Genomic DNA, 60,948 nt, shown 5'->3' with positions numbered 1-60,948 from the left:
CAGGTCTTAGTGTCAGGCGATCTGCTGGCCTGGGAGTGAGGCAGGTTAGAGGTCCTGGGGAAGAGACGTGACTGTTTCCCCACCACACACGTCCTTTCTCCTGCCTGGATGAGGGCTCTAATGGAAACCCGTAGTAAAGTAAGTCTCTGTCTCCTCACGGACCGAACAGGGACAAGGTGATTCCACTGTCAGGTCTCCTCCCTGCTGAGCAAGCCCAGAGGCAGCACTTGTTTGAGGTTGGCTGAAATGCTTGAAGAGGATATTGCTAAATGCAGGAAACATTTGGGGAGAATTTTTGTTTTTATTTTATTTTCTCTTGCATCCCATGCCCTTTCACTGTCCTCCTACAGAGGCAAAGTAAACCCAACTTTGGGCTGACTACAGAGGAGCCTAATTTGGCCTCAAAGGCATTACTCTTCCTTCCTTCTGTAGAGATAGGGGATGGGAACGGCTTGTGCCCTGGATAGGACAGGAGCAGGACAGGACAGGACAGCAAGTCCCACAGCACCCCTGGTCTAGGAAAGAGCAGCAAGGAGCGGAACAGCCTTGAATGGGAGCCAGGGGTGGGGGGAGCCAGTGCAGGCCCTGGCCCCAGGAGAGGGGGGTTGCTGGGAACCAAGTTCTTGGGGCTCATTTAGAGGCGGGGAGGAAAGAGAAGATTGGAAAGCAAGTCCTCCTCCCTCTGGGGCAGGGAGAGGTTCCCCAGGTATCTCAGGTCTGTCTGTGGCCCACAGTAAGGTCCTGGGGTGAGAGGTGTTGAAAGGCCAAGCATCCGGCAAAGCTTCTGGCTGAGTCAAAGGCAGGCTCAGGTATTAGCCTTTTGAAAGGGGCTTACCGGGGGATCAGCTCCTGAATCTCCTGAATCTCTACTTCTGGGCCTCACGTTCTAGGAGGGGTAGTAAGGTAGAGCAATAAGGATGCAAATTCCACAACAAAAACTCAGAATATCACATATATCATGTCAACTGTGATAGTCTTTAATAACATGAATATGAGATATATGTACAGAAATAATATTATATGGGGATATGGCAAAATATTCACATTGTTATTCTCAGATTCAGGGGCACAAAGAGAATTTTAATTACTTCCTAATAAGTTTGGTATAATTCCAAATTTTCTGTGACTTTTATTCTGAGAATAATGTTGTTCAAAGTTGCCTGAACAAACACAGGGGAAAGACTTGGGTGGCATGAAGTTTGGGGTTGAGGCCCAGATTTTAATTATGTTGCAGGAGCATCTTCTCAGGGAGAATAAAAGGCTCTTTGCTTGGAGCGGTAAATGCTCTTAGCTCAGACCCCCTGGGACTTCCATCCATATATTGCTGCCTGTGTCTCACAAGTTCCAAATGCAAGACTTACAAAGGTGGTCCCTATGTGAATTACTTCCCTGACAATGGCCTGTAAGTTTTAAATCCCAGTCAGGCTTGTGGGACCTCTAGTTTCAGTGGGAGTTTGACCATGAATAATAATTTCTCTGCTAGCAAGAGAGAGATTCTTTTTTTTATACAGAGACAGTATTTTTTTTACCCCTTCTCCCTGTCTCCCACTGTCATCTGATGATTCAGGGTACATGTCACTCTAGAGCTCCAGCCCTGGGAACCCTTCTCCAGATTGTAGAGAGAAGGAGACAGCACAGTGGAGTGGAAAGATAACTGAGTCAGACAGATGTGCGCCTTGTTACCTGGGGAAAGATATTCCAACTCTAAGCGCTCCTGGTCATCAACTGTAAGATGAGGTCAATTATTTCCAACCTACGAAGCTGTTCAGAAAATTCAAAAGGTGAAGTGTATCACATGCCCAAAGAATGTTGGACACCCCGTAGGTCTTAATATTTGTTCCTTCCCCTTTACCATTACCCACGTGTGAGTTTATTAAGCCCTAACAACTATATCAGCTATACCTCTGAGAGTTCCTGTTTTCACCTATGCAGTCACAGAGGCACAGAGAAGTTCAGTAACTGATTTGAGGTCACACAGCAGGGAGGTAGCACACTTGGGCTTCCATCCCAGGTGTTCAGGGAGTATTGTCAGAATGAAGATTACGTGAGGGATCCTACTTGGGTAGAGCGCGTGTCTGGCTCTGGGAATGAGTCCACTCAGGTAAAGAGGCCCCACACTCCCTCCCTCCCCAAGACAGGGGAGTCTGCCATCACCACTGCCTGTCTTCTCTGTCGTGACTACTAACTGCAAGGTGAAGGCCGGGAACTTCATCCTGCAAACTTGGAATTAGAGGCTGTCAGAACAGAGGCACCCTTCCCTTGTGCCTCTCAGGTGAACCATACCGATCGTGCCATCCAGTTTGTCATCAGATATTTTTGATTCTCTGATATGTTCAAGGCACCATTCTAGGTGCTGAGAAGAAAGCAGCGCAACACAGGAAACTCTTGCGTTTGTGGAGCTTTCGTTCTTGTGAGGGGAGAGAGATAAAATAACCATAAATAAGGAAAAGCTATAGAATGACAAACTGGTTTAAGTACTCTGGAGAAAAAATCAAATAGGAAAGGGGCATGGGAAGTGTGGTAAGGGAGTTTTGTGTGCGCATATATATATCTGTATCCATATCTATATTTTATAGTACTGCCACATTCCCTTTCTAGTGAGTAATCCAAATATTTCTTCCTCTTTCTCCCCATCACCCCCAGTGTACATCTCTCCACTGTAATCACTTATGATCTTTCTCCACCTTGAAAAGTTTAACGAATAAAGCTGGAGGGAAGCTGAGGTCAATTTCCTTCCTGGGCTGTCCCATCCATCTCTCAGAGAGAGATGCTATACCAGGCAGTCAGACCGTATCTGGGGAATCAGTTCTGATCCCAGTGACTCACTTTGTGAGGATGTAGTGCCTCTGGAGGTCATGCTGAGGTGAATGTCTGGGAGGATTGTGGTACCTTAAAGGGCCTGAGAAACTCACTCACAGATGCTCAGTGACCCCAGCTTTGTTACGGCTGAGTGGACATCATGTGGATGTGGACTTACACATGTTTTGTGTAGACCAACAAACAGAAATACAACCCTGTGAAGAGGTACTAGGGAGAGAGATTTGACACCAACATTAATTAGTATCTCATGATAGAGCTAACAAAAATGACATGGGACATCTGCCTGGCCTGAGTTCTAAGTAGGTGGAAACGAAGACAGGATGTACTGTCTCTTGGGAACGCTGTAGAGAGGATTCAGGTGATTTGACCTAAAATTTATGATTTTGTGATTCTGGTGGGATGCCTGAGGACAAGTGATGGAGATAAAAAAAGCTGGAGCCTCCCACTGGGACCTTCTCAGGAATGGGCCCCAGGATGTTCCAGTTGCTTCTGCTGGGCATATTCATAGTGCTCTTCATGAATGAGAGTAAGGCCTGGTGAGGGTGGCACTTGGGTGGGCAAATGGGTGGGCAGAGAATGTATGGGGAGGAAGAGAGGGATTTGGTGACTTGATTCTTGGGACTGGTGTGAAGTGGTTCAAGGAGAATTTTTCTTCTTCTCTGTACAGGAGACAGAGTCCTGACATCGAAATATACGGTATAGTTCATTTTCAGTTCCTGGGTAAATAATGCCACAATGAGAGGGGACAAGTTTTAGTTCTTTACACATCATCTCTCTACACTCCCTGACTACCCACCACTCTCCTCACTCACTGTTCTAGTGTCTTCTTTCAGCCCCCAGCCTTGGGTGGGGGGCGCTCCTTAACTTCTTGAAGGGAGTAATGACCCCCTGACAGAAGCTGGGAGGGGTGTCAGCATCCTTCTTGTGAGTGTGACACCACCCGTGTATAAATGTTTACAGGTGGGGGCAGCCTTCTGGAGCAGAATCCCTCTCCCTAGAACTCTGCATCAAAGTTTTCCTCTCTTTCTTTAGTTTTTCGATTTTGCAATTATTGTAAAGATTTTAATGGAATGCAGTGTCGCACACGTATGAAGCAGTGTTGGAAGTTTAATTTATTGCTGTATAACAGGAGTTGTACCACAGACCACTTTTACTTTAGTGATCGTGTTACAGGTAAGCAGGGGTAGAAAGAGACAAAAAATATTACCAGTGGTGCCCACAGTCCCTGGACTCAAGATGTGGAGGGAGACTGGGACCAGGGGAGGGTGAGGAAAGTGGGATTCTCCATACACAGACCTGGGATGGAGGCTGCATGGGGGGCAGATGTCTTTTGCCTGGTCCTATTTAGAGAGACACAGATGAGATGCAGACACAGCCTTGGGGCTCATTCCTGTGTATGGAAAACTTTGAGGTTCTGGGGAGAAGTCATCGCTTAGAAGATGGTGAGAGTAAGCAAGGTGGTCACATATGCTTTTCTCTTTCGGGAGACATCTCTACTGTTACTCAGCACTATCTTGCAGGCCTTGTGAAGAGGGAGTGTTCCAAGTATTTCATGACTTAGTGAGAGAAACATATTGCTGTAATCATGACAACAGGTGTAATGATGGAAGCTGTCTCCCAGAAAAGTCAAAGATATTTGGACTAGAAGGAAAGGAACGTATATATGATACTGAACAGGTTAGCTACAAATAAAATGATTAACATTTTGAAACCATCTCTCCCAGTAATTTTTGCCCTTCCCTTACCCAATGGGAACATCATCTTACGTTTTCTTTTTGTTAATAATGTTTTGTTTCTTTATTTAAAAATGTATCAAGAGTAGTTTGAAAAGTGCTTGCTTTCTTCTCATTATATAACATAATATGGATTGAGCATCTTATCTATGTTTAGCAAATTGTCATACTCCTTTCTAAGTTTAAATCAGCTTCCAAAATTTTATTCTTTGTGCTGTCAAATGTCATGAAACATCTCTGAGAATTCCTTCAATGTGAAGTTTTTCAACAGCATCACTTCCTTAGAGCCACATTCATCCTTTACAACTATTTTCCTCACTTAAAACTTTATATTCACCTTCACTAAGTTCTGCCTCCTGCATATCTAGAACCGTTTCTTGAACGGCAGCAGTGTCAGCACTCCCATGGTCATCTTTATCTTTTAACTCCATTTACATTCTATCCAAATCCTGCAGTTTTTGCACAGGACAGTCTCTTACTACTGTGCAAAACAAGGACTGCCTGTAATTCTTTGAATATGGGTGCAAATTTCACAGTTGCATCCTTATCTGCACTTGTAGCTGTACCAGGTATCTTAACATTAATCAATTCATGTTGACTTCTGAAACGATGAAACCAGCCTTTACTGGCAGTAAACAGATGTTCTTGTAACTACCATTTTCCTTCAGTGTAGCAACTAACTTCAATGCCAAACTGATTGGGATTTGTTTTTGATTGCAGTCCTCAATCCAAAGTAGAAGTAAATGCTCCAGTTCAACCATGAGCAGCTTTCTGTTCCTACTGCAATTTAAACTAAGAGATGTTGAAGCAACTTTATCTTGTTTTTGTATTCATTCAGTCTTTTAAAATATGTTTTGTCTTGTAGCTTCATGTAGGCCTAGGTCTCTTCCTATCTTTGCTTTGCTGTGGCTATTTTCAAATCTTCTAACCACACCTAATTTCATTTCCAGTGTTATCACTTTTCATTTTTTTGTTCTGTCATATTTGTTGACTAATTCCCTCTTTTGATTATCCATTTTTGTAAAATGTCACATGGGTTTATCACTGGGAGACAAGGAGGCGACACAACTACATGCTTTACTATCTGTGTGTAACTAATAGATGTTCAGTGACCAATCACCAAGACTTTGAAAGAAGTGATGTAACTGTTACTGTTCATGATGCACATCTTTTATTTGCATAATGATTTTGGAATAAAGAGCTAGTAGCAAAGTCTATGCAATAGTTCACAGTTAATATTGTTACAACTAAAAGTTCAGCCTCATTGTTGGGGGACAGGTGTTGTTTAACTACACTGTGAAAACTAATATTCGTGCATGTTGAAATGTTGCAAAGGACTACCTGTATCTTATATGAATCTTAGCTATATATTTATATACACATATATATTATTCTAGGGTTTGTAGTATTCCTCCTGATATGCAGGCTTATGATGGTTATTAGTTTCTACCATATTCTATTTCTATAAAGAAGAAAATATTTTAATACACAAATTAATTTTAAAATATTTTCCATTTATGTATGCTGGAATTTCCCCCAAATTGTATCGGATTAGAATGAATATTATACTTTAACATCTTTCAAAGTAGAAAATATGGTAGATTCTTCCATTCAGGGTTGTTTAATTAGTTTATATGAATAGAGTGGAGATACTAGCAGCAGGTTGCACATGTGAAATGATTCATGGGGGACTTACTGTGATGTGTGGTTAGTGTCTAGAATGGTCTCAAATGTCAAAACTAGAAACTAAGAGGAAGCGTCACATTAATAAAGAGATACAGCGTGAGGAAGGTAACTGGTAGCAGGAAGAGTAGCAGGTACACACTGAGTGATACAGATGGAGACTGACTGTCACACATTTATAGCTAAGCTTGAAGTGAAGATTCCTAAAGCACTGTGGCAAAGCCCCTAGAGTTTCGTCATATCCAGAAGACTCCAGGTCTGGTCTTCCTGAGCCTGTCCTGTATGTTTCCCATCTTGGATTTTCATGAGATTCTGACTCCCCTTTGCCCCATGTTACAACACCCCATCACCCCCTAATTTTCAACTCCATTCTTTATATTTTACAGAACAAACAACAAACAACTGGGAAGTAGAGGGAACAGTGAGGGAGGCCAGACCCTGAGCAAGTGCAGTAGTTCTAGACTCAGGTCCAGAATTCTCTTCCAGCCAAAGATCTCTTGGTTGGTGGTGGACCTAAGCTGGCAAAACTGATCAAAGGAGACAAACCAACTGTATGGAACTTTCAATCTGGAGGGTTATTAATATCAGGAAAAACAGAGTTTCTTTTGTATAAATGTGTGTAAAAATCATAGATTTCCAATAGAAATGTGTTCATTATTGAAAAATTGTCAGGAAATCACATCTCAAAACTTTGGATTGCAAATTTTATACAAGTTGCACTTGTATTGGAATCCAGGAGCCTGGCTCTGAAACCTCAGTAGGCTCTTCCAATTTGACTTTATGTTTTAATGGACTAGGCTCTAAAACAATTGGTGAATGTTTCAAAACATGCCTTGTGAGTATTCAACACATGTATATGGATTTCTTGATTTATGCTGGTAAGGTGCTGCTAATGGTGACAAAGAGAAACTGGAAAAATGAAAAATTATTTTTACTCTTTCAGCCATTTGGATAGTATATTTATTTGTAGTTCTATTGCGGATTTGCTGGGGCAGGGAAACCTGCCCATGGGCCCTCAGGCAGAGGTACCAGCCACCAGGAAGGATGTTATGAGCTGCAACTGGGAAGAGGCTGTGAGTCAGGAGGCTGAAGGTGTTTGCTGTGGAGTTCTTGGGTTGATTTTAAAGCTTTGCTTAGGACTGTCTAGGTAGGACTATGGTCTCTCAGTTGGGACAAGTTGGAGGCTAGCAGTATAGTTTATGAATCTCCACAATTTCCATTATAAAAAAGGCAGAACAAGTAGGATAGTAAAAAGAAAATGCCATATAAAAAATCAGGGTCTACTAGAATAGCCTAAGCCCTCAAAGATCTCAGAAATATAGAAGTACGCCATTAACATTCCTTCTGCAAAAATCGAGCTACATTCTGTGCAAGAAAGGAGCTGTAGGTAGAAATGAAATTGAGCAGGGTAAAAAGACTAAGGAATAGGCAAAAGTTCAGTTATTGGTAGGAGAGGAAACAAGAGGTAGCAAGTCCTGGAAATTATTATGGAGGTTTCTTTACAAAGATAAAAACCAATTAACTACTTTGCTTTCAGTGCATTCAAGAGCTCAAGCTAGGAAATCTCCCCTGGTCCAGTTCCATCGCCAACATAAGAATGCTTCTGTACTGGAAAAATACCTTTAATTTAAATATGTATGACATAAAAAGACTGCAAATGAACCTCATATAATAATATGTAAGAAAAGTAAGTTGAATACCATATTAGGGAAAACAAAACAATACCGGAAGAACGTGTCTCTAAAATAGAAACTCAATGTGACATTTCAAAGTTAACCAAAAGAAAAGAAATGAGGGAAATAATAGAAATTATGAAAAAGCAGCATAAATCAAAATAAAAATAGGTTCAGAGCCTTCTTTAAATGTCAATGGACTAAACGCTCCAATCTAAAGATATAGAATGGCTGATTGGATGAAAACAAGCCTCAACAAATTTAAGAGGATAAAAATCATACCAAGCATTTTTTCCAACCACAATGGTATGAAACTAGAAATCAGTTACAGAAAGAAAAAGGGGAAAACCACAAACACATGTATACTAAACAACATCCAACTAAAAAAACCAATGGGTCAATGATGAAATCAAAGAGGAAATCAGAAAATACCCTGAGACAAATGAAAATGGAAACACAATTTTCCAAAATCCATGGGATACAAAAAAAAAAAAAAAAAAACAACTCTTTTAGAGGGAAATTTATAGTGATACAGGCCATCCCAAATAAACAAGAAAAAACGAAAATAAGCAACCTAAACTACCACCTAAAAGAAAAAGAAGAATAAACAAAGCCCAAATTGAGCAGAAGGAAATAATAAGATCAGAGAGGAAATGAATAAAATAGAGACCAAAAAGAAAAACCAATAGGAACCCCCCCCCAAAAAGAAACAATAGAAAAAAAAATCAATGAAACCAAGTGCTGGTTTTTTGAAAAGATAAAAAGAATTGGCAAACCTTTATCCAGGCTCACCAAGAATAAAAGAGAGAGGGCTCAAATGAACAAAATAAGAAATTAAAGAGGTGAAATAATAATCAATACCATAGAGATACAAAAAATCATAAGAGAATACTATGAACAGTTATATGCCAACAAATTGGCCAACCTAGAAAAAAATGGACAAATTTCTAGAAACATACAAGCTGCCATTACTGAATCAAGAAGAAGCAGGCAATTTGAAGAGGCAGATCACAAGAAGTGAAATTGAATTTATAATAATAATGATTAAAAACCTCCCAGGAAATAAAAGTCCAGGACCAGGGGAAGTCTACCAAACATATAAAGACATACTTATCCTTCTCAAACTATTCCCAAAAAAAAAAAAAAAAATGAAGAGGAGGGAACACTGCCAAATTCACTTTATGATACCACCAACATCCTGATAGCAAAACCAGGCAAAGACACTACGAAAAGGAAAATGTCAGGCCAATATATTTGGGGAATATAGATGCAAAAATTCTCAACAAAATATTAGCAAACCTAATCCAACAATATATAAAAAGGATCATACACTGTGACCAAGTTGGATTTATTCCAGGGTCACAAGGATGATTCAGCTTTCACAAATCAATCAATGTGATACACCACATTAACGAAAGGATGGATAAAAATCACACAATATCTCAATAGATGCAGAAAAAGATTTGACAAAATTCAGCATCCATTCATGATAAAAACTCTCATCAAAGTTGGTATAGAGAGACCATATCTCAACATAATAAAGGCCATTTATGACAAACCCACAGCCAACATCACATTCAAGTGAAATCTGGGACTTCCCACTAAATTCAGGAACAAGACAAGGTTGCCCACTCTCGCCACTTCCATTTAACAGAGTATTAGAAGTCCTAGCCTGAGCAATCAGACAAAAAAAAGAAAAATACCCAAATTGGAAGGGAAGTGTTAAAAATGTCATTATTTGCAGATGACATGATAACTTCATATAGAGAGCCCTAAAGTCTCCACCCAAAAATAGTACTAATAAATGAATAGAACTAATAAATGAATTCAGCAAAGCTGCAGGATACAAGATTAATAAACAGAAATCTGTTTCATTTCTATACACTAACAATGAAGCATCAGAAAGAGAAAGTAAAAAGACAATTCCATTTAAAATCGCACCAAAAATAATAAAATACCCAGGAATAAACTTAACCAAGGAGGTAAAAGACATATACCCTGAAAACTACAAATCATTCATGAAGGAAATTGAAGATCATACAAATAAATGCAAAGATATCCCATGCTCTTGGATTAGAAGAATCAATATTATTAAAATGACCATACTGCCCAAAGCAATCTACAGATTTAATGCAATCCCTATCAAAATACCCAGGACATTTTTTACAGAACTAGAACAAATAATCAAAAATTTATATAGAACAACAAGAGACCTTGAATTGCCAATGTGATTGTGAATAAAAAGAATAAAGTTGGAGGTATAATCCTCCCAGACTTCAGACTATACTACAAAGCTATAATATTCAAAACAATTGATATTGGCATAGAAACAGACACATAGATAAATGGAACAGAATAGAGAGCCCAGAAATAAACTTAGGCCCCTATAGTCAATTATCTACAACAAAGGAGGCAAGAATATACAATGGAGAAAGACAGTCTCTTCAACAATGGTGCTGGGAAAACCGGACAGCCACATGTAAAACAATGAGATTAGAACATTCTCTCATGCCATATACAAAAATAAAATGGTTTAAAGACCTAAATGTAGGACATGAAACCATAAAGCTCCTAGAAGAGAACATAGGCAGAACACTTCTTAGTAGAAATTGTAGCAATAATTTTGGAACAGTCTCCTAAAGCAAGAAATAAAAGCAAAAATAAACAAATGGGACCAATTTAACCTAAAAGCTTTTTCATGGCAAAGTAAACCACTGACAAAGCAAAAAGACAATCTATGGATTGGGGGAAAATATTTGCAAAAGATGTGACTGACAATGGGTTAGTGTTCAACATATACAAACAGCTCGTACAACTCAATATCAAAAAACAATCTGATTAAAAAATGGGCAGAAGACCTAAATAGTCATTTTTCCAAAGAAGACATACAAATGGCCAACAGACACATGAAAAGATTCTCAACATTATTAATCTTCAGAGAATGCAAATTAAAACCACAATGAGTTATCACCCCACACATGTCAGAATGGCTATTGTCAAAAAGAACACAAATAACAAATGCTGGTGAGGTTGTAGAGAAAAGGGGACCTGCTGCTTCTGGGAGTGTAAATCGGTGCAGCCACTGTGGAAAATATTATGGAGGTGTCTCAAAAAACTAAAAATAGAACTACCATATGACCCAGCAATTCCGCTCCTGTGTATATATCTGGAAAAAACAAAAACACTAATTTGTAAAGATACACGCACCCCAGTATTCATAGCAATATTATTTACAGTAGTCAAGATATGGAAGCAACCTAAGGGTCCATCAGCAGATGAATGGGTAAAGAAGGTTACTTAGCCATAAAAAAGAATGAAATTTTGCCATTTGCAGTAACATGGATGGACTTGGAGGGTATTATGCTAAGTGAATTAAGTCAGACAGAGAAAGGCAAATACTGTATGATATCACTTTTATGAAGAATCTAAAAACTACAGCAAACTGGTAAATATAACAAAAATGATGCAGACTCACAGATATAGAGGACAATCTAGTGGTTACCAGTGGGAGGGGGGAAGGTTGGAAGGGCAATATAAGGGTAGGGGATTAAGATGTACAAACTATTATGTATAAAATACGCTACAAGGATATATTGTACAACACAGGGACTATAGCCAATACTTTATAATACGTATAAATGGAGTATAACCTTTAAAAATTGTGAACCACTATATTGTACACCTGTAACATATAATACTGTACATCAACTATATCTCAATTTTTATAAAGATATGAGGCAAAAGAAAAAGATAAATTGGAATATGTCAAAATTAAAAATTCTGTGCATCAAAGGACAGAATCAACAAAGTGAAAAGGCAACTCATGGAATGGCAAATTGTATACCTGATAAGAGATCATATTCAGAATGTATTAAAAAAAAAACTCCTATAACACAGCAACAAAAAAGACAGCCAGCTGATTAAATTGTGGACAAAAGGACATGAATTCCTCCAAAGAAGATACACAAATGGCCAATAAGCACATGGAAAGGTGCTCAACATCACTAATCATTAGGGAAACACAAATAAAAGCCACAATGAGGGCTTCCCTAGTGGCACAGTTGTTAAGAATCCACCTGCCAATGCAGGGGACATGGGTTTGAGCCCTGCTCTGGGAAGATCCCACATTCCGCAGAGCAACTAAGCCCGCGATTAAGCTAAGCCCACAACTACTGAGCCTGAGTGCCACAACTATTGAAGCCCGCACGCCTAGAGCCTGTGCTCTGCAACAAGAGAAGCCACCGCAATGAGAAGTCTGCGCACCGCAACAAGGAGTAGCCCCCGCTCGCTACAACTAGAGAAAAGCCCGCATGCAGCAACGAAGACCCAACGCAGCCAAAAATAAAAATAAATAAATAAATTTATATTAAAAAAACCCCACAATGAAATAACCCTTCACACCCATTAGGATGGCTACTAACAGAAAAACAGAAAATGACAAGTGTAGGTAAGAATGTGGAGAAATTGGAGCTCTAGTACACTCTGAGTGGGAGTGTGAAATTACGTAGCCACTGTGGAAAACAGTATGGCAGTTCCTCAAAAATTTAAACATAGAATTACTATATGATCTAACAATTTCACTTCTGGATATATACCCTAAAGAATTGAAAGCAGGGACTTGAACAGATACTTGTACACCTGTGTTCATTGTAGTATTATTTGCAATAGCTAAAAGGTGGAAGTAACCTAAATGTCCATCAATGGACGATGAATGGATAAACAAAATGTGGTATATACCTACAATAGAATATTATCTGGCATTAAAAAAGGAGGGATGGGCTTCCCTGGTGGCGCAGTGGTTGAGAGTCCTCCTGCTGATGCAGGGAACCCGGGTTCGTGCCCCGGATCCTGTGCTCCGCAACGGGAGAGGCCACAACAGTGAGAGGCCCATGTACCTCAAAAAAAAAAAAAAAAAAAAAAGGAGGGAAATTCTGGCACATTCTACAGCATAGGTGAACTTTGAGGACATTATGCTAGTGAGATAAGTCAGTCACAAAAGGACAAACACTGGATGATTGCACCTCTGTGAGGTGTCCAATATAGTCAAACTCAGAAACAGAAAGTAGAATGTGCTGCCAGGGGATGGGGAGTATTGTTTGATGGATACAGAGTTTCGGTTTTGTAGGATGAAAAAGATGGATGTAGGATCCATGTGGAGATGGATGGTGGTGATGGTTGTATAGCAACATGAAAGTACTTAATGCCACTGAACTGTATATTTAAAAATGATTAAAATGGTAAATTTTGTTTTATGTATGTTTTACCACAATAAACAACACCACAGTGACAATAGTAGCACAAGAAGCAGAAGTGAGTAAATGGAATCAAATTCTTACAGTGTTCTTGGGTTGCTAATAAGGTGGTAAATGTACTAATTTAAGGTAGACTGTAAAGAGTTAAGTATGCATAACTATTAAAAGAATTATTAAAGAATGTATAATTAAAAAGGTAATAGAGAAGATAAAATGACCAATACTAGGTTAATCTTAAAGGGTCCAAGAAAGATAAGAATGAGAAAATATTCTATAGTTGCATAAAATTCAAAATATTTTTTGTCATAAAGCAGGTTCTGATAAATAAATACATTGAGAACATCCACAAAGTATCATTCTTATTCTTTTATCCATGGGGAGAAAGTTATAAAAAATTTTTTTTATTATGTTTTTTCCCTTACCAAAAGATTCTTTTAAGAACCTTGACTTCAAAGATTTTTGCACTCGTCCATGAAACCGGCTATCTTAATTAACAATCTGCTATGCCAGAAATAAAACTTAGACATGACTTTTTCTGAATTTATACATTGTTCTAAGTTTCTTTGTTAAGACTTTGGCATTTATTCTTTCTCCCTTTATGCTTTTCATGCTCTTTCTTACTGGAAGTGCTTAAAGATCTGTCATCTTTCATAGTCTTTAACTTATGTTTTACTATATATAACTTATGTTTTACTATATTTAGCTTATGTTTTTCCTTATTTCTTAGGTCTGTACTCTGTAAGCCTTTCTATTCTATGGTCATCTTTTCTACATCTTCTTTCTTACTGTATTCTGGGAGAGTTCCTCATTCTGGTCTTCCAAGTGCCTAATTCTTTGCGCATCTTTTTCAAGAAATACGTATAATATTTCATCTATTGTGGGCTTTTTTTATTTGTTATATTTTATACCAAATATTCCCACCTGTTTATTTTTTATTATTTTGTTTCAACTTGCATGTTTAATTATCTCTTTATATTTTCATTCTTGCTTTAGACACCATGAGGACAACGGTCATGGCTACGTTATCCTAAGGTCCAGCAGTGCCTTAAATACAGGACTTTTAAAATAAATATTTGTTGGCGAAATTAAAGAAGGGTTTGGAGATGAGAGATAGAAGAAAACACAATATAGGTATGGAAGAAATGTAACTTTCTTTATGATATTTTTATAATATTAATTAATCACCCTTTTCAGGCCTCATCCTACCAGTTTGTTAGGAATCAGTAATCAATCCTTATGAGCATACATTTTCCAACCCCTATTTTTTCCCAGGAAGGGAAAAAGAGGAAAGGAAGGGAAGGAGCAGGGAAAAGAATTGACCTATCCTCTTTCTTTTCTGAAGCAACTTGGGTATTCAGTGAAAGCACTAGGTTCTGTAACAACCTGCAGGATGTATGTGCTAGAACTGTACAAGCGGAAGACCCGAGCGTGTGTGAGGCGGAGGTGGAGGGTGAGGAAAGGCATCTGGTCATGGGGACAGCTCTCCACAGAGGTTGCTGCTGAGATGTCTAGTGGACAGACCCACATGGCTTCTTCAGACCCCACAGATCTCAGCTTCCTCCATGCCATGCTGCAGGCATGGGAATATTTATGTGACTACTTCTGGTCTCATCTCCTTGGAAGCATACTACAGCTCTTCCCTGTCTAGGGGTTGATGCCTTCCTATGAGTTTGCCAGGGAAGCAGAGTGCAAATACTATCTCTAGAATTCCAGGCATGCCTTCTCCTTTTCTTCTCCAACCCCTAACTCCATAGAGAGTCTCATTCTACAAGGCAGAAAATCTTTTTCTCTTCATGGCTCTGGTACAAATTTCTTTCTATATTCTGCCCTGCTCCTGTCTCGGGGAATAGCATTCATGAACAAAATTTATGAAGACTTAAGTCATCTCTTTTCACGTTGCCCCCTCCCTCCCCATGAGGTCAGAGTTATACACTTTAATTGGAGTGAGATAAGAAGAACAATACCAAGAGAAAAAAATGAAAATATTCTGTCACAGAAGGAAGGGAAGGAGCAGGGAAAAGAACTGACCTATCTTCTTCCTTTTCTGAAGCAACTTGGGTATTCAGTGAAAACACTAGGTTCTGTAACAACCTGCAGGTTGTGTTGATCTTGTATTCAAGGTGTTCCCTACCCCTCACCCTGCCAGGGGCCAAGGCAGAGAATCTATTGATAGAAAAAGAGAGGGCTTTTTCTTACACATGCAGAAGGCAGAGCCATATGTTTGCAATCTGAAATGTGCTCTTTTAGAAAATCATTGTGAAGAGGTGGCACCAACAATGTCACCCACCCAGAGACTGGAGCCAGAAAAGGACCAGTCATTTCTAGAGGTCTTCATTGCACAAGTCACAGCTCCTGCAGCACCTGAAGTTCACCAGATAGACACTCCATTTTATATTGTTCACATTAGCACAGTTCTTTAGGCAGCCCCTAAAGGTTAACCAGGGTGTACCATCATCTGCAGAAGGAGGAGAAACAGATCAGCAAAGAGGTTTCTGGAAAAACAAACAAACAAAAAAACACCTTCTTTCCAGCCTGCACCAGCATACAAAAACAACCTTGTGTAGTTCAAGGCTCGGTTATTCAAATGTGAAGAATCGGAAGATGTTGGAATTTGGGGGTTTCCCAAAAGAAAAGCAATAGCAGAGTAGTTAAAAAAAAAAAATTCCTGGATATGGGGATGTAATGACAGCAGCAATTCAAGGATTGCGCAAGCTGGATGTTTCCACTGGGAATGTTAACACTGGCTTAAGTAAGGGTTAGAAATACTAAGGAATCACTCAGCACAAAGGCTAGGAAAACTGAGAAATCATGATGTTTAGTCTTACCCATGAAGAGCCATTTAGTCAATATTTATTGCTAACGCTGGCCCCTCTATTTTCACCGTTTAAAACCACCCACAAGGAGGTCCAGGCAGGGACAAAGACAGAAAACTGCCCTCCTCACTCCAACATCCAGCTGTTCTCCACTGGCCGTATTGTGCCTCTCCTTTCCCCTCAGTTAAGACTCCTCTGTTTTCTTCAGGCTTCTCAAAATATTGATTCCATAGCTACAGACCCCCACCCCTTAGAGCCTACCTCTATCTATTTTTCATTATGGCATGCGATGGGGTAGAGATAGTCAGTCATCCCAGAGTTGAGACTGCCTGAGCTAAAGTAAGGTCCCACCTTTTCACTATGACTAATGTATCCCTGTCTGCTTCCTCTGCCCCTTCCTCCTTCCCCAAACCCACAACTTACTTCTGAAAATCCTCCCAGTTGTGCAAGCCTCTTCCATTGTTGCAGTACATATTCCTTTGCCTCTGGAACACTTCTCTCCTGGAAACTGGAGGTGGCCCATCCTACACTGAATAATTTCTATAATTTGGGCCAGAGAGTAGGGAAGTCGAAGTGAGAGAGGGTCTCACACTGCTATGAAAGGACCCACCTCCCCTTTCAAATTTGAAGTCTGCTGGGAGCCCCGAGGGCTTTGTCAGAGACTCATTAAACATGGGCATCTACCTCTATTAAAATAGGCTGAGTCAAAAGAGGGGCTAAAGTTTATGGTCTCAGAAGTGTTAGCCTGTAAAACAGGTGGAGGGTTAAGGAAAAGGGGAACAAAATCAAAACTGAGATAATCAGGTCAGGTCCTCTTCATACTCACCAGGAATACGGTATTCACCAACAAATAGTTCATGGACTGTGCTGGCAAAGAGAAATAAAACATATCTGCAATTTTCTCTAAGATTTACCCTTGCCTAGGGTCACTGTAAGCCTTGTAACACATGAGGCCCATCTTGCTCTCTTAACCTGGAGCCACTCTAGGCTCTTATGGCCCTCCAAAGCCTAGTCCCCTGTCTCGTGGCATATCTGCACCTCTCCCTCTTTTCAATTCTCTTCACCTCTAGAGGGCCTCTCAGCCTCCCCTGCCCATCTCTTAGGATACAGCACAGACTCAAAGGAAAAAGATAAATGCACATTTTTTGTGTGTGTGCCTCATTCCCTTCTTTTTAATTGACCTATGTGACTTTCTTACCTACATGCGCCTGGAAGCTGACAAGGGGGAAAGCATCTGAAATCCATGAAATTGCTACACTTTGGATTTAGCCAGCTAGTGCCTTAAAAATCAACATTCCACTTCCCCCTTTCCCTTTTTCTTGCTTTTTAATACACTCATCCTTAGCCCTGTCAACTGCTGCTCATGTTTTTTCATCAAACTTAAAATCAGCTCCCATCCCAGCCCGATCCTGCTGGAAGAAGTTGTTGAGTGTTGAAATTCAAGGTCTATCTCTGGATTCCTTTCAACCCTCAGTGCTCAGCCTGCCCCTTTCATCTCCTCCCTCCCCCCAAATTCCCCATCCCACACCACTGATCCATTTCTACTCACTTCCATGTTCTTTGTCTGTGAATGACCCGTACAGTACTGTTGGAAAAAAAAAAAAAAGATACACTCTCTGAAGACCTCATTTTAAAAACCTCACCTCACAGCTTCTGTGAAAATCTTTTCAATTCCTTTATAATCTACCTGTTTCCTTCTGCAAGAGCAGACTAAGACTTTGGTGAAGGTCCCAGGGACATGATGCGTTGTGGACAAAAGTCATGGCATCAGAATGACAGCTTCTGTTACCATATGGCTCTCATAAGAGAACTTCTGTCATGTGAACCCCGACCCATTCCAGGATCCTGGACACGTCTCTCCAACTGTCAACCATAGGGACTCACCTCTAAAGCAGCAGAGGAGGATGGGGAGTCCTAGCAGGAGGGAGTTGTCCATTTTGGAGGGAGAAAACAGCAGGTTAGAGCAGGAAGCTGCAAGGTGCCTGTTTATATATCTACCAGGTTGGGCTTCCCCAGGAAGGGCTAGGGGTGGGGACATTGCGGAAGTCCTTCAAAGGCATTTCCTGCTCCTAGGGAAACCAGGGACTCTAAATTTTTTTCTTTTTGGCAAATTGTGGGGAAGAGGGACTGCCTGGGTAAGTCCTGGACCCAATTTATTTCAGTCCTAGCATTCAGGATTTTTGATGCCATGTTCTGTGGTCTTTTCATTATACCACACTGTGGGAGAATACAAGGATAAATCCAGGCTAGGTAGGTTGGATTCAGAGCCATTTACACTGAGATGCTCATTCAAGCTGAGAGAATATATGAGTGTAAATAATTGGAATGCAGGAAGTCCAAAAGAGGGCTAAGCACAGAGCCTTTAAAACTCAGTACTATAGGGAATGGAGAAGAGAGGTGGAGAGGTTAGATTCAGATGCATTGACAGAGGATACTCATGAAGGAAATAGTTTCCCACTGTCAATCATCCTGGAACAAATTAAACCCTGGGGTAGAAAATGAGAGCTGAGGAGGAAACTGCTTCCCGTACTTGGAGTTCCCGGTGGTTGAGACTTAGACTTTTACTAAAAGAGAGGTTTGAGATTACTTCACCTGGAGGGAGGTAAGCTGGTCCTTTCCACTTGATGTTGAGCCAGGAATTGTGTGTGTGTGGGGGGTGTTACCTCAACTCTGAGAGTGACTAGGTAATCAATTAGGGTGGTGATTGAATGTAAAATTCCTGTAGAGGGGATTGAGCCTGTGGATTCTAAGAACAGCCATATTTAGTATCTCATTCTAAGTTTTCTGTTAGTTTCCTTCAGTTATTCCTATACCTTCCAAAAATTGTGATGGGAGTTGCAGCTTAGTCTGTGCTGTCATTGCAAGGAGTTGAAGGAAGGGTCTGTGCCCATGCTTAGGGCAAAGAAATACAGGGGAAAGAAACAGCAACCTGAAGGAAGCAGACTGCAATAGAGCACTCTATAGGTCTACAGCAAAGTGGGGTAGTAGTCTAAGACAGATGTTGGCTGAAGAGGCAGGGACAGCAAGAGTGACGTAGGGAAGAGATGTTCTCCAGAATATACTGGCGGTTGTTACTACACGCCCAAAGAGCAAATGGACATTTCCATACAGGGAGGAAGGAGGAAGGGGATATAACTAGTTAACTGCTTACCTGTGGCACCTAGGACTCTGGTGAAGCTTTGAAATAACACCATGAAGCAATCATGTATTACTTTCTAACACACACACACACACACACACACACACTCGACATCACTGGTTTTTGTGTTCTGCATATTCACTAGAAGATCTGTCCCTTTCCCTCCTCTCAATGCCCTGAAATTGAGCATCTTCTCTTACACCTTTACATTTCTTTCTTCGACTTTTTGAGATCTCCCCTCCTTGCCTTCTAGGAATTCCATAGTTAATTCTTTGACTAATGGCGGCACACACGAAAGAAGGAAAGGTTTTCTTCCTCTGCCCCACAAGAAACTGTCTCCTCACTTAATTACACTCCGATGATATTATTTTACCACTTCTGCTAAAGCAGAAATTTCCCCCTCTCAGCTTTACTGATCCACCTGAATTAGTTGCTTATATTTGAACCCTATTTTATTGACTTACTTTTCTCCTAAAATCTCCTCAAATTCACACTCCCAGTCTTAGTATCCCATAATACCTGATTTTCTAACTGGGCCACATTCAATACCTTTTCTCAGTGCTCCTAATCCTTTTTTCCTATCCTCTTAGGGTACCCCAAAATAATTATTCTTATGTCATAAATTACAGACCCATGACTTAAAAGTGTTCAGGAATGAATTCCTTTTGCCTATTGCCCCAAACCTCATGTGGAGTCTGCATGACCCCTTTATTCATGCTACCCTTCTCTCCATCACAGAGTTCTGGAGGTCCAGTTAGTCCAGAAGAGTAGCCCTGGATTTTCCTCAGCTCTGCGAGTGACTAGGTGAGTACTCAATTACATCTTTATGCATATGATTAGAAGATGTTTAGATTATGCACTAGGATTTTTGGTTTGCATCTCCAATGTTACCATGCAAAACAATAAATTGATGTTTCTTGAATGGAAATCCACTTTCCAATCGGTTACCATTATTTTCAAAAGACATAGATCTACTCTCCATGGTGAATACAGTAAAAATATCCTGAAATTCGTTGGTCATAGAGGTATTTTCACACAGTGACATTTTTGGATAGGTTAATGGAGCTGGTGGTGAGTGCCAAGATTTGATTTGAGGAAAGAGATCTCACCTTAGGCAGATGTCACATGTGATGAGGAAGGTCAACAAGATGAAGAACCACAGTTACTGTTCCAAGGCAGCCCAATGACCTTAAGCTCCTGGGGTTTTCCCAGTACCCATAGGATTTATACCAGTGATCTGGCAGGAAAAGAACAATTTCTTCTAGATCAGGGTTTGAAGGAACAGTCAGATCAGAAAATTTTGTCTCTTTTCCTCAAGCAAGGGAGCAGCTCAGTTCTGGGGGACTGAGACTACATGAAACCAGAGAAGTTCTACCCTCTTGAGGGATGTGAAAATGGAAATTTCAGACAATATGTGCAGATCCAAGAAAGAACATGAAAGAAGTGTCTCTGAGGAGACCTGTGCATATTCTTTTCTACCACGAGACCCAGCATCCCCGAGGATTGGCTGGGAGTCTCAGAATTATTCAATACGTCCACAGTTCCCTAGATAGTTCATTCTAGAGTGCTGGGGGCTGGAGAAGGTAACGTGGATGTTAAAGTAACTAGGGAGGCAGTCAACAATGAAGAATAATCTACCCATTGTTCCTGTATAGCTTACAGCTCAAATAAAATGTTCTGTATTTTCAGTGTGCTGTTTCAACGACTCTACTATCACCAAGAGAACTCTATTTATTTATTTATTGAATTTTATTTTATTTTTTTATACAGCAGGTTCTTATTAGTTATCCTTTTTTTTTTTTTTGCGGTACGCAAGCATGTGGGATCTTCCTGGACCGGGGCACGAACCCGTGTCCCTGCTTCGGCAGGCGGACTCTCAATCACTGCGCCACCAGGGAAGCCCTAGTTATCCATTTTATACATATTAGTGTATATATGTCAGTCCCAATCTCCCAATTCATCACACCACCACCACCCCTGCTGCTTTCCCCACTTGGTGTCCATACGTTTGTTCTCTACATCTGTGTCTCAATTTCTGCCCTGCACACTGGTTTATCTGGACCATTTTTCTAGTTTCCACATATATGCGTTAATATACGATATTTGTTTTTCTCTTTCTGACTTACTTCACTCTGTATGACAGTCTCTAGATCCATCCACGTCCCTACAAATGACCCAATTTTGTTCCTTTTTATGGCTGAGTAATATTCCATTGTATATATGTACCACATCTTCTTTATCCATTCGTCTGTCGATGGGCATTTAGGTTGCTTCCATGACCTGGCTATTGTAAATAGTGCTGCAATGAACATTGGAGTGCATGTGTCTGTTTGAATTATGGCTTTCTCTGGGTATATGCCCAGTAGTGGGATTGCTGGGTCATATGGTAATTCTATTTTTAGTTTTTGAAGGAACTTCCATACTGTTCTCCAGAGTGGCTGTATCCATTTACATTCCCACCACCAGTGCAAGAGGGTTCCCTTTTCTCCACACCCTCTCCAACATTTATTGTTTGTAGATTTTCTGATGATGCCCATTCTAACTGGTGTGAGGTGATACCTCATTGTAATTTTGATTTGCATTTCTCTAATAATTAGTGATGTCGAGCAGCTTTTCATGGGCTTCTTGGCCATCTGTATGTCTTCTTTGAAGAAATGTCTATTTAGGTCTTCTGCCCATTTTTTGATTGGGTTGTTTGTTTTTCTAATATTGAGCTGCATGATCTGTTTATATATTTTGGAGATTAATCCTTTGTCCGTTGATTCGTGTGCAAATATTTTCTCCCATTCTGAGGGTTGGCTTTTCAGCTTGTTTCCTTTGCTTTGCAAAAGCTTTGAAGTTTCATTAGGTCCCATTTATTTATTTTTGTTTTTATTTCCATTACTCTAGGAGGTGGATCAAAAAAGATCTTGCTGTGACTTACGTCAAAGAGTGTTCTTCCTATGTTTTCCTCTAAGAGTTTTATAGTGTCCGGTCTTAATTTAGGTCTCTAATCCATTTTGAGTTTATTTTTGTGTATGGTGTTAGGGAGTGTTCTAATTTCATTCTTTTACATGTAGCTGTCCAGTTTTCCCAGCACCACTTATTGAAGAGACTGTCTTTTCTCCATTGTATGTCCTTGCCTCCATTATCATAGATTAGTTGACCATAGGTGCATGGGTTTATCCCTGGGCTTTCTATCCTGTTCCATTGATCTATATTTCTGTTTTTGTACCAGTACCATAATGTCTTGATTACTGTAACTTTGTAGTATAGTCTGAAGTCAGGGAGTCTGATTCCTCCCGCTCCATTTTTTCCCTCAAGACTTCTTTGGCTATTCGGGCTCTTTTGTGTCTCCATACAAATTTTAAGATTTTTTGTTCTAGTTCTGTAAAAAATGCATTGGTACTTTGATAGGGATTGCATTGAATCTGTAGATTGCTTTGGTTAGTATAGTCATTTTCACAATGTTGATTCTTCCAATCCAAGAACATGGTATATCTCTCCATCTGTTGGTATCATATTTAATTTCTTTCAACAGTGTCATAGTTTTCTGCATACAGGTCTTTTGTCTCCCTAGGTAGATTTAATCCTAGGTATTTTATTCTTTTTGTTGCAATGGTAAATGAGAGTGTTTCCTTAATTTCTCTTTCAGATTTTTCACCATTAGTGTATAAGAATGCAAGAGATTACTGTGTATTAATTTTGTATCCTGCAACTTTACCAGATTCATTGATTAGCTCTAGTAGTTTTCTGGTGGCATCTTTAGGATTCTCTATGTATAGTATCATGTCATCTGCAAACAGTGACTGTGTTACTTCTTCTTTTCTAATTTGTATTCTTTTTATTTTTTTCTTCTCTGATTGCCGTGGCTAGGACTTCCACAACTATGCTGAATAATAGTGGTGAGAGTGGACATCCTTGTCTTGTTCCTGATCTTAGAGGAAAGGCTTTCAGTTTTTCACCATTGAGAATGATGTTTGCTGTGGGTTTGTCATATATGGCCTTTATTGTGTTGAAGTAGGTTCCCTCCATGCCCACTCTCTGGAGAGTTTTTATCATAAATGGTGTTGAATTTTGTCAAAAGCTTTTTCTGCATCTATTGAGATGATCATATGGGTTTTCTTCTTCAATTTGTTAATATGGTGTATCACATTGATTGATTTGCGTATATTGAAGAATCCTTGCATCCCTGGGATAAATCCCACTTGATCATGGTGTATGATCCTTTTAATGTGTTGTTGGATTCTGTTTGCTAGTATTTTGTTGAGGATTTTTGCATCTACATTCATCAGTGATATTGGTCTGTAATTTTCTTTTTTTGTAGTATCTTTGTCTGGTATTGGTATCAGGGTGATGGTGGCCTCATAGAATGAGTTTGGGAGTGTTCCTTCCTCTGCAATTTTTTGGAAGAGTTTGAAAAGGATGGGTGCTATCTTTTCTCTAAACGTTTGATAGAATCCACCTGTGAAGCTGTCTTGTCCTGGACTTTTGTTTGTTGGAAGATTTTTAATCACAGTTTCAATTTCATTACTTGAGATTGGCCTGTTCATATTTTCCATTTCTTCCTGGTTCAGTTTTGGAAGGTTATACCTTTCTGAGAATGTGTCCATTTCTTCCAGATTGTCCATTTGACTGGCATAGAGTTGCTTGTAGTAGTCTCTTAAGATGCTTTGTATTTCTGTGGTGTCCGTTGTAAATTCTCCTTTTTCACTTCTAATTTTATTGATTTAAGTCCTCTCCCTCTTTTTCTTGATGAGTCTCCCTAATGGTTTATCAATTTTGTTTATCTTCTCAAAGAACCAGCTTTTAGTTTTTTTGATCTTTGTTCTTGTTTCTTTGTTTCTATTTCATTTATTTCTGCTCTGACCTTTATGATTTCTTGCCTTCTGCTAACTTTGGGTTCTGTTTGTTCTTCTTTCTCTAGTTCCTTTAGGTGTAAGGTTAGATTGTTTATTTGAGATTTTCTTGTTTCTTGAGATAGGCTTGTATAGCTATAAACTTCCCTCTTAGAACTGCTTTTGCTGCAACCCATAGGTTTTGGATTGTCGTGTTCTCATTGTCATTTGTCTCTAGGTATTTTTTGATGTCCTCTTTGATTTCTTCAGTGATCTCTTGGTTATTTAGTAACGTATTGTTTAGCCTCCATGTGTTTGTGTTTTTTACGTAATTTGTGTTTTTTCCCTGTAATTGATTTCTAATCTCATAGCATTGTGGTCAGAAAAGATGCTTGATATGATTTCAATTTTCTTAAATTTACTGAGGCTTGATTTGTGACCCAAGATGTGATCTGTCCTGGAGAATGTTCTGTGCGCACTTGAGAAGAAAGTGTAATCTGCTGTTTTTGGATGGAATGTCTTACCCATATCAGTCAAACCTATCTGGTCTATTGTGTCATTTAAAGCTTGAGTTTCTTTATTAATTTTCTGTTTGGATGATGAGTCCATTGGTGTAAGTGAGGTGTTAAAGTGCCCCAATTTTATTGCGTTACTATCAGTTTCCTCTTTTATAGCTGTTAGCAGTTGCCTTTTGTATTGAGGTGCTCCTATGTTGGGTGCATATATATTTATAATTATTATATCTTCTTCTTGGATTGATCCCTTGATTGTTATGTAGTGTCACTCCTTGTTTCTTGTAACATTCTTTATTTTAACGTCTATTTTATCTGCTATGAGTATTGCTACTCCAGCTTTCTTTTGATTTCCATTTGCATGGAATATCTTTTTCCATCCCCTCGCTTTCAGTCTGTATGTGTCCCTAGGTCTGTCCCTAGGTGGGTCTCTTGTAGACAGCATATATATATGGGTCTTGTTTTTGTTTCCATTCAGCAAGCATGTGTCTTTTGGTTGGAGCATTTAATCCATTCACATTTAAGGTGATTGTTGATATGTATGTTCCCGTGACCATTTTCTTAATTGTTTTGGGTTTGTTTTTGTAGGTCCTTTTCTTCTCTTGTGTTTTGCACTTAGAGAAGTTCCTTTAGCATTTGTTGTAGAGCTGGTTTGGTGGTGCTCAATTCTCTTAGCTTTTGCTTGTCTGTAAAGCTTTTGATTTCTCTGTCGAATGTGAATGAGATCCTTGCTGGGCAGAGTGATCTTGGTTGTATGTTTTTCCCTTTCATCACTTTAAATATATCATGCCAGTCCCTTCTGACTTGTAGAGTTTCTGCCGAGAAATCAGCTGTTAACCTTATGGAAGTTCCCTTGAATGTTATTTGTCGGTTTTCCCTTGCTGCTTTCAATAATTTTTCTTTGTCTTTAATTTTTGCCAGTTTGATTACTATGTGTCTTGGCGTGTTTCTCCTTGGGTTTATACTGTATGGGACTCTCTGCACTTCTTGGCCTTGGGTGGCTATTTCCTTTCCTGTGATAGGGAAGTTTGCGACTATAGTCTCTTCAAATATTTTCTTGGGTCCTTTCTCTCTCTCTTCTCCTTCTGGGACCCCTATAATGCGAATGTTGTTGCATTTAATGTTGTCCCAGAGGTCTCTTAGGCTGTCTTCATTTCTTTTCATTCTTTTTTCTTTATTCTGTTCCGCAGCAGTGAATTCCACCATTCTGTCTTCCAGGTCACTTATCCGTTCTTCTGCCTCAGTTATTCTGCTATTGATTCCTTATAGTGTATTTTTCCATTCGGTTATTGTATTGTTCATCTCTGTTCTTTAATTCTTCTAGGTCTCTGTAACATTTCTTGCATCTTCTCAATCTTTGCCTCCATTCTTTTTCTGAGGTCCTGGATCATCTTCACTAACATTTTTCTGAATTCTTTTTCTGAAAGGTTGCCTATCTTCACTTCATTTAGTTGTTTTTCTGGGGTTTTATCTTGTTCTTTCATCTGGTACCTAGACCTCTGCCTTTTCATCTTGCCTATCTTTCTGTGAATGTGATAATTTTTCCTAAGGGTGACCTCAGCTAAGGAGAAATAAGGGATTCCTCTTCTACTTTCCAAGGTAAATTCACCAGTCATGAAAGTCATGCTCAGAGACCAGCAGTCCCATGGTAGCATATAACCTTCTGTTTTGCTGAGTTTACATTGAGGCTATCCCTGACCAGTTTACTGAAGCACATTCCCCCTTCGTATTTCCTCTATCTCTCTCTCTTTCTCTGTCTCTGTCTCTGTCCTCTGTCTCTCTCGCTCTGTGTGTGTGTGTGTGTGTGTGTGTGTGTGTGTGTGTGTGTGTATGAAGCAAGCTGGGAGAAATCTGTTATTTTAAAAATGCCATAGAACTTTCCTACCATGTTTAAGCTGCCTTATTCTGATTCATCATTACTTGGTTGCTGTAAACCTTAGACAAAGTGGATTTCAATGAATTTTGCTCTTTTGGTCAGTGTTTCTGTGGAGGGACAGTCCTTTCGAGCTCCCTCGTCTGTGATTTCCACTGATGACGCCTCCAGGGCTCCTCAAAATGTATATTTTAAAATAATTAAGGGTTTCCCTGGTGGCGCAGTGGTTGAGAGTCCGCCTGCTGATGCAGGGGACACGGGTTCGTGCCCCTGTCCGGGAAGATCCCACATGCCACGGGGCGGCTGGGCCCGTGAGCCATGGCCGCTGAGCCTGCGCGTCTGAAGCCTGTGCTCTGCAACAGGAGAGGCCACAACAGTGAGGCCCGCGTACCGCAAAAAAAAAAAAAAATTAAATAGCTCATAAGTTCTAATTTAGTCCTCACAATTATTCTTGATAGATACCATTGTTTATTTTTTTTCTAGGTAAAAAACCCCTGAGGATAGAGAGGTTAAAGGACACACACAGGGTCACACAACCAGCAAGTGGAGAATCCAGATTTAAACAGAGTTTCATCCAACACTGAGCATGATGCTATAAAAATCACCCATGGAAAGAAGGTAGCTGGTTTTCATAGACCAGAGATTATAATAACTTGGTAAGATTTTTTTATATATATATATTTTTATTTATGTATTTATTTATTTTTGGCTGCATCAGGTCTTAGTTGCGGCACATGGGATCTTCATTGAGGCATGGGGGATCTTTCAGGGTGTGGGCTTCTCTCTAGTTGTGGCATGCGGGTTTTCTCTTCTCTAGTTGTGGCGCATGGGTTCCAGAGCATGTGGGCTCTGTAGTTTGCGGTGTGCAGGCTCTCTACTTGAGGCTTGCGAGCTCAGTAGTTGCGGCATGTGGACTTAGTTGCCCTGCAGCATGTGGGATCTTAGTTCCCTGACCAGGGATCAAACCTGCATCCCCTGCATTGGAAGGCGGATTCTTTACCACTGGACCACCAGGGAAGTCTCTAACTTGGTAAAATTTTTTAAACTCTTGTAATGTTCTTGTGTTTGAAGTGATCAGCAGTAAAATCCCAAAACTGAAAAGTGTATGTAGGGTCATGGAGCCTAGTGGCCTATTGCGTGGCCACGCATAGATGGAGAAAATCTGAAACATGAAGTGGATAGTGGTAGTGTGGGAAGGAAAGAAAGAGAGTTGAGTCTCTGGGTCATTGTGAGGAAGGCTGGAGGGTCCTGGAAATCTCCCAGGGTGGGGTGATGCTCTCTCCCAGTTGCTTGCTATGCAGACAACCCCACTCAGCATGCACCCTAAGCTTCCACAATGGAGAGCTTCCTCATCTCCCTGCAGAAGCCCCATTCTCTCTTGCACATGCTAGGAAAATGCCTCATCCATGGGTCTTCCTTCCAGGACTCCTCCTCTGCCTCCCTGTTCCTCCTGTGTGTTCCCACAGCACAGCTGAGACCCATGATATGAAAATAGTCAGCCTTATCTTTGACTCCTCTTCCTCTCTCATTTCACATTAAACCACTGACAGAGTCCAGTCTGTGCTGTCTTCATAAGATCAGGACTGTCATTTCCTTCTCCATTCCCACTATTGCTGCTCTTGTTATGACTTTCATGTTGCCCACCTGGAACTTATTCTTTTCTCAGTATGTAAGCATTTGTTGAATTAAATCCATTGAAATAGAGTCTTAACAAGCATTGGTTAGAGAAGCAAGCTTTGCTTCTGATCCTTGGAGCACAGGAAGTCTGTCATTACAGAGTTGGGATGCTGAAGCTGCTTGGAGGAATGAAGAAAGGAGAGAGAGATTATTTTAAGCACTTCAACCTGGGAGAAGCCTCAGAGGAAGCAAGAAAATGATGAAACTGAAGAAGGAGGTGTTGCATAACCAAAGTCAAGGAGATGAGGCCCTGAGAGAAGTGCATCCCCTGATCATGACTCACAGCGCCAGGCAAAGACTGGATCCTGCTCTCAAAGAGGGGCAATAATGCAAGGGGTCTTCTTGAGAGCTTCATGTAGCTCCAGACAGGGTAGGAGGAGGGTTGTGGACCTAGTAGTTCATCAGAATATAATCCTGATAAGCCTGGGAACATAAGCCTTGGGTGCAGCCTGTGGGGTTAGGAGAACAGAACATCTTCTTCTTGAGGCCGTGAGCTGAGATAGTTTTTGATCATTAAAGTCCAAATGGGCATCAGATGAGAGGTGAAAAGCTTAGTCATGTGAGAAGAGGAACAAGGCAACACTGGAACTCTTGGCACCATCCAGAGGTGGGTGGAGAAGGAGTAAGAGGGCATTAGTACATGTATAAGACATCAATATACTCAAGCGAAAAAAAACAGCGCTTATCATTTCAAAGACTTAAACATGTGCCAAAATGTTGACAAAGCAAGGTTAGAAAGAGGACACAGCCTCCTTTCCATGTCTTAGATGTTTCCTGAGAGTGTGTGCTCACATGCAGTATAAGAAAGTGAGATTCCTGTAACAGCTCCATACTCCCCTCCTTGTCCCAGAAAAGTCCCTCCCCCCAGTAGAAGTCTGGAATGCAGCTCCAAAGACATTGTGATGAGGACTTTCTGCTCAGGTCAACAGAGGTACCCAGTAATTCAAAACTGATGAACTAGCCACAAGTTTAGTATCACAGGTATAGTGGGGCATAATTTGAATCATAATATATATATATTTAATTATAAGGTTATCTTTTGTTTCTCAACATGTATCAGTAGTTTACCATTCTGTCTTCTGTCCCATCTCCTACCATTCAGTACCACCAATTGGCTTTATGGGGTATTGGGTTGGGGGACCTATTTTTGCTACTTCCATTATTCCGATGCCGCCATTTGGCTGATCCTTAGAAGACAATCAGTAGACACAAATCTGACTGTATTCATTCAGGAGGATTCTTAGCAAGCAGCAGAGGCCACAGTGTGAAAGCCATACTGAAAACACTGTGCTTATTGGGCATGCCACTATGCAAGCAGGTGCACAAGAGCTGTATGAAACAACAATAACAACAGCACCACCAGCAATAAATAATAATAACACCTAGTGGCTTGAGTTTCAGATTTTTATTTTTTCTTTTCAGTTCAGTACCAAAAATTTGAGGCTATGGAGTGATATGACTTTCTCAGTCCTTGGTCTTCTTACCCTATTACTTAACTCCTCTACTGATCACATGTCATAGTTCTAAATACCCTCTATATGCTGATGACTGGCAAATCTCTACCTTCCTCCCTAAACTCTCCACTGCCTTTTAAAAATCTGCATTTGATGGGTTTTTCAAACTTAACATGCCCCAAAACAAACAACTGATTTCCTATCCCAACTCACTCCAACACAATACCCTCCACACACCTGTCTCCCCACTCTAGCCTCACCTCACTTTTCTCACATTCTGTCCCATGTCACCCAATCACTGCACCATTCACCCAATTGCTCGAGCTAAAAACTAAGGGCCATCATAGATTTCTCTTTTTTCTTTCCTTACCCCCCCACCGCACCACACATTCAATCCATTAGCAAGTCCTGTTGGCTGTCTCTTCAAAGTGTTTCCCAAGACCCATCATTTCTTACCACTTGTTCTCTAAGTTAACAGTCTCTTTTCTCTCACAGTTTAATTTTTTCTGAGTTTCATTTTCTTTCTTTTTTATTATTATATAAGTTTCAGGTTATAATTCAACATCTCTATATACTACATAGTGATTCTCCCAAAGGTCTAGTTACCATTCATCACCATACAGTTGACCCCTTTAGCATTTTTCACATACCCCTAGCCCCCTTCCCTCTGGTAACCACTGATCTGTTCTCTGTATCTTATGAGTTTTGTTTTGTTTGTTTTGTTTTTGGATTTGACATATGAGTGAAATCATATGATATTTGTCTTTTTCCTTCTGGTTTATTTCACTTAGCAGAATACCCTCAAGGTCCAACCATGTTGTCACAAATGGCAAGATTCCATTATTTTTTATGGCTGAATAGCATTCCATTGTATACATATAAACCACATCTTCTTTATTCATTCATCCATCGATGGACACTTTGTTTCCATATCTTGGCTATTGAAAAATAATGCTACAATGAACATAGGAGTGAAATATCTTTTTAATTTTTTTTTTATTCTCTGGATAAAAACAGAAGTGGAATAGCTGAATTATATGGTAGTTCACTTATTAATTTCTTGAGGAATTTCCATGCTGTTTTCCATAGTGGCTACAATTTACATTCCCATCCACAGTGTATGAGAGTTCCCTTTTCTCCACATCCTCTCCAAAACTTATTTCTTGTCTTTTTGATAATAGCCATTCTAACAGGTGTGAGGTGGTATCTCATTGTGGTTTTGATTTGCATTTCCTTGATGATTGAGCATCTTTTCATGTGCTGGTGACCATCTGTATGTCTTCTTTGGAAAAATGATATTCAAATCCTCTACCTGGGACTTCCCTCATGGCACAGTGGTTAAGACTCTGCGCTCCCAATGCAGGGGGCCCAGGTTCAATCCCTGGTGAGGGAACTAGATCCCACATGCATGCCACAACTAAGAGTTCTTATACCACAACTAAGGAGCTGGTGAGCCACAACTAAGGTGCCTGTGAGCCACAACCAACCAAATAAATAAATAGAGTATTTTTAAAAATCCTCTGCCCATTTTTAAGTTGGGTGGTTTGTTTTAAGTTGTATGAGTTCTTTATATATTGTGGATGTTAACTCCTTATCAGATATATAATTTGCGAATATCTTTTTTCATTTACTAAGTTGCCTTTCATTTTGATGATGGTTTCCTTTGCTGTTCAGAAACTTTGTAGTTGATGAAGGCCCATTTGTTGATTTTTGCTTTTTGTTTCCCCTGCTTTTAAAGTCATGTTCACAAAAAACATCACTAAGGCTGATGTCAGTGAGGCTACCAATGTTTTTTCCTAGAAATTTTATGTTTTCAGGCATTACATTTAAGGCTTTAATCCATTTTGAGTTTGTTCTTGTGTATGGTATAAAATAGTGATCTAGTTTCAATTTTTTCCATATGTCTCTCTAGTTTTCCCATCATTATTTATTGAAGAGACTGTCTTCTCTTCATCATTGTGTTCTTGGCCCCTTTGCTGTAAATTAATTGTTTATATGTGCATGGATTTACTTCTAGGATCTCAATTCTGTTCCATTGATCTGTGTGTCTGTTTTCGTGCCTTTACCATAATGTTTTGATTACTACAGCTTTGTAGTATAATTTGAAATCCAGGAGCGTGATACCTTCAGCTTTGTTCTTCTTCCTTAACATAGTTTTGACTATTTGGGATCTTTTGTGTTTCATACAAATTTTAGAAATATTTGTTCTAGTTCTATGAAATATACCATTGGAATATTGATACAGATTGTATTGAATGTGTAGACTGCTTTGAGTAGTATTTACATTTTAACAATATTAATTCTTCCAATCCATAAGCACAAAATGTCTTTTCATTCATTTATGTCTTCTTCAGTTTCTTTCATCAATGTCTCATAGTTTTCAGTATACAGGTCTTTAGCCTCCTTAGTTAATTTTGTTCCTAGGTATTCTTTTTAATACAGTTGGAAATAGGATTGTTTTCTTAATTTCTCTTTCTGATAGATTGTTATTAGTGTACAGAAATGCAACAGATTTCTGTATATTAATTTTGTACCTGCAACTTTGCTGAATTCATTTGTTAGTTCTAATAGTTTTTTTGTGGTGTCTTTGGGGTTTTCTATGTATAATATCATAATTTCTGTGAAGAGAGACACTTTCACTTCTCCTTTTCCAATTTGAATGCCTTTTATTTCTTTTCTTGCCTAATTGCTATGGCTAGGACTTCCAATACTATGTTGACTAAAAGTGGTGAGAGTGGACATCATTTTCTTATTCCTGTTCTTAGAGAAAAAGCTTTCAGCTTTTCAACATTGAACATGATGCTGAAGGTTTGTCATATATGGTCTGTATTATGTTAAACTGTGTTCCCTCTATACCCACTTTGTTGAGAATTTTTATCAGAAGTCAATGTTGAATTTTGTCAAATGCTTTTTCTGAATCTATTGAGATGATCACACAATTTTTTTCATAGATCTTTATTGGAGTATAATTGCTTCACAATACTGTGTTAATCTCTGTTGCACAAAAAAGCGAACCAGCCATATGCATATACATGTCCCCATATCCCCTCCCTCTTGAGCCTCCCTCCCCTCCTCCCTATCCCACCCCTCTAGGTCATCGCAAATCACCGAGTCGATCTCCCTGTGCTATGCTGCTGCTTCCCACCAGCCAACTATTTTACATTCAGTAGTGTATATATGTCAATGCTACTCTCACTTTGCCCCAGGTTCACCCTCCCACCCCATGTCCTCAAGTCTGTTTTCTATGTCTACTTCTTTATTCCTGCCCTGCCAGTGAGAATGATCATACAATTTTTATCCTTCATTTTGTTAAAGTGGTGTATCATGTTGATTGATTTGCAAATATTGAACCATCCTTGCAACCCTGGAATAAACCCCACTGAATCATGGCGTATGATCCTTTTAATGTATTGTTGAATGAGGTTTGCTAATATTTTGTTGAGGATCTTTGTATCTGTGTTCATCAGAGATATTTGACTGGAATTTTCTTTTTTTGTAGTGTCTTTCTCTGATTTGGTACCAGAGTAATACTGGTCTCATAGAATGAGTTTGGAAACATTATTTCCTCTTCAATTTTTGAAATAGTTTGAGATGGATAAGTATTATTTTTTTTAAATGTTTGGTAGAGTTTACCTGTGAAGCCATCTGTTCTTGGACATTTGTATATTAAATGTTTGTTTTATTACTGATTCAATTTCATGATTAGTAATCAGTCTTTTCAGATTTTCTATTTCTGCTTGATTCAGTCTTGAAAGACTGTCTATTTTTAGGAATTTATCCATATTTTTCCAGGTTGTTCAATTTGTTGGTGTATAATTGTTCATAGCAGTCTCTTATGATTCTTTGTTTTTCTGTGGTATCTGTTGCAATTTCTCCCCTTTCATCAGGTTTTATTTATTTGAGCCCTCTATTTGTCACTTATACCTTTATAAAGCTGATATTAAAAAAAAAAAAAGCTGTATGGGCTTTGGTGACAGATCCAAGTTGAAGTCTCACTCCTGCTCCCTAACATTTTGACCGTGACAAATTACTTAACCTTTTCTAGCCCCCATTTCCAAACCTGTAGAATGAGTATAATGAAGCCTCAAGGAGAAAACAGTCTAGCATCAATATCTTGGAGTTTTTCTTATCTCCTTTTTGAACTCGGGGTCCAGTAGACTGGTAAGAAATCGGGGATTTTGCTTGTTCTTTAGTTGGGAGTAGTTCCTCTGCTATTTCATTTTACTTAACTATCTCTGTCTCTATGAATTTAGGAGAAACAGTTATCTAATGTGGTCTTGACGGAGTGTTTTAGGTGGGAGCATCCCGTGTAGACTGTGTGAGCCCAATATTTTTGTTGTGCGGCTAGTTTTGGTATGGCTGCCAGCCACATCTCTCCTCAGAGTGTGCTGGCTGTTATCCCTTTGATAGGGGGTGTGATTGGTGTCCAGAGCCTGCACTGGATGTTGGGTGGGGACTCCTCCTTGCTTCACGGCTGTCACAGCCCAGACAGGGATGGGGTCTGCTCCCCAGTTGTTGGAGTAGAAGCCAGGAGGATCGGGTTCAGTCAGGTTCTGCTGCCCTGGAGTATGTGCCCTGACCCAGAGGAGGTGACCACTGAAGCAAGTGAGGCCTGTGTGGTCACAGCAAACCTATGTGTCACCTGTGCATGCATCTGTGGTTCTGCCCAGAAGCAGCCCAGTCTCATCCCTTTCTCCATTGTGTTAGTCCCAGACCTAGTGCCAGACTATGGTGTGGAGTGGGCTGGGCTGGGAGCCAGGGCGTGGTGGCTGCAGCAATCAAGGTGGTTGTGCTGCCGCCTGGGACCTCGGCTGCCTCTGTACCAGGGCTCTCCCAGGACCTGTGCGCCCCAGATCCAGCTCCAAGCTGTGGCGTGGTGTGGTCGGAGCCAGAGTTCTCCTGTCAGGTGAGAAATGGAATATTTCTCCATATCAGTAAACAAAGGATGTCACAGTCATCAGCGATTGCAGGTGGGAACTCAGGAAGGAAAGAATACCTGCCATCAGACTGCAGCCACTCCCTACTATGAGGCCTGAGGAAACTCAGGATATGAAAGCACAGGATACTGGCCCCAGATAGCTGAGGTACACATCAAAGGAATGATTTCAGTGAGCCCAGGCTCTTGCATCTTCCCATCCATAGAAAAGTACTAAATTCCTTAACCTGAGATATCTAGTTTTCTTTTACTAACAATAATCTTTTGTTCCTACTACCTGCCCTTTGTTGCCAAACTCCTATATATCCTGCTCCCCCTTTGCCTCCTCGGAGCAGTTTTCTCAGACTTACTTGAAATGCTGCCTCCTGGGCTTGACGTCCTCAGTGTGTCCTCCGAATAAAACATAACTCTCAACTTTTAGGTTGTGCATTATTTTTTAATCAACACAGGAAACGAACCCTTGTGTCCTCCTGTCCAGAGCCTGTCCGCCCGAGACTCAGCAACCAGCTGCTGTACATTTCTGGGGTGCCACCTGATGCACTTGCCAACAAAGTCCTGCTTGGTGGGATCCGCCCCCATTGTGCGCACTGACAGTGGGCTCCAAGATTTGGCTGGGACCACATCCCAGGCCCTCCAGGCTGTCTCCATGCAGCTAGATCCCGTCCTCTCCTGGGGCCGGTCTGCGGAGACTCAGCACTTAGCTGTTGCATGAATTTGTGGCACCGCCCAGAATGCCCAGTGTGAGCTCTAGATTGGGAATGCAAGGAGCTGGTGGCTGCCACTGCCGTTCTCTCTGTTGGTGCAAGTTCCTGTTCCTGGTGCAGAGTGAGGCCAAACAAACTGAGTATGGAGCAAAGAAAGGTTTATTGCAAAGCCATGCAAGGAGACAGGTGGCTCATGCCCTAAAAAAAGCCCAAGCTCCCTGAAGGGTTTTGGCAAAGCATTTTTAAAGGCCAGGTGAGGGAGTGGTGGTCACAGGGCAGGTGATCAGCTCATGAACAAATCTCTGATTGGCTGATGATGAGGGAACAGGGTGGTGTCACAGGGGTTAAGATTATCAGTCTTTAGGCTCCAGGAGACCTGGGGCTATGTGCTCATGGTCATCAAGTATCATGTTAACATCAATAGTTAACATCTTCCATTTGGGGGGGCGGTGTTTCACATCTGTAAAACAAGCCAGGAAATGTGCGTCAAATACCTAGGTACTTCAGAGAGGAGCTGAAGCAGAGGGTATGGGGGAAGGCCTGTCCCAGGAAGGCCCCATAGGGTCCTGCTAGGTTGCATCTCGCTGCCCTGACGGCTAGTAAGCCAGCATGCACTCAATTCTCACGAGCAGAATCCAGTCCCTTGAGCCCCTCTATCTGTCCCAGAGGATTTCCCAGCAGACAAGGGGGCCCCACAGGGCGAGGATCTGCCTGTGTGGACCTTCTCTCCTTTATAGATTCCTCCCAGGGGCAGAGGTCCTGTCCTGATGCCTCCCCGCCCTCCCCACCCCCATCCTACCCAGTTATGTGGAGATCTTTCTTGCAGCTTTGGTTGTATAGGAGATGTTCTGCCAGTTTCCAGTTTGATTTCCGTGAGAATTGTTCCACATGTATTTTTGATGTGTTTGTGGAAGGAGGTCAGCTCCGTGTCCTCCTACTCTGCCATCTTGATCCCCATTCTAGAGAATTTTTTTGTCTTAGTCTAAGACTGTTCTTTTTCTCTTAAGAAGATAGCAATTATGACTATAATTTTCTAAGCACCTGATCTGTTGTAAACACTGCAAACATTTTGTCAACTGAAGAAAAACGCACAACCTAAAAGTTGCAAGTTATGTTTTATTTGGAGAACTTATTGAGGAGTATAGCCCAGGAGACAGCCTCTCAGTTAGCTCTGAAGAACTGTTCCAAAGAGGTAAGGGAGGAGCCAAGATATATGGGAGTTTTTGCTGAAAAAACAAACAAACAAATGAACATGTAGTTGAACATCAAAAGATTACTGGTAATCACACAAAACAGACATCTCAGACGAATGATTTAAGTGCTTTTCTATATATAGGAAGATGCAAGAGTCTGCTCATTGAAATTATTCCTTAGATATGCATCTTAACTATCTAGGGCCAGTACCCTGTTTTTCCTCATCCTGAATTCCTTTCAGGGTGCACTGTGGCTGCAGTGGCTGATGGCTTGATGTCAGGCAAACATTTTTTGTTTACTGGAATGGCAGGCAACATTTTTTGTCCACGATTTTATCTTAAGTCTTCACATAAGCACACTCATATGGTGCTTATTATGTCAGACCGTGGGCACTTCCTAAGGACTCCAACTACCAAAGGACACTTAAGAAGAAATAAATACACTTTTGGGACTTCCCTGGCAGTCCAGTGGTTAAGACTCCACACTTCGACTGCAGGGGGCGCAGGCTCCATCTCTGGTTGGGGAACTAAGATCCCACATGCTGCAGGGCATAGCCAAAAAAAGAAATACACTTTTATCTATTAACAATATTGAATTTGTAGTTAAAAACCTTCTCATAAGGAAAACCCAGATGGCTTCAGGGTGAACTCTATCAAACACTTCAGGAAGGAATAATACCAATTCTAGGAAGAGTCTTCCAGAAAATTGAAGAGAAGTTAATTTTCCTAACTCTTTTGTGCAGCCAGTATTACTCTGCTACCAAAACCAGGTAAAGACATCACAAGAAAAGGAACCAATCTGTGAGATAGCTTCCAATCTCTAGAACTCTGCATGTGCCTTCCCCTCAATAAAGAACGTGATTTTTCTTGATTCTGCTTAGCCAAGTCCTACAATTACTTACACTGTACCCCCCTCCAAAAATCGTTGTTCTCTCAATCTAGTTAATGGTGACCGATTCTTCTTCCGAATAGATTTTAGTCTTGTAGGTGAGGGGAAATTTCCCGTCTTTCTCCTCTTTGTTCTTTCGGTGGGCAATTAAAATTACATAAGGCAGACTAACAGAAGAAAATAAAATTTATTCTGTGCACATGGAGAATCCGCATAAGTATGAAAACTTCCAAAGACAATAAGGCAAGTTGATCTATCTCTCTATCTATCTTTCTATCTATCTATCCATCTGTCTACCTAACTATATATCTGTCATCTATTCTGGACTAAGGAGAAGGAGGTAGGGGGTCTAAGGCTTCAAGGGGAAGTAAGATAATTCACAGGAGGATAAAAAGAGTTAATGTTTGGGAAACAAATGTTTGCTGGGTCATTCAAAGACAATGGGACATAGAGAGGATTTTGATCAAATTGGCTTTCCTAGGTTCCTTGTGCTGGACATGTTTTTTTAGTGATAACTGAATTTGTAGGCTCCAACTCCATTCTTATAAGACATTCCAAAACTCTGAGGTGAGTCAGTTCCTAACCTTCACCTGAATGGTTGCTCCTTTTACCAGCCCAGTGTTATGTGGTTTGGCTAAATCAAGGAATCCAACACAACGTGTGAGTGTTCCATGCGCTTATATGCCTGCGAAGCAAAGCCTAATACCAGAGCTCAGTGGGATAGTTTGTGGCATTACACACAGTAAGCTGAACAGAGAAAATGTGGAATCTGAAGGTGGCTTCCATCTCTGTTTTACTTAGATCCTCTGTCTTCTCTGGGATGAGGTTGTTACTATCTTGAGTAAGGTCACCTCTTTCCTATGTAAATTCCTTGGTCAGGCCCTGCGTTGGCTGTGGAATGGGGAGAGGAAGCAGAACACCCACAATCTTACAGCCAGGGCCTCCCGGTACAGGTATGAACTGTACCCTTTACAGCCCAGGACATAGCTCACAGAACAGGCGACTAGAGAGGGAACCACAGCTTCATCTCCATTCCACACCCTGTCTGGCGCACCATTACTGAGCCCTTCCTGGAGCTTGATTGGCTGCTTTGTTGTCCTTTCCTCAATTTATATGGACTGGCTCCTGTTCCTCCTGCTCCCTGGAGCCCTCGTGGTTCTGTGCTGGGCTTCTACAGAGGGTGAGTACAATGGCAGTAAGGCAAAGGGGGAAGGGTGATGGGGTCAGGGAGTACTGTCAGGAGGAACAGGAGCTACAGAGACAGTGTTTGCTGGAGCCAGGCCCCTGAGCCCTTGGCTGCTGTAAATTCCCTTCCCCATAATGAAAACTCTTCCTGAAGACCCTGCTGTTGCTGCTGTCCAGTAGCTCTCCAAACTCTAACTCCAGGAAAGGTGTGAGGGGAAGGGATGATAAAGAATCACTGGGGCATCTGTAGCTGGGCAAGGTAGACCGATCAACTAAGACCCAGGTCTTAGTAAGAGGTGTCTGAATGGAGATCCTTCTCCTTCTTTTACCCCATTAGATGCTGGGTCTGCTCTCTCAGCTAAACTTGCCCAGCCCTACTGGCAATGAAATGCCCATTCAGTGCCCCTTTGGAAACCACAGCTGCAGGCTGAGCCTGAAAAGAAAGAAGGGAGAGGGCTTCCTGGTAACCACGTGACTCCTAAAATGGATTCCTTGGTAGACGCGGGCTCTGCATGGAGGATCCTCAGAGGCTGAGGAGGAAGGCCTGGAAAGTCGAGGGTTCTGGCCTCAGTCCCAACACCAGCAGCAGCAGCCCTTCTCTCTTCCCCTTAACTACCTGGCATTCCTTGCTCTCATCCCATGGTTCTCCCATATTGTCCAGATTCTACAATGAAATTTATTTCTTGCACCTCCTGCGACGAATTTGTTGGCAAGAACTGCAGAAAGAATTTAGGTTCCTGTCACTCCAGATATCCTGATTTTGCATGCCAGACCAAAGAAGTATATTCTCAACATTTCACCGGAGGTGAGATGAGGGCAGGAGAATGGGGAGGCAGGGGAAATTGATTGAGTTACAGTTTCTCACCTGTACAATGATTGGGTTTTAACGGATGATCTCCAAATTCCTTTCCATTTCTGATATTCAGTAACTGAATCCCTAGTAGAGTATGTCTGTTACAGCTCCTTTGTTGTAAATGTATGTTGGTGTTGAGAGCAGAATCAAGTTTCCCTGGAAAGAGACTGCCCCTTTTGTGGAAGGGTCTTCAAGTCCAGGCTTGGCCTAAGGGGACAAGAGGGAAGGGAAAGACTGCTCACTTGAAAACATTCCCTGTCACATCCCAAGTCTAACTTGGACCTTGGTTATTCTCCTACCCTCTTCAGAATATATCTACAGATATTCTATCCTGGGCTGCCCAAGAAGATGTGTGGAGTATATACACATCACCGAGTGGGAGAAAAACGTGTTCTTCTGTTGTAATACAAGCTACTGCAATAGCTTATCAGTAAAGGATGAGGTTCCGTTCAATTCCATCGCATCAGAGGATTTACCTGAGATATTCAACTAATTTTCAGGGACTTCCTCTTGACTGCATTCTGCTCATCATTCTTTAAAAAAAAATCAAGATCCAGAAATACTTTCACTCTCAACCACCACCCACATTGCCTCCTGAGAGCCAAAAGGCCCAAGAGAAATAAACTATGGATGAAAAAGAAATGCAGTGTAACTTTGAAATGCTGTCTGGGCCCAAGTTAGACAACCAGGCCTGGTTTTCTGGTTCTGCTTTTCTGGCCGGGGACCAAACTCCAAGTCTAGGGAGTGGGAAAGTGGGAGAGGCTGCACTGGGACATCTGGGGGCACTGAATGCATTACAATAAAAACTCTAATGAATGACAAGACTATATTCGGGGGAACTCATGGGCTGTTTCCACAGTGGACTAGATAAGAAGGAAGGGATACTGGGCAAAGCATGACCTGGCAAAAGTCTCCAAGTCATTTTACTTCTCAAATGTCCAGGATCCTAAATCCCATCAGGCCCCTGACACTCTAGGCCTGGAAAGTCCTCAAAACAGGTAGGCTTTCCAAGGGGGCCTAACATACGATCTATCTTGGAAAATATTCCATGTCACTTGAGAGGAATGTATATCCTGCTGTTGGCATATACATTTTGTATATTTCTGTTATATCTAATTGGTTTATAGTGTTGCTTAAATCCTCTAATTCCTTATTGATCTTCTATATGGTTTTTCTACCATTATTGAAGGTAAAGTGTTGAGGTAGAATGTCTATTTCTTCTTTCAATTCTGTCAAAGTTTGCTATATATATTTTGGTTTCTGTTGTTTGGTGCATATATGTTTATAATTGTTATAGCTTCTTAATGAATTGGCCCTTTTATCAACATATAATGTCATTCTTTATTTCTTGTAACTTAGGTCATTTTGTTATTGGTATAGGCACCCTAGGTCTCCTTTGGCAACAATTTGCATGGAATATCTTTTTTCATCCTTTGAGTTTGTGTCTTTAAATATAAAGTGAGTCTCTTGTACACAGCATATGGATGGATAACGGTTTTTTAAAATTCATTCTGCCAATCTCTGCCTTTTGATTAGAGGGTTTAATCCATTTATATCTAAAGTAATTACTGACAAGGAAGGGCCTACCTCTGCCATTTTGATATTGGTTTTTTGTATGTCTTGTAGCTTTTTTTATCTCTCATTTCCTCCATTACTTTGATTTTTTTGCAGTGAACACTTTTCTCTTTTAAATTTCCTTTTCTGTATATTCTACAGATATTTTCTTTGATTACCATAGAAATTATATTTAACATCCTACAGTTATAATTATTTAATTTGAATTGATATGAACTTAACTTCATTAGCATACAAAAACTGTACTCATATACAGTTTTACCCCTTTATGTTACTAAAGTCACAAATTACATCTTTATATATTGTGTGTCCAATAACATAGATATATAATTAATTTTTATTGTGTTTTAAATCATGTAGAAAATAAAAAGTAATTTGCCTTCCCAAATAAGAATAACAAATGTTCTTTAAGCAATTGCTAATTGTCAAACACTCTTCTAAACACTCTACATGTATTGCATCATTTAAAAAATCATCACAGCTCAATGAGATAAATACTGTCATTATTCCATTTTACAAATGAGAAAATGGAAGCCTAGACTTAAAGTACTTTGTCTAAGCTCATAGAGCTAATATGTGCTATAACTGGGATTTAAATTCTGATGTTTGAAGACAGAGTCTGCATTATTAATTGCTATACTATAAGGATTCCAATTCTATTCCCTGACTCATCATCCTTTACCAAATATTTACTGCATTTACAGTGTGGATGGAGAAAAGCATAATAGATTTTAAATGGGTGTGCTAATCAGTTATTTCAGTGCTATGTAGAATTCTCCTAGGTTCATTAGCAGAATTTATCAGATATGCTTCCAGCTCCCCTCCTCTTCCAGATGTGCTGGATTTCCACATTTAGACAATTATTTAGAATAGATAAGAGAGTTGGGGAGGGAGAGCCAGGGAGACAAATGAAGATTAAAAAATAAAGGAGAGAGAATGAAGAACAGAGAAAGGGAATTAAAAAAATAAATGACACTGAGGGGAAAGTCTGGTTGTCCTGTTGGTGAGGTGCTTTGCCCCTCAACCTATGCCACTTTTTTTTTTTTTTGCGGTACACGGGCCTCTCACTGTTGTGGCCTCTCCCGTTGCTGAGCACAGGCTCCAGACGCGCAGGCTCAGCGGTCATGGCTCATGGGCCTAGCTGCTCCGCAGCATGTGGGATCTTCCTGGACCAGGGCACGAACCCATGTCCCCTGCATCAGCAGGCGGACTCTCAACCACTGCGCCACCAGGGAAGCCCAACCTATGCCACTTTTAGCCACCCATCTGATTCACCCTTCTGACTCTCAAGTGCATGGTCAGAAACTCTGAGTCTGCTCTTTTTACTTTTATTATTCTAAACAAACAAACAAATAAACCGAGCACCAGATTTGAGGACATCACCAGATCAGAGAGTAAGACTAATTTATAAAGCCAAGAAAGAGTTAATTCCTCGCTCCCATGATTCTGAGTGTCTGATATTTGAGGAAGCCACTGAACAAAGAGGGAAGTACTTTGACCCTGTTTCTGGAAGAGATGTATAGAGACTTGCTTAAAGGAAGATAAGGAGATGGGGTAAGGTATTACCTTACTGCTATAGTTATTGTCCTAAAATGTTATTGAAGAAGTGGGATTCCTGGCTGATGTGATAGTTCTATTTTTAATTTTTTTGCGGAACCTCCATATTGCTTTCCATAGTGGATGTGCCAGTTTACATTCCCGTCAACATGTACCAGAGTTCCTTTTCTTCACATCCTCGCCAACACTTGTTATCTTTCACTTTTGTTCACAATAGCTATACTACCAGGTATAAGGTAATATCTCAGTGGTTTTGATTTGCATTTCCCTGATGATTAGTGATATTAAGCACATTTTCATGTACTGTTGGCCATCTGTATGTCTTCTTTGGAGAAATGTCTACTTAGGTCCTCAATCCCATTCCATTGCAATATCAAATTAAAATCCAGAATCTTGTGATCTAAGTCAGGTCCTGGGGTGGACGAGGCTTCTCGGGTGTGTTTCTTTGGGTCTTGCAAACTAAAGAGACAAGTATCTGCTCTCCACACACTTAACATAAAAGTGTAGGATAGAGAGAGAATAGCTGTAATAAACACTTCCATTCAAAAGGAGATAATGTGAGGTACGTAGCAGTCACTGGTCCATGACAATTCTGAAGTCCAGCCTCTCATGTGTAGTCAGTCCTGCAACTGGGAGTGATTCTCTGTGGATCTTAGCTCTGCCCTTTGGGCTCTCAGTTCTCTGAATCACCCTTCCTTCTCCAAAAGAAAAGGCTCATGTTCCCAGCTGTCTCAGTCTGCTTCCTGTCCCTAAAAAATTGGGGATCAAAAAGATTCTTTATTTTTACTTTCTCTATGCCTGTTAGCCTTTTAAACCTCTGAGCTGATGTAAATGCTCTCAGAAGCACATCTGGGACCTCCTCATAGCCTCACTTCACTCGCTATTCGGCATCTGTTGAGGACTCTTAGAGCCCAGGAAGGGGTTAATTTTTCAGAATTGTTTATCTGGTGAAGGAAAATGAGTACTTTCAGGACATGAGGTGTGGGTGGTGTGTTCCAGTGTAGGCTGTCTGATTTCTGTTATGTGAGTTATCTAGTTATCTGCACAGAATGCATCAGAAGAGCTGAAAAAAAAAAAAAAAGACTGTCAGCCCATCCATGAGAACATTCTGAGAATGTCTTTGATCAACACTGCTGTGAAAAATCTCTCACAAGATAGACACACATAATTATACATTTGTCTAAACTCATAAAATACGCAACACCAAGAGTGAACTATATTGTAAACTCTGGTCTTTGGGTGATTATGATGTGTCAGTGTAGGTTCACCAGCTGTAACAAATGTACCATTCTAGTGGGGAACATTGATGATGGGGGAGGCTGTGCATTTTGGTGGTAGGAGGTATAAAGGAAACCTCTAAACCTCCCTCAGTTTTGCTATGAATCTAAAACTGCTTTTAAAAAATAGTCTTAATTAAAACATTAAACAAAAACTTTCCTATATATCATACAGCATTAACTGTAATTGTCGTGTTGTACATTACATCCCTAGTACTTATTTAACTTATAAGTGGAAGTTTGTACCTTGGACCACCTTCATCCCATCCCTCCCCCACCCCCACCTCTGGTAACCACAAATCTGATCTCTTTTTCTATGAGTTTGTTTGTTTATTTTGATTTCAAAATAAGTGAGATCATACAGCATTTGTCTTTGTCTTATTTCACTTAGGATAATGCGCTGGAGATCCATCCATGTTGTCACAACAGATTGGCAGGATTTCCTCGTTGTTTATGTCTGGATAATATCCCATTGTGTGTGTGTGTGTGTGTGTGTGTGTGTGTGTGTGTGTGTGTGTGTGTGTGTACACACTTAGGTTATTTCCATGGTTTAGTCTTGAGAGTGTCATAAATGGAGTACAGGGTCTTAATTTTTAGAGATGGGAGAATCCAACTTTCTCCCCAGTACTCAAATCAGTTTCTTATAATGGCATGGTGTCTGAATACACTGGGAACTTTTTAAAGAAGAGGAAGTGAGGCGCTAAGTCCTGGGTATGGGGTGACCCTGATCTGGCACCTAATGTTGAAGTTTTGCCTCAGTGGGAATTTGTTCCCCCATCCTGGGTTCAGTCTCACTGTGGGTCTCCCAAGAGCCCAAGCTCACCTTCAGTTCTTCTAATTTCCCTGTTATTAAATACACAGTATCCTAACAGTCTAAAATTCCCCCAATATACTGAAATATCCTAAAGACAAAGAAATTCTTTGTTGCTCACCACTCTTCATGCAGTGGTCAACCCACTTTCCAGAAAGTGCTTGTTATACAAATGGTTTTGAGGGAGAGGCCAATCTATTCCACCAGCAAGGATGGGTCTCTCTTACAGGACAGTATCTTGGATACTGGGTCTTTCATATGATGTGACTTCCTAAGGACCTAAAGCCGGACTCCTTTTATGGGGCATGTAACCTTTGTAGAATATTCCTTCTTTAAGTCCAATCCTAGGGGAGATTGGATGTTGCCCACCTTACAATAGTTTTCTATGGCTGATGGCCTGGCTCTCATTGTGACACTTTGGGTCTGATTTTCTCTTGCACGGTGGATGAGATGACCAGCTGTGAGAAAAACTGCTCCAATTATGAAATAAGTTCTGTTTTTTTCAGCACGCTGGGCATACACTGAACCACTTTGATTTCTGCAGTGACCCCTCTGAGTCATTCAGGATGAGGATGCCTTAGGATGAGGATGAGGTGTCCAAACAAACTGCGTCCTCATTGAATCTCATCTCTGTTCACTCCCTTCAGAATGATCATTTCCCCTGCATGAGGAGTTTCCCTTAAGATACGCTCACTGCTTATTCAGTCTATGTCTTTATTGCTGGTGTTTCTTTCTCTTAAATATGAACAGAACTGATTCTGGCTTTTAGTCCATGTCTTATTAATCAGAAGGGAGATTGTGTCACAGATGGGGTGGGCAAATATATCACAAGCTGAAGAAGGGGAGGGGGGCAACTGACCATGAGAAGAGTCCCATTTTTTTAACTGATAGACATTTCTTTCCTCTCTTCCTTTCTTTTCACCTTCCTTCTTTTTTAGCTCTTCCATTCTCTCTTCTTCAACCTCTCCATCACCATTGCTCTTTGTTTTTAAGTTTTGAATATTTATTTTAATTTAGAATCCACAACACCATTGCACAATTGGAAATCGGGGTGGATTGATTGTGCTGGAAATCTTAGAAGAGAGTTATACAGGAAAGGAGTGTGCTGATAAACATCTATTTAACGCATATTATATTACCTCCATGGGGTCTGTAGTCAAGACAATTTGGAGTATGTTGATGTGGGATATGAGGTAACAGGTACATGATGATGGTTGCATAACTCTGTGAATATACCAAAAACCACTGAATTGTAAATTTTTTTTCATAAATTTATTTATTTTTGTCTGTGTTGGGTCTCCGTTGCTGTGTGCAGGCTTTCCCCAGTTGCAGAGAGCGGGGGCTACTCTTCGTTTCAGTGCGCGGGCTTCTCATTGCAGTGGCTCCTCTTGTTGTGGAGCACATGCTCTAGGCACGCGGGCTTCAGTAGTTGTGGCACACGGGCTTCAGTAGTTGTGGCACGTGGGCTCAGTAGTTGTGGCATGCGGGCTCAGTAGTTGTGGCTCGCGGGCTCTAGAGCGCAGGCTCAGTAGTTGTGGCACATGGGCTTAGTTGCTCCGCGGCATGTGGGATCTTCCCAGACCAGGGCTCGAACCTGTATCCCCTGCACTGGCAGGCGGATTCCTAACCACTGCACCACCAGCGAAGTCCTGAATTGTAAGTTTTTAAACGAGTGAATTGTACGGTATGCAAGTTATATCTCAATAGAACCAAAAAGCAAAATGGGTTTCACCTTGGTTGAATGTTCTTTTTCTCTCCCAAAGTCTATAACATCTTCATTCACTTGTCTGTGCCATCATCTTCCTTCTGCATCACAAAGGGATTTACTAAAATAGAAGCAGCTCTGTGCATGCTTATTGGGGGTGGGAGTTGTGGAGACAGGCATGAGTTGTGTGGGCAATGAGACTAGACAAAGACAGGAGAAGAGACTTCCCCAAGGTCAATGTACCAGAGAGAGTGATACATGAGGAACATCTAACGGGGGTTAAATATGAATCCTGAAGAGCACAGAGATAAGCCTGAGGGGAAAGGAGGGAAAGGCTAAGACAATTTGCCCCCCCACCCACCCCGCACACTATTATATTGCAAATAGCTTTGGGAGGGAATTGCAGAAATCCCTTAATCCACAGCAGGTTGTCAATAGCAGTACTCTAAAAAAACCTCCTCCTTATGGCAATTAGTTGAACACAGCGTCTCTGTTCTCATCAGAACATTCCCTGAGAAAGAAAAAAGCAGAACAAATTGTTCCCAAAAGCCAGGTCTGTGGCGAGCCATGACTATCTCAAGGAAAAAGAGATTTATAGAACCTACAGGCTCCATAACGGCAGCCCTGCCACCCCCTTCTCAAAAGTCCTATCCGAGGCTCTTCTCCCAGGATTCGCTAACACTAGGGAATAGCCACCACCAGGGGGAGCTGTGGTTCTAGTTGTTGAGAGCACACAGCAGCTTGTCCCTCTAAGCCGGAGAGGCACAAAGCACTTGCTGAAAACCTGCTGAGTTCCAGTATCTATGAAGAGTACTAGAGGTAGAGTGGTGAGCAACACCCACTCTCTGCGCTAGGACCAAGGACTGGGGAAGTGACAGGAAAGTAGAATACATGGTGAGAAATATCGTGAGGTGGACATGGCAGGGAGCCAACGCGAACACAGAGGAGAGGCATTGGGATAGAACAAAGGGTCAGAGAAGATTTCCAGGGCTGATGACTGTAATTCAAGGTGAAAGTTTGAGTGGCACGAGACACACAGAGCAGAGGCCACTGGGAAGAAGTGTGTGGAAACAGCACACATAAGTACCTGAAGGTCTAAGAGCTTTTGGACCCAGAAAATCATGGTGGCTGGGGAGACCCATGAAGGGATGGGTACAATGATGAGAATAGCCCCAGGTCCACTTGGTCCCTGCTCCCCTTGATGTAATTTTAGGGTCCCCAAAAGGATGACCCTATCCTAAGGCTCAGATCCTTAACCCCTGACCTCAATGGACTCCCTGTATCCAAATATCATGTCTTAAAGAAAGGTGTTGAGCCCTGAAGGAAAAGCGGAATTCTCCACAGCTCTACACCAGAATCCCCCTGATCACCGAACACATTTACCATGAACTGGCCAAGAAAAGGTTTTAACAGACACACAGATACCATTGGCAGTTTTGCATGTCATCTCACTCCAACAATTCCCATCTTTGTAGAATTCACATTCCTTAGACTGGAGAGCTAAAGCTGCAGGAAGAAAGATGATGCTTAGGGAAGAAGGGAAGCCTCACTGTCACTTCCCAAATAGAGCAGAAGTCACCTGGGAGCCCTGAAGATGTTCTGCCCTTGGATCTTGGTTCTAGGCACCAATATATCTTAGAATGATAGACAGAACAGGAAGAACTATGGACATGATCTAATTCTCTCTTACATTAGACAGAGGAACAACAAACCATTGGAAAGGGAGACTGACTATTCTCCACAGAGCCATACTACCTGCATTTTCAACCTGCATTCTCTTGCCAGCTACAAGCATTACATATAAGATGGAGAGTCAGGTCATTTCCATGGGTATCAGAGCCTGGGCTGAAGCCCCAGGGGTGAGATCAGGGTGGGTAGTTCTCAGGCTGACCACGAGTCCCTGCATCTTCACCCCACATATAAACCATAGTGTAGGGGGTGTGGAAAGCTTACATATCAGATCAAGTCCCCAACAGAGGCCAAGGATTCAAGAAGGTCTCAAGGAGAGTAAGAAGATGGAAGAAGCTTCTTATGTGAAATTGGACCTTATTCCTCGGAGGATCAGTTGGAGCTTGCAGGACCCAGACGAATGGGGAAAAGACTGCCCTGCTTAAGTATTTTTCAAGGTTAAGTCTAAGTCAACAGGTAAACATCCTCAAACCACCTCCCAAGGATTTACCAATTTCTGTGTAAAGCAGGAGACCCAGCTCAAGTAGCTTTTCCGTTTTACCTCCACTGATTCTTGAAGCAGATTCTGTTAGAGATTAGGTAACACTTGAGCTCCCTGCGACTGGGGCATTGTCTGCTAAGGTCAGCCTACCAGCCACTTTATTATGCACTCAGGCAAGTGTATAATAGGGACAGGAACGGAAGGGAGAGGAACAGATCTGAAACTTTCCACCTACTGCAACGTTCCAAATCCCTCTTCCACCACCCATTCCTTTCCCCTGCCTGCCCTAGGACATTGCTCTAGGCTGTTCCAACTACAGGTGACCCAGAGGGTATTCTCAAATTTAACAAGTTTTATGGACAGCACACTAATTGCCTAGCTTACTAGGACAAGGTTGGCCTAGAGTTCTATTTAAAAATGTAAGAAGGGGGCTTCCCTGGTGGCGCAGTGGTGGAGAGTCTGCCTGCCGATGCAGGGGACACGGGTTCGTGCCCCGGTCCAGGAAGATCCCACGTGCCGCGGAGTGGCTGGGCCCGTGAGCCATGGCCGCTGAGCCTGTGCGTCCGGAGCCTGTGCTCCGCGACGGGAGAGGCCACGGCAGTGAGAGGCCCACGTACCGAAAAAAAAAAAAAAATTTAAGAAGGGACTTCCCTGGTGGTCCAGTGGGTAAGACTTTGCGCTCCTGAAACTAGATTCTGCATGCATGTTGCAACTAAGAAGCCCGCATGCCACAACTAAAAGATCCCACGTGCTGCAACTAAGACCTGGCGCAGCCTAAATAAATAAATATATTTTTAAATGTAACAAATACTCCCTTTTCTAAGCAACCCTCCACTTAGCCAGAAGGAAAAAAAGATTATAGACAAAACAAGGTGAGTTCACTACAGCAGGGGTCCCCAACCCCTGGGATCTAATGCCTGATGATCTGACGTGGAGCTGGTGTGATAATAATAGAAATAAAGTGCACAATAAATGTAATGCACTTGAATCACCCCGAAACCATTCCCCACCCCCCCAACCCCTCCCTGCCGTCCATGGAAAAATTTTCTTCCATGAAACTGGTCCCTGGTGCCAAAAAGGTTGGGGACCACTGCAACAGCATCAAGTTGTTTATACCAGAGACCTTAGCACAAACAGGGGGATGGGTATAAGGGAGGTTTTCTCAGTGAAGTGGGAATGACCTAGATCTCAAAGATGGTCAAATTAAAGAGTAGAAAATGGTATATCCAGAGGAGGTGAATTTCTCTGGATGTAGCAGAGGGCTGGAGGTTATACTAGCTGGAATGTGAAATGACCCTAGGAGGCCACCATAGCAGTTCTTATATTTTAATCAACTTTGCTACTGGTGCCATGAATCTCTGAGATCAGAACTTCTTGTTCCTCCTCTCAGCACCTCTCAGATTCACTGCGGGGCTTGAGGACATGTCACCATACCAGCCCTTTCTCTCTTTGCTAGGAGAATTGAGATTTAGTGACCAACAGAGTGGGCCAGGGACTAGGTAAGAGATTTCATACACCAGTGCTACTCTAGTGTGTCTGGGATATACTGGCATGCTCTTATTTCCTTATCCATGTCTATTTCCTAATCATGAACCCATGGATTCCTTTCTCTCAACCTCCTGAAGCACTCTGTTTTCCGTGCAGTTACCCACGTAGCCTGTACTGAAACATACCACCCACACCTAATGCCACTGAGCATTCTTATTCCCTCCCCGATGAACTCCTCTGGAAGAACACTTCCCTGGGCACTGAAAGCCCTTTGTGGATGCAGGACCGTGACAGAGAGTTGTTTCTGAGAACACGCCCAGAAGGTCAGATCTAACCCCCAAATGGAAAAGGAGGCCATATGTGAAAAGTCCATGGCCCAGGTACAGACTCGTCAAGAAATATGGGATACAGAACAGACGTGTAACAGAACAGAACTTTCTTGCTCCCCAGCGCCAGGGAATAAAAGAAAAACTGTCAAACATCACAAAGGTCTACTGAGATAACACAACACAAGCACTAAGTACTTGCAGTGGCAAACTAGTCATATGTGGAACACGTCAATTCACAGAGAATGGAAGAAGAGAATAGATCTGAGATTCAATGTCATAAGGACCTTGGTTTAAATCCTTGCCTCTCCCTCATCAGAGTGTCCATCTAAGGCTGATTTTCACTGTGAGATTTTTAATTGAAAATAACTTTTTTAATTGAAGGACTGTAGTATATTGTCAAAATATAGAACACGAATGGACGTCCATGTGAAAGAAAAAAAAGAGTCTAGACACAGACTTTACACCCTTCATAAGTATATATACTTTATATATATATGTATTTTTTGTTGCGTTGGGTCTTTGTTGCTGTGTGCGGGCTTTGTCTAGTTGCGGCGAGCGGGCGCTACTCTTTGTTGCAGTGCGCAGGCTTCTCATTGCAGTGGCTTCTCTTGTTGTGGGGCATGAGCTCTAGGCGTGTGGACTTCAGTAGTTGTAGCACTCGGGACTCAGTAGTTGTGGCGCACGTGCTTAGTTGCTCTGCGGCGTGTGGGATCTTCCAGGACCAGGATCGAACCCGTGTCCCTTGCATTGGGAGGCAGATTCTTAACCACTGCGCCACCAGGGAAGTCCCCAAAGACTTCTTTTTTTTAAAGTAAGTGGTCTAGGAACTGACACCAGCAAGAAGGCAGATGCTCCAGACCCTCATTCCCCCATGAAATATTAAAACAACAACAATAACTAGACACTGGCTAAAATAATTTGATAGGAGCTCTGGAAAACAAAAATATACAGCAACCAAGTGAATACCCAATTAAAAAAAAAAAGCTGCAAAACGGTGGGAACTTTTATGGTGCTTTTATTTGCCTTTGTCGTTCCTTTACCTGGTGTAAAGTTGGGAAAAATCAACCTCAGGCTGGAAGGAGCAGAACAGGACTTATTCTGTTCTTATGGAGTGAGTCATGTTTCCTTGCTTTTTCATGTTTCCAACCGCTTTGCATTGATATCTGCATGCAGGCGGGTGCAGTCACCTCTTCCGTTCTTTTTGCACTGGCTTCAGTGGGGAAAGGCTTTCACTTGGAGGTGGCTGGGAGGGTACCAGCTGGGTAGGATGAGCATCTTCTGTTCCTGAGAAGGCACTGTGGCATAGTTTCTCCACGCAGCCCAGTCAGCTGAGGTTGATGTCAACCAGACTTGGCAGGGGTCTTCTGTGGCCAAGACTGCAGAGGTCCTGCAGGTGGCAGGGGAGGGTAGGGCTGTTGGCTTCCTTGGGGGTGAAGGTTGCTGGGCTCTTCCTATTCTTTTTTGCCCATGGGAGGAAGTTCTAGTTGAAAAGATCCTTTTCAACCACTGGAGTAGGGTGCTGGCATTCAGAGCAGTATCTGGAGTCAGTCCCTGCATACAGGACTTCAGTTCCCAGGGGCCTTGGATAAGCTGAAGGGGCTGATAAGCCTCTGCTCTGATGATTCCTGGTAGGGGTGAAGGTAGAGGGGGACTGGGAGAATGATTCCTAACATGACTCCTGAAGGAGATGACATTTGATTACAGTTGACATTTAATATCCATATTCTATGTATGATCTTACTCTGTAAAGTATATTTTCTTTAAAAATGTGTGTGCGTGTGTGTACTTATCATGAAGAGGCCAATAGGGTATACATTAAATTATAACAACGTTTCTCTCTAATGATATGTTTGGGTGGTGTTTTTCAGTAACTTTTAATTCTGCAATAGTTCTAGATTTACAGGAAAATTTTGTCACAACTAATGAGAAAATATTGATAAGTTAACTTTAAACTCTATACTGCATTCAGATTTCATTAGGTTCCTGCCTAGTTTCTGTTTTCTCTTCCAGGATTCCACATTTTATTTTCTCATCATGTCTCCTTAACTCCTCTGGGTTGCGGCTGTTTCTCAGACTTTCCCTGTGTTTTTATAACATTCCATTTTTTTGAGGAGTATGGAACAGGTATTTTGCATAATGTCCCTCAGTATGGGTTTTTCTGATGTTTTATCAGACCTGGGTTATATAATATCAACCTGCCTTATCATGGATGACATTAACCTTGATCACCTACTGAGTAACTATTTGCCACATTATTTCTTGTAAATTTCCCCCCCCCCTCCCATTTTCATGCTGTACTCTTTGGAGCGAGTCAGGAAGTACAGCCCCATTGCAGAAGTATTTGATTTTCTGTTGTTAACTTATTTGTATTGTCCAGATTTTCTACAATAGCTACAGAATTTCCATCGATCATCAGTGAAGAGTAGCAGGTTAACAAAAAGCAGGAGTTTATGGGGGGGGGGGGTGTTGTTTTGTTTTTATTTTCACTTTTATTGAAAAGGATAAAATTATATCTTTTTAATTTCTGTTTTTGTTACCCAAAATTTTAATTATGGTAAAAACACATAAATAAAATATACCATCTTAACCATTTCTAAGTGTAAAGTTCAGTCATGTTAAGTACAGTCACATTGCTGTGAAACTGATCTTCAGAACTTTTTCATCTTGCAAAACTGAAACTCTATATCCGTTAAATAACAGCCCTCCATTCCCCACCTCCCAAGCCCCTGGCAACCTCCACTCTACTTCTTTTTGACAAGCATGGCATACCTGGGAGATATTACTCATTCTGTTCCAGACCACCACAGTAAAGACCACAGCAGTAAAGCTACTACTGCAATAAAGTGAAGCACAGAGGTGCGCCTGTGTATGAATTTGTCTCCTTGAGGAATCTCATATAAGGGGAACCATACAGTACTTGTCATTCGGAGACTGGCTTGTTTTACTTAGCACTGTGCCCTCAAGGTTCATCCATGTGGAAGCATGTGTCAAAATCTTCTTCCTTTTTAAGACTGAATGATATTCCTTCATATATATATATATACCACATTTTGTTTATCCAGTTACAGTATTGCTTGGTGAACACTTGGGTAGCTTCCACCCTTTGGCTATTATAAATAACGCTGCTATGAACATGAGTGTGCAAATATCTCTTCGAGACCTCACTTTTAACTCTTTTGGATACATACCCAGAACTGGAATTGCTGGTTATAGCAATGATACACTAATGACAATAATATAGGAATTCTGCTTTTAATGTTTTGAGCAATCATCATGCCATTTTCCATAGTGGCTGCACCATTTTACACTTCTTCTAACAGTAAACAAGCGTTCCTATTTCTCTACATCCTTGCCAACAGTTTTGTTTTCTCTTTTTTGGGTATTAGCCAGCCTATGAGGTGTTAAGTGATAAAAGGTACTTTTAAAATAATTAAAAGCCCTCTCATTGGTCCTGTTCCATCACCATGACCCATCCATAGTTCTTTTTGGTGGAACCAAATATAAATACACCCAGTTTAATATAGGCTGGAGTACTTGAGTTGGGTTGTATTGACATTGATCTTGATGGGGTTGTTGCTGACATTTTTGCCTTTAATAACAAGGCTCTGGCTTAGGCCACGCTCCTCAGTGGACAATCCAACTTGTCTTCCATTCCCACCTCCTAACTCGGCTCAAATTTAAAGGGGAAATTTATTTTAAAATATTTAAATTTGATATTCTGAAAGAAAGTTAGATTTTTAGAAGATTCTTCTTATAACTTTGAAATGTTTTAACTAAATAAAAGTCCTAAAATGATTTAATTTATTCTTGTTAGTTTTTTCAAGAGACATATAAAAGGTTTCATTTAATTTGTTTTAAATTGTGAATGGGAAATAATCAAAAATAAGTAATAAAAATACAAATAATAATCTCCATTTTCCCATAGCAAACAGCAAAGGAAAAGAGAAAGAATATGCTAAGGAAAAAAGATGGGAAGAAACTGAAAAAAAAAAAATAGGAGATGGACAAAAAGAGCAGAAAATGTTATATATAGAAGAGGAGAAGCTGTATAAATATACATTGCTACAGTTACAGTGAGAGGATTTTTCCATTAAACAAATGTAAACACCAAGAAAGAAATACCAAGAAGAAAAAAATATTTCTTTGATTAAAAGCATTAAGGTCACTCTTATCAAAGGTCCTATTCCACTTTCTAAATCTGATAAGCCCACTTTTTCTGCCTTAGGCCTTGGTACCTTCTTGGACTTTAAGGCCTCTCTGTCCATCTGCCAGTTGGACACATTTTCCTGAGTTTTCCACTGACCCTGCAAACTCCTGATGTATGAGGTGGTACCCGTCCCCTTCTTGGACACATTGCAGTCACTTCTGAGTTGGTGGGATCAGAAACCAGGCAGCCAGAGGAATAGGGTGACTGTGAGGGATCAGGGTGGGGTGATGATTTGCAGTTGTGAACGAAGCAGAGAGATGAACCAAGGGTGAATTGAGAGCACTTGGTGTACGTTGGTGGGAAGGAGCCGGTTGCCAGGAGAGAAGTGAGGAGGGAAACTTGGGGTAGATAGGAGGACACAGCATGCTCTGCAGGAGCATGTGTGCAGGGATATGGGACCAGAGGTGCCAGGAAGAGAAGGGTGAGGGACATCACTGACAAGGAATCAGCTGTTAGTGACCCTATCATTCTTTTCCCTTTCCATAATATTTATTACAGAAATCTCGACCTTTACAGCAAAAGGTTGAAATCTTCATGTCCCCAAAATAGAAATTTGAAGATAAACAATAATCATAACAGTCCAGTTGAGTGTGGTTGAGGCGCCATCCGTCTGGAAGAGAAGGACACTGACACTCAGTGCCAGACAACAGTACCTGGAACCTTCCCCAGCCACCCCAAGCCTGGCCTCCAGACCAGGGACACATCTACCTCCCAGCGAGGGCTCCCCCAGGCTGCAGCCCCTACCCAGTGTCAGGAGTCAGGTGCCAGCTCAAGCCAGAAGAACCTGGCTTAATAGCATTACCTTTCTCTGAGAAAATGAAGAAATCTCTGGTTCTACATCCAGGGCCTTGTTCCATGGTGCAGTTGCCTTTGCCTCTCAAACACTGACCTTTCTTAAAATTTTGGCAGACCATACATAATGTATCTGAAGCTGTAGAAAACAGACATGAAGGCTGATCCCAGAGCTGAATGGCTGATATTAAGGTGGGCTAGAACACTGATAGGGTCCAGGGGGTCAAGGGAAAAACATGATCCTAAATACTTCCTCCAATATATGCTTAAAGCTTGGAAATGTTTGCATCATATTATGACTGTTGATTCTGTAAGGATATGGGTTTTTTACACAGGATTTTGATTCCATTAAAAATGAAATGAATGCTGTCCCCCTCACTATGATGCCATTATGCAGAACAAAATGAGAGCATCTACATACAGGCACCTGAGGCCAGAATATCATGGAACATAAGGACTGTACTGGCTCCAAGGTGGGGATGCAGTCTTACAAAATTTCTTACCGTACCTCCCCACAAAAGACATCTGATGTCCAAACATATCTAAGTGACAGTGGAAATATTGTCACTTACTGTGGAAATATTGGTTCAAGATAAGCCTTTCAGGGACCTGTTCCTGGTAGTTCATTGCCCCTTGGCTGTGTCTTTATAGGAAGTCTTGAGCAGCCATTGGCTCTGCCTCTTAGGGTCATCCCAGCAAGCCACAAAACCTCCCATTGAGAAGAGCCCCCAGCCCCAGTCTGGCCCCAGGGAGGGACTGACCCCACTCTGAGACCTTGGAAAGGAACCTGAACTCTTGCCCTGGTAGCAGTCGGGATGGGGACAGCAGAAAGAGACCTCAAATCCTTGCTGGTCAGATCATCCCAGAGCCTCATCCTTGATTTGTCCCCTCCCAAGCTGGTCAGATCACCATCCAGGTGCTGCTGCCCAGCCCACCTCCACATCGTCACCCCCTGCCCAGCCACCACAGGGACTCACCCACTCCTTGGAAGAGCACGAAAGGCAAGACTCCCAGCAGCAGGAGCAGGGACTTGTCCATGTCAGCCCGGGATGGCGGGAAGATGCAGAGGCGGCTGCAGAGGGGAGCAGGGTGCCCAGGAAGGGTGCGGACAGACTGCTCTTGTGTGCAGATGAGGGAAGCCGAAGAATCTGAACTGAGCTGCTCCTGGGCTGTGGGCAGAAGCTTCCTTTTACACACCTGCCAGTGGGTGTTTCACAGCCACGCAGGCCCAGGAAACGTTCCCACAGAACCAGCCCCTTGGACACTTCCGAGGATTAATGTCCCAGGTGTCCCTCCTGATCCTTTGAGGCTGCCTCCTGATCAGTGGGGGACATGACGCCTGACCAGATCTCGGGGCCCCTCAACAGTTCCTGACTGTTTACTCTCTGGACATCCCACTGCCCCAGGCCCAAGAACAAGAGCTTGTCATGTGGGCCGGGCTTTGCTAAGATAGCCATTTCCTCTGAGTCCACGGTGCCCATGACCACCTCCCCTCCAGTCCCACAGCCCAATCCAGTACCCAACCTGGGCTGACACCAGCCTCAGGCCTCAGGAGGCACTCATTGTAGTTATAGCCTGTGCCTTTTGCTTTCCTTTCCCCCTCCCAATGTTTGTACTCATATTTAGGACCATGGCCCTCTACTAAATGGAAAACACTCATGACATTTGTTAAAAACAGTAAGCTAAACTTTATTCCAGGGGACAACTATAATGGGTTTTGTAGTAGGGAAGAGAGATTGGACTCAACTCTGAATACAACAAGGACAAGTGAAGATTTATAGTCAAGGAGCGGGGGTGAGGTGAGGGTCAGTGATGCAAAATTAACTAAGAAGAAACATCAAATCTATGGGAAATCTTGCTAGGCTGACTCAACAGGATTTTTGCTGAGGGCAGGGCAGAGTGATAAGATACAGAGGCAGGGAATGAGGAATTTGATCAGATATCAAGATGGAGAGTTTTTACTAAGCTGACCCAGCCAGATTCTTGCTAAAACTGGACTATCTGTGCCAAGGACAGGGCCAAGGTCAGGAACTAGACAAAAAGAGTACTCAGAGGAGCCTGACTCACGTTTGGTGAAAGTACAGAGTTTTTGTCACCTCTCAGGACCAAATTGGTGTTGGCGATTGCGAGAGTAGTTGGCAATAATTTTTGTAAAAACAAAAATTATTCAGCATTTTCAAAAACAAGGATCTACAGCCACTGCTACAAATGCAAATACATCATTTAAGATATATCTTCAGCCTATCATGAATACATAGTAAACAAATACTATCCAAACAACAAAGGAATTGAAGCCTTAGAGCTAGATGGATGCCTAGGTAATTTTACAAAGTATAAAACAATTTCTACCATATTCAACTCTTTTATTTTTCTAGCCCCTAAAAATGCAGACCCATTTTTACCAAGTTGGATGTATACAGATAGAGGCAAACACTGCTCCAGGACTGGGCTGGAAGACTCAGAATTTTTGCAAATACTTCGCCATCAACATGGAGTGGGACATGCTAGGATGGGACACACAAGGCAAATAGGGTGCAAATATTTTTGTCATATTTTAATTACAATTCACCATTTATTTTCTCTCAAGTGTCTTCACCTCACTCACCATGTTTAATAAAAATAGCCAAGCCCCCAACTAGAGTGTTCATGCTTGGAGATCCAGCCAAAGGTAGGAGAAAGTTCATGGAGTTCATGGGGTTCATGGATCTCAATGTGCAGGTTGAGCACCTGAGAAAACATTCCAGGTCACAGTGGCGGTCTCCCTTTCCCCCTCTCCTTCTCCATCTAGACAACCCTTTCATGGCAGAGACCTTGACAGTCACGTTCACCATTAGCCAGAAGCACTCCACACAATGCATGGTACAGAGCAGGCGCTCAGTAATATTTCTGACTAAACAAGAATAAGAGGACAAGTAAATGAATGCTTAGAATCTGCCAGCCCAGAAGGCAACTACGGGAGGAAAAGGGCCAAGAAACCCCACGCACCCACAGACTGAGAGTCCAGCTGTCTCCTACACTGTGAGAGGAGGGCTGTGATGCGTGAGAACTCCCCTTCACCACCTTCAGAAGACAAAAATGATTCAGAGTAGATTCTGCAGGAGTGTGGGGTGCATGGATGACTGATGTCATTGTTACCCAGTCCCCACACTGAGGAACTGTGCTGAGGGACCCAGGGTCCTCTGTATGCTCAGCAGGTCACTCTAACATGATAGTGGAATTCCAGAGATGCACACGGTTCTGCAAATCCCACATGCCCCCGTCTTCACTATGCAAGAACAGAGGGTGTGGAAGGAGTAGAGAATGGAGGAAACAGGACATACACAAATTATTGGAGCTGCCAAGGAACAGAATTCTTCTTTCATAACATTGTTGTACTGAAGATACTCTGTTCTGTGCAAGCTTGAAGGATGTATTGATAATAATAGTGCATAGTACACAATGCATAATGTGATATTGTAAAGGGCCACGTTATCACTGGGGAACCTGGGAAAAGAGAGTGAAAAGCAGAAAATAATGATCTGGTCAAATCATGTCATGGAAATTTATGCTCCTCAAACATTCCGATAATGTTTCCTAAGGGAAGGATAGTGCTGGATGCTTGAGTATGGAATTCTTCTGGCATGATGTACCTGTTCTGTTCAGAGTACTTACAAGAAACAAATAAAGGTTTAGGGGTAGGGGGTGTGGCCCCACTAGAAAATGTCTAACAGCTATCTAATTATACTAAAATAAACTGGAGATGCCACATGGCTAAAATAGTTCCATTTGTATATCCAAACCACACATAAATCATTTAGAAACATCATAAGTAAAATCTATACCTGAAAAGGCCATGATCGCCTCAAAGAGGAATGTGCTGTGCCACATTCCTGGCAGGCCTTCGTTCATCCACTCTTCTCCGTAAAGTTTCTTTTTTGTTTTATTTAAAAAAAATTTTTAATTGAACTACAGTTGATTTACAATATTATATTAGTTTCAGGTGTACAGCAAAGTGATTCATATATATATGTGTGAAGTGTCTGTAAAATATATATATACATTCTTTTCCACATTCTTTTCCATTGTAGGTTATTACAAGATACTGAATATAGTTCCCTGTGCTATACAGTAAATCCTCGTTGTTCACCTATTTTATATATACTGGTATCTGTTAATCCCATACTCCTAATTTATCCCTTCCCCCGTTCCTTTTCGGTAACCATAAGTTTGTTTTCTGTGTCTGTGAGTCTGTTTCTGTTTTGCAAATAAGTTCATTTGTATTATTTTTTAGATTGCATATGTAAGTGATATAATATTTGTCTTTCTCGGTCTGACTTACTTCACTTAGTATGATAATCCTTAGGTCCATCCATGTTGCTGCAAATGGCATTATTTCATTCTTTTTTTATGGCTGAGTAATATTCCATTCTACATATATACATCACATCTTGTTTATCCATTCTTCTGTCAATGGACATTTAGGTTGCTTCCATATCTTGGCTATTGTGAATTGTGCCGCTATGAACATTGGGGTGCATGTATCTTTTCGAATTAGAGTTTTTGTCTTTTCCAGATATATGCCCAGGAGTGAGACTGTTGAATCATATGGTAACTCCTTATAAAGTTTCTTAAACAGTGCTCCATAATGTGTCTACATCAGGTTGCACTGGAAGACAATGGTCATTTTAAATGGTGGCGTTATGCTGGATGATACATCACATCCCTGAATGATGTACTGTGGGAATTTTCTCGTTTTTCAGGAGAGGAGGCTTCAGAGGTTGATCAGGAATTGAGAGCTTGATAAAAGTCATATATTAATTTATCCTAAGCCCATGAGACTTCCAAAGTTGGGAGGGATCTAACAGTTAGTTCTAATTCATGACTTTATTCCAAGCTTGCTTACTAAATTATCCCTTTCACTCCCCAGGGCTTCAGTCTAGGGAATAAATTATATGGCCAGTCTACTTAGAGGTTATCAGGCACAATCTCTCCCAGCACAGGAACCTTCGCCTGGGCAGCAGCCAGACAGGGGACGCCTAGAACCACCACAAGCTTCCAGGCCCACGCCAATCCCTATCAGATCTTTCAGTAATGTGTCTAGGCAGAAACCCAACCTGGAAGTGCCCTGGCCAGAGCACAGACTCAGAAATCAGATGAATCTGGATTTGAAGACTCGTTCCAACATCTACTGGCTATGAGACTCTGACAAGTCATTAATCTACAGCCCTCAATTTCCCCATCAAGGAAGTAGGGAATATAATAGCACTTAAGTCGTTAGGTTATAGGTTCAATTCTTTACGTTCATTTTCTTTTCAACTACTAACTAGAGAATACAGTTAAGAAAAGTTTAATTAAAAAATTGGGACTAAGTATTTTCACAGGTTTATATTTCGTGACCTCTATTCTCTGCCTGTATGATTGGTCCAATCATCAGTCCTAACTTCACCCCCAAGACACACACACATCGGCAAACCTCCTTCCATATGGTCGTTTGTCTCCCTTCCCCCAACATCACACAAGGAGTGTGGCTATTTTGCCTCATTTCCTGAACTGCCATCTCCCACCATGTCTCCTCTCATTCATGTTCTACCTTGGAAACCTGCTAACCTTGTCCAGACCAATGACCAACTGCAGCAGTCACAAGACAAGGAATGCTGCTTTATGGGTGGATGAACAGGCTGCCCTCATCACTGGTCCTTCATCATTTCCCAGATCACCACTGGGAACATGCATCTTCTTACAATACGTTCTCTTGTGGATTTTGTGTATTTTTCATCAATTATGCAGAAAGCACACTCTGTTTGAAGAGCTGCTTTTCTGGAACATTGATAATAAAACCCACGTGTATAAAC

At 41.4% G+C, this 60,948-nt stretch overlaps 2 protein-coding genes and 1 long non-coding RNA gene across 3 annotated transcripts; 2 read left to right on the top strand and 1 right to left on the bottom strand.

Annotated features, from left to right (window-relative positions):
- The first annotated feature begins 14,120 nt into the window (after positions 1-14,120).
- On the top strand, positions 14,121-26,963 carry LOC307190595. The gene is made up of 3 exons (XR_013829500.1): positions 14,121-14,292; positions 19,852-19,917; positions 26,799-26,963. It is a non-coding gene; the product is annotated as an uncharacterized lncRNA (long non-coding RNA).
- PATE1 (prostate and testis expressed 1) lies at positions 15,483-17,910 on the bottom strand (the record flags this gene model as incomplete). The annotated part of the gene is made up of 3 exons (XM_079928315.1): positions 15,483-15,616; positions 16,398-16,514; positions 17,859-17,910. The coding sequence occupies 3 exons, from the start codon at positions 17,908-17,910 to the stop codon at positions 15,483-15,485; spliced, it is 303 nt and encodes a 100-aa protein (XP_079784441.1).
- Positions 26,964-38,999: 12,036 nt separating the features above from the next.
- Positions 39,000-39,699, top strand: LOC307190455 (uncharacterized protein; the record flags this gene model as incomplete). The annotated part of the gene is made up of 2 exons (XM_079929611.1): positions 39,000-39,158; positions 39,515-39,699. Exons 1-2 carry the CDS (start codon positions 39,023-39,025, stop codon positions 39,697-39,699), a joined length of 321 nt encoding a protein of 106 aa, XP_079785737.1. The 5' UTR covers positions 39,000-39,022.
- Positions 39,700-60,948: the final 21,249 nt, after the last annotated feature.

Source organism: Stenella coeruleoalba (genome assembly GCF_951394435.1).
Source record: "Stenella coeruleoalba genome assembly, chromosome: 8".
Lineage (NCBI taxonomy): Eukaryota > Metazoa > Chordata > Mammalia > Artiodactyla > Delphinidae > Stenella > Stenella coeruleoalba.
This window is presented reverse-complemented; position numbering and strand designations above follow the sequence as displayed.